We start from the raw sequence: 71,822 nt of genomic DNA on the forward strand, positions 1-71,822 counted from the left end.
ATCAAGATCGGCGGTGAGAGATATGGAACAGGCTATACAGGTTTCAGTAGGATTTGCCTTGCAAAATCTGCTGCAATTGATCGATGAGAATCGCAGATTGATAAGCGATAACTATGAGAAAATCACCGATCTCCAGGCAGACGTCCGGCTCTTGAAGGCTTTCATGGCCGAGTACACTGCAAAGTACCGCAACTCAAAGCCCCTGACGGAGCTGGCGGACGAGATCAGAAGCCGGGTTTTCGAGGTCGAAGATCTGATGGAAACATACATCGCGGAGGAGATGCATTACCAAGGCAAGAATATCTTCAAGAAAGCAGTACGCGCCAGAGAACACCTAAGTAACCTCAGGATCTTAGGTGAAACGGTGCAAAAGCTGAGTGCAAAGGTGAAGAAGACCAACGAGGACAACAAGGAGATTGGCCTCCACCTCGTGGCATTAGAAGAGTTGTCAAGAGAGTCATCAAGACGTAGTTCAATGTCTGAAGAAAATCAGGTAACTAATAGTACCTAAAATTTGTTTACTGTTACAAGTTAATTTGTAATTGCATGATTGCATCTGCCCACTTCATTTGGACAAGTTCATGGTTGGATGGAATGTTTTAGTTCTTCCATTGCAATTTCTTACCATTTATACATATACATACACGCTGCGGACAAACCAAATTCTTGATGCATGATATTCCTCAGCACTTAAGCTCAGTTGCCAGTAAGTTCTAAATAGTGATTATGTTAATGGGTTGTTGGTCTACATAATTTATAACGTATGTAATGAGTATGCCTATGAGGCAAATCATCAATAAACACTGAATTATACCTTTTTTTTCGTTTGAAAGAAGAACACGTTTGCATTTGCACTGAACAGGAAAGTTTGATGCTAGAATAAATAAATCAAATGCATATGAAATATTTTTCTTACTGTTTGTCTGATTATATGGCTCTCCATTTTCTAGATTATTTGCAAAATAGTACTCTGTAATAAGTTTAAAGAAATTCTATAAATTTTCTGTGGTCCAATATAACTATAGTTTTTGATTATATATATTACTATTTGTCAGGCAGATGGTCATTTCAACGGTTTACATAAATAGGAAAATATCTTCTTTCTTGTACTGTAAGTGGGAGGGCTCAAACCCAAGACATTTCACTTAGACTCCCTCCCCCGAATCACCCAACCCAACCCTCCTCCAAATATCACTGTGAGGAGCATATAAAATGAAAATCTAAATTAAAAGAATGAAATATTCCAACTAAGAGAAAAGATGCTATTATGTTACGTATGAGCAATTCCTTTGCGCATTAACACACTAAACAAAAAGATTATAATTAGTATTGAGAAGAAATGATAGATATGTCATCAATGAAAATAAACTACTAAGAAAGAAAAAGAAAAAAAAAAGAGATTCACTCAACAAGCAACAAAAGCCAGAAAAGAAAAGGAAAGCAAAAGCAATACATAAATATTATACATTACCAATGTTGTATTCTGTCAACACATCCATTTGTATAGGATGTAGCTTTCTCCATTGATAGTATATACAATAGTGGGTCTGGATGCATGACAACTAATCATGAATTGACTTCGAATTTCAAATTTGATATATATGGCATGCATCCAATCTTCCTTATGTAGTAGTTTATTCAATAGGTTTTTAAATATAATTTTATATATTAATTCTTTTGATATATTTAAGGAAAACGTCCAAGGCATATTTTATAGTGATTCTTCTATTTTCATTGTAATAGACTGGAGGCAATCAAGAACCAGACAGAATCATTGGGTTTGAAGATGCAGCTGATAATGTATTGGAACTTCTCGGTGGGAAAAAACTGGTTCAAGGCAAATCTGATGGAGAGGAGCAGAGCAATTCCGACGCAGAGCAGCACAGTGAGTCAAAGGAGCTAGAAATAGCATCAATACATGGAATGCTTGGGCTAGGAAAGACAACACTTGCAAGAAAGGTCTTGAACGACTTAAGAATCGAGTATCATTTTTTTACTCGTTTATTTGTCACTGTTTCAAATGAATACAACAAGAAAGAAGTGCTTCTTAGCATACTAAGTGTCTTCATCAAGAACATTAGGGAGCAGGACAAGACGGTGGAACAATTAGTTGACATGGTCAAACACGAATTGAAGTACAAGTATTTGATTGTCATGGATGATGTTTGGCAAAATGAAGTTTGGGAGGATATCAAAAAATTTTTACCCGACAACAGCAAGGGCAGCAGGGTATTAGTGACTACTCGAATCGAGTCTGTGGCCAACTATGTTGCAACAAAGACTAAACCATATAAATTGCGGCTTATGTTTACAGAAGAGGCTGAAGAATTACTGAGGACCAAGGTTTTCGACGAAAATACATGTCCAGAGGAACTGGAATCCATTGAAAAGAAGATTCTCGCTAAGTGTGACAGGCTACCACTGGCAATAGTGGTAACAGCTGGTATTCTTAGGAATCATCCAAAAGATCTTACATGGTGGGAAGATGTGCTTAATGGTGTAGCTGAGTTAGTTGATAATAACCACCAAAAAAGGATTGATGAATTAATAAGACGGAGTTATGATAACTTGCCTGACATACTCAAATCGTGTTTTCTCTACCTTGGTGTCTTCCCTGAAGACTTGGAGATCCCCGTGTCGAAATTGTTGCAATTGTGGATCGCTGAGGGGTTTATTCCCCAATCTGAGAGAGCAAGCATGGAAAAAATAGCAGAGTTATGTTTGAGGGAGTTGGTTGGCAGGAATTTAGTGATGGTGCGAAGGAGAACTTTAAGTGGTCGGATTAAGACATGTATAATCCATGACACACTGCGTGACTTCTGCAAGAAGATGGCCAAAGCAGAAAATCTTTTCCAACAAGTTCACGTGGACACCAATTCATCTTCTGGCCGTCGCCTTACCTGTATTAACTCTTACTTCCAAGAGTACGTTCAAAAAGAACAGCCTGCGGAGAAAGTCCGCTCATTCTTGAGCTTTGGGGAAGAAACTACGTTGAGGAAGGATCTTTGCTCAAATATATGTAAGCACTTCAAACTACTCCGAGTGTTGGATATTTTATCTGTCAAGCTTCCTGGTCGTTTTCCGGCCCAACTACCTAACCTTGTTCTCCTAAAGTTCATTGCCATCTGTTGTGAGCTCCAAATCCTTCCCAAAAAGATGTCCAGCCTGGTAAACTTGCAAACTCTTATCGTTTACACAACCCACCCGACCCTCAGAATAGAAGCTGACATTTGGGGAATGACAAAGCTAAGGCATTTGCGTACCAATACCTCCACATTCTTGCCTGAGTGTTCAAGGCAATGCTCTAGCAGTGAAAACCTACAAACTCTATCTACTGTTGCACCTGAATGTCTCACAAATGATGTGCTTGAGAGGACTAAGAAACTCAAGAAGCTTGGTATACGTGGGAACTTGGGCACTCTTGTGAAGGCCAATGGTGAGTCTCGTTTGTTTGACATGCTCTGCGAACTAGTCTCCCTTGAGAATCTGAAGTTACGGAATGATGATGTAACTTCCAGGCTACTTGCTCTTCCTCCAGCACACAAATTCCCAGCAAGATTAACAAGGTTGAGTCTGCAGGATACAAGTCTAGATTGGCAAATTCACATGCCTATACTTGGAAAGCTTCGGTTTCTTGAGGTTCTCAAATTGAAAGACAATGCTTTTATGGGAGAGGATTGGCAAACAGAAGGAGGGGGATTTCGTTGTCTCAAAGTTCTGTTCATTGGGTCTACAAATTTAAAGTCTTGGGATGCTAAAGCCACTAATTTCCCACAACTCAGATGCCTTGTCCTCAAGCAGTGCAAGAAACTTGTGCGGATCCCATCTGACTTTGTATACATGAAACACCTTGAGATGATTGACCTAGAATATGCCAAGGATTCAGTAATTTCTTCTGCCCGGAGAATTGTGCAACAACAATTAATGGAAATTATTGCGCGGCCAAATGAGAACAAGACTACCCCGATTAAGCTCACTGTTTATCCTCCAGAATAGTGATGGCCGAGTAAACATGCTCCGTAAGTGCTTCTTTGACAGGTTGGTGAAACAGTTCTAACTTGTACTTTTGGATCTATTTCTTAATGCATAATCTTCTATGGAATTGAAGGATCACATTTTGCAGGAATTCATGTTTACTAGCTTCGCGTTGTGCTCTTCAAATGAACCTTGAAATGGTGGAACTGAAGCTTCTATCTCCTGGCGTGCTTTCTTCTCTGTTCTGTGTTAATAAAGCCTAGCTGCCTGGCTCTGGGCAACAGCGTTCAGCTGCTATGCTGTCTTTGGGTTGTTTTTGTTCGGCATCTTGGGTAATGTCAAGTTTTCTTTTCAACAAGTTTATTGTGAAGAAATTAAGGCCACAGATCTCCTGCCCAATAAAGTGATGGAGAAACAAGGTGGATAGGTATTTTGTTTCAGCTAGGAGACTGCTTGTTCAAATATAGAGCCTTGTGTTTTCTTCCTGTTGCGAGGTCCGGCTTTTGCCTTGTGATCTTGTTTCCTTGTATTGTCAAGTTTGGGTTGAATCCCAGATGTACTCTTCTATATGTTATTTATCTCCTTTCCATTTCATAATTCAAGGAACGCAACCAGGTTATCTTGTCTGAATGCTTAAATTCTTGTTGGATTTTGGCCCGGGACGCATAAACCAGTTACATTAGAAGCGAGAAGAGATATTTTTGCAAACAGAAGTGGCTGAACTCGCGGGGACCCTGAACAGAAATGCTAGAATGACTTGGGGGCTCTGAGTCAAACTCCCAAGTCTCCTGCTGCGTGCTGATTAGATTTCGTACGTTCTAATCAAAACTTCGGGGAAAAAAAGTAATTAGATATCGACAAGGGAAGCAAATGAAGAAACCTAATGTTGCGACCTCGCAAGTTAGATAAATTGACGGGAGTCTTTAAACTTTACATTAATGTTGTAAACTTTTTTTTCTTTTTTTTTCGAGTTATTATTTCCTCTTGACACTTGAATACAAAAAGGGGAGAGGGGGGTCATTGGGGTTGATAAATTCGCTACGAATTTTGCCTAGTCCACTCCCAGGATAGCCAGTTTGTGGGAAAGAGATGGCATACATTTGAGTCAAATTTTTTGAGTGAATTTGTCAGTTTTAACAAAGCTACATAGCCACATATAAACGAGAATTCCATCCCAAATTTTCTTTTACTATTAGTTTTGCCATACGGGTACTCTTATTTTTACCTGTGATCTGAATTTTGAATAGTGATAGGTGAATCAAAAAATGCCAAAAACGTCAGTAATAAGACTTCATTTTGCTAAGGGTATGTTCTGTGTCTAATGAGGGGCTTGGTCAAGACCTCTCAACATTGTTTCAGTGTATTGGTAAATCAAGTTTGATCTGAATCTTGTTCTCATCTCTGATGTAGTTTTCCAATTCTCTGCAGATCATTTCAGTTGGTTACCTTCCTAACCAAGAAAAGTAAGTGTGATCTGATAAATTTGGTTACAAGTTCCCTGTGTTCGGCTTCTTGACTTTGTTAATCGACTTGCAAACTCTTGATCATGAATTGGTCTTTTTCATCCCTCAATCTGCATATTTCTTCTCTTTGATCGATTGGCGTTTCACATTGTCTAAGCGATGGACCTAGTTTAACTTTGTCTGTAAAGGTTGAAAATTTTGAAGTATCAGGTGAGTGATTACACTTGAACTTTTATCAAGAATCCAAACACCAATGGCACAATGTTGAAAATTCCTTTATTGTGATGTGAAACTTCAGCGAGCGTAAATTGATAGAGGATTTAACAATCATGGTAAACTAGTCATGTCATGATTATTAAGTTAGACAATCTGTTTACTTTGTAAAATCGATCATGCACAGTAGTATTTTCCAGCGCTGCATTTGTTCTCATCTCTAAGTCTCCACATCCAACATTTGAGCTGCATTAATTTTGTTAAAGCCGCCTAGATAAATTGAAAAGATCAGGAAGTTAAAGACGGTGAATGATCATACCCAGATCTACCAGAGGGAGCAGGGACTTGAACCCGAGCTGATGCCTCAAATACGTTCAAGAGAATGATGATCCACATCATGATGAAAACCAAACGAACAACAAACGATTTCCTCAACATCTCTAGCTTCTCGAATGTTTTAATTTCTATTGCTTTAATCTCATGGTCTACTCGTAGGATTAGGTTCTCCTTTTATAGACATGCATACTTTGGATTAATAGTGACAAAGGTCCTTTGAACCCGTGTGTAGCAGGAGCAAAATGAGCAAAACTTCAGAAAAACGAGGGTGAAGAATATTCAGCTTTTCTGTCAAAGGAAGCATCCCATTCCCACCTGCACGACTTTGTGACCGTGAATTAGTCAGATGGAAGAAATTACGTAGAATTGATGAAAAGACGAAGGGGAAACTTTTGTACTTAAAAAAAGAGCAAATTGTGCAAAATATCACTAAATTATTACGAATTGCCGGTTCTGTCATTAAACTTTTTTATTAGCCAAAAGTGTCACTAAACTAGTAATTCTGTACCATTTTAGTCACTCCATGTATTTGTGCCGTTAGGAGAGACGGAAATCAACTTTTTCAGGGACAATTTCACCTGGCACAGCTGTTAAAAAATTTATACCCTCATTCTTCTTCGTCCTCGTCTTCTTCCTCAAAGTCACAGCAAAAATTAGACCCACCACCTGCTGAATTCCTCTACCCAATTTCTGGGTCTTTGATGTCTGATCCTGTGGTGGTTTCTTCTGGCAGAGCTAAACTGAAAATCCCACCTGCTGCATGCTCCTGAGACTCCTCAAATCCAACCTTTAACAAATCAACCAGAATCGGAACCATCCCAGATCGAACAATCTTCACTTTATTCACATTAGCAAGCGAAAGATTCACAATCGAAGCAACTGCATTCGTCTACACAATTAGATATCTTGAAACCAGCAGAGGTTTTATCGCTTGTAAAAGCTTGGGGGTACAGAGTCTTACCTTAGCTTCTTCATCGTTTGCTCTAGTGGTTTTTCGTAAAAGAATCACTGCTTCCTCCTGTTCCATCACATCCAAACTCTTGAACTTTGTCACAAACATTTCATCCATACCAATACCAGTACCAATTCCATCTGGTTTACCCAGAGCTTCATCGTATACTGTTTCTGAAGAAGATGATGACGATTGACGGAGCTGATGATGATGGCGAAGAATAGCAAGCTGGACGAGTGGCAAATGGGAGAAAAGGGGTAGCGTTTGCAATCACAGATTCCTCCGAAGACGAGGGTAATTGTTGCGGGGATTCAAATCAGAAGCCGCATGAGAAAACAGAAATGGAGGGTTATTCTCTACCCCTCTCAGCAGCTCCGTTTCAGAAACTGAAGGTTCCTGTTGAGAGGCCGTTTTTGCTTGAACAATGGTGGTTTCCATGGAAGAATAATCAGGTGGGGAGGGGATTTCGACACGGGATTGTCGACACCGGTTGATAATTGAAGATTTAAGAGCTAAATTAGGAATTACAGCGAAAAAATCAGGGGTTGAGCCATCGGATAAATTTGGGATAACCCCTAAATCCTTGCAAACTTCAACAGGTGGGTTTAATTTTTGCTGTGACTTCGAGGAAGAAGATGAGGACGAAGAAGAATGAGGGTATAAATTTGTTAACAGCTGTGCAGACGAAATTGCCCCTCAAAAAGTTAATTTCTGTCTATCCTAACGGCACAAATACACGGAGTGACCAAAACGATACAGATTTACCAGTTCACTAACATTTTTGGCTAATAAAAAAATTTAGTGATCAGAACCGGCACTTCGCAATAATTTAGTGACATTTCGCGCAATTTGCTCAATAAGAGAGAGAGAGAGAGAGAGAAAAGAAAAGGAATTGAAAATTTGCCCAGGTTGAGTGCAAAATCTATTTTTCTGGTGAAGTTCCTGAATAAGAAGACCCTTTGACAATGTCATATGTTCTCACTTCTCAGTGAAAGAAATGTATTAAGCCCCAAACGCAGTTCACTAGAAATAATTATTAAGAGGCAAACACCTAATTTTCTACCCATTTGACTTGGAGTGCCTGGTGCGACTAATTTCCACTGGGGTAGTGTCTAAGTTGCCTTTGTGCAACACATCGAGGAAAATCAGAGACATATATTATCTTCTTTAACGGCATCTCAAATTTGCATCATGGACGGCTGAAAATGCATCAGACAAGCCATGATCAAGCATGGCAACGAACCCAAATGCTCGAAGGAAAGGTAGCAGATCAAGAGTGAGGAACTGGACTAGAGAAACAACAATGAAGCATCACAAAAGAACCAAAATGCTGAAAGACAGCATCACAAATACATCAGTTTTTTAAGGGGGGCTAAATAAATTGTAGAAGTTCTGAAAAATAACATAACATTAATGATGGGGAAAAAGATATATTTAGGAGATACATAGCAGACATGAATAATGTTGTCGTCCACGAAAAAATTAGTCCTGATAGTTACATAATTCTGGTGCAGAGAGAGAAGGAGGGTAAATACTTATAATTGTATATACGACGTCATTTCTCAACCTTTTCTCCACAATGCCATAATGGTGGGCTCATGGTCTGCAGCCCTTTCATCAGCAAGAAAGCAACGTAGAGAATTTGGGGTTTTCCTCTGATTTGCATCCAATTTTTGTAATGGTATTTAGCAAATTCATTGATGCTTATCTCGAATTCTAGTATTAATTATAATGTCTGTTGACTTGCCTGGAGCATGAGTACACTAGAAACAACATGAACAAAAGCACCTTCTGCCTCAGAAATGCAAACAATAAAATATGTAAATCGGCAGAATCAATTCAGAACGATGCCATGCAGAACAGCTAAAGTTTGACCCCATATCATAAATAAATCTTATTATTGAGTTTGAAGACTGCAATCAATTAATCCATTCCTGGAAAGAAAAGCTTATTTTTGAATGCGAATGCAATTCATGCATCATTTTAAGGTTTTTCATTATAAATTAATGGGACTAGAGTTGCAAATTTGAAATGTCTCATTTTTTTTTCACTTTCTTTTTTGGTAATATCATAAATTTGAAGTTATTTCATTCCAAAATCATAGGATGACTTCTAATTGCAGAGAGCTAATTACGATGAAATTGGTTCTCAATGGATAGTCAAGTATACTGGGTGGAGGTCTGTATGATTCCATAAAGATAAAAGATGATTATGGCCAAGGTTTTCAAATGAAAAATGCAAAAAGAACTAATATAGGGGACAAAATCAAGTCAAGTTCAAAGTACCAGTCAAAAGATAGTGTCACACCTCACCCTTACCCTCCAAATGCCGTATTAATAGGTTCACAATGTTCCTAATTGCGACGGCCTAATGAATAATTAGATACTTAGTGAGGAGGGAAGTTCTTTTGATTTCCATGCATTAGAAGTTTTCTGTTTATCCTTTTTGACCTCCCAAAATGACAAAAGTGCAAACAAAGAAGCTTAAATTTCAGACTTTGTAGAGTGATAAGGACATGAGCATTTGTTTGGTCCAACATTAATGACCAAAAAAAATGCATTAACCAGCTTTAAATACATTGTATAATACAACAATTCATTGAAAGAGAAAATGGAAATTCATCCAAAATGTGCAGACATACAATAAACTACAAGATTAGAGATATTCCGTGGATTTGGATCCATTTGGAGGCTTTTCATGTAACTGTCATAAGACCAATTTCCATTGACCTTGAATGTTGACTACAATCAAAGTACCTTAATTGTTAAGCCAGCGATCGCCTGACTTATATATACCGTAGGGAAGAATCAGGAGTTCCAATCAAGCATCCCACATGGAAGTTTGCTTCAGTCTTCATTAACAAATGCAAGAAAATATGAACCAGAGAGACATATGGGAGTGTGATGAAGATGATCTTTTCTATGCTGAACTCAGAAGGCAGGTCTTGGTACTGACAGCAGAAGATGATGAAGATTGTCAAGAAAACAGACATCCTGACACTGGAAAACTTTCGCACCAAAATTTAAACTTCAGCCATGTTTCAAAGCTGCAGCCAGGATGCTATTACAACTGGTCAGGCAATGATGAAACAGAATCAGCACCGACATGGCTCTTCAACCTGTGGAAGCCTGGAAATGGGACTGGAGTTTTCATTCCACAGATTATCAAGTCCAGAAGAAGATATAGGCCAAGTAGGTTCTGCTGCTGTGATTAACCTACCTTAGAGATGTTTCATGAATGTTGTTTAGACGGTCCTGCTTCTTGTTTTCTATCTTTTACCGAGCTTGATTAACTTATTTGTTGTTTTACCGTGTCGCAGGAAAGAAGAATAACGAAAGAGGAAGAAAGTACAAGCCAGTTGCAAATGTGCAGTGATGATGTACCTGTTTTCTTTGATAGGAATATATGAAAAGTGTACCCCATGCTCTCCAATGTAAATATAACTATGCCAATACAGGGATTGATTATCCATCTAACTGGGCTCGAGACAATGTTATGCAAGACGATATCATTGTCTTTACGCAGATTAATTAGGACGAAATCCACCAGAAGCCAAATGCTTGCACACATGAAGAAAAAAGGATTAGACAATTACTACCCAATACCAATTTAGGGATTTCGGTAAAACATGACAGGGTAAAGGAGAAAGGTTTTTGTTTGGATTAGATCATTATGCAACTATCCGCAACATAATACCCTGATTTTGATTTCGATTGCCTCTATCTTCATGTATTTCATGCCTTTGACACAAGTTTGCCAGATTTTGACTCCATGAGATATCAATAATGTACGCTTTTTAATCATCAGTGCACTTCTAAACGTTTTTCAGAACCATGGCATCCCTCTAAAATTTCACTGAGCCAGAAAATAACAGTGGGGAATTACAATTTTCTACATCACCAGGGAATATGGATAACATTCTGAGAATATTGCATATTTTCAGGACCACTAGTATTAGCAATATGTAAAATAACAGCTAGGATAACGGCATCTAATCAATCCTTAGGGCGTGCTAACCACAAAGAACTAAGTGCCCGAAGCCTCGACATGTATTCATTAATGACAAGGAGGGCACGAGCAGCTTGACGAGTGGTCAGTATCCTATGCATTTGCTGCAAAGTTTGCTGCCTCAGGAGGTCGGCCTAAAAGAAAAAGAGTTAGGATGTGGTTATACATCCTCATCATTGCATCCACTTCAGATTGAAACTTTATCAGTTAGGAAGTGCTAGGAGCTGAATGAAGATTTGGATCAATACCTGACGAAGGAAGTTCTCCAGCATGGCAAGCTTACCCATCGCAGTTGCCATCTGTCCCATGTAATCAGCCACATTAGTAGAACCACTTGGACCAAGGGAATTAGACGAAAGTGTCTCAACAAGCGATTGCTGCAAAGCTTCCATTCCTTGAGACAAGGCATCCTCAGCCTGCTGGGAGGACTGCTGCAGATTGCAGATGCCTATCAACTGTTGATCTGTCAGAGGTTCAAGATGGTTTCCAAGTATCTGATATTCCAAAAATATATATATATATATGATTATGGCTCTAGTTGTAAAACAAAATATGAATGTGAGAAGCCAAAGGCAGAAAATTATACGACCTTGAGAATCTCAGATGAACGAAATCCGCCCAACCACATGAAACACCTTTCTGCTGGAGTCTTCCACATGCCAGAGAGCATGTGAAATACATCTGACTTAGTGCCAATATCTTTTAGCCTGAATATTTCGTCATAGTGTGACATTACTCCATCAACAATTAGCCTCAGTTCATTATCTCCCAGTTGAGAATTGACAGCTGTTCTGAGATCATTAATCATCCTTTGATGTTCATCAAGCCAGCGGGCATAGTCCATGTCAAATGCCAAAGCCCCTGTATCAACATTTATCTAGTGAAATTCTTTCATTCAGCAGTAATAATACAAGTAATAGATATCAATTAGCTGATAATGTGGATTCCGGCATTAAGCAGAGGTTTTTTTTTGGCCCCCGCCATGCTTAGGAGCCTGAATATTGAATGCATTGTCATGCTTAGTAGACTTTTTCACGATATTTTGGCAGTAGGTCTTTAGTGCGCCGCATCGTGTAATTCAAGGATAAGATACTGCATCATTTCATTACACGAAGTATGATCAACACTGTAATTCTCTTAAAATTACAATATTTCCAGAAATGACGAGAAAAGCAACCATTATCGACTTTGAGTGGAGAAGAATCATAGGCTTCTAATTTTATTAGAGGTTCTTCAATTGACTCCATTATCTCAGGGATTAGAATTCTTATCTTATGATCGACATAGATGGATCAGAAAAAGAAGCATAATCGTACAGATCTGAAACATTGAGCAAATTCAGGGATCTGAATGGTATTCAGCAGCCAACTTTTTCCATGTTCAGCCTTATTGCTGTCTTTCTCTATCTCGCCTCTTTCTCTTCATTCTGTCCCTGCATTACAGTTTCAGTTCCTCACATTTATTTAACCTCACCCAACTCTCTTACCACCATTACCGTCTTTTTAACACTTGTCATCTTATTGTGCAATATATCCATTGTCGTCTAGCATAAATTCAGGATAGAGACAGCTATAATGTCTTTAACTAAACAAGTCAACTAGCACTATGTATAATTCAATCAAAGCAACATGTATAACTGAAATCACTGACATACATAACCTATCAAGTTCGAGAATTTATCACAATAGTTCCATCACGCCAACAATCCAATGCATGCAAAAGGACAAGAAGTCTTCCGACTTCTTTACACATAAGAATGCAACACCAAATACTTCTAGAAGAGAAGCATTTAGTATGTCACACTAAATTCAAGAATTTTACTCTGTATGTATACAAACCATGTAGGCCCTTTAAGAAGTTGTATTTAACTGCTCTTCATTTTGAGAGATTTATGAACCCACTAGTTTTTACTCTCGAACACCTTACAAGTGCTAGCACAAGCTGATCATATTATCTTGTAAAACAACTAATAGGGAAGCACCATGATTGTTGCAGAAAGAGTGGAAGACATACGCTTTGCCCATTTATCCATACTGAATTACCAACTTTTTAAGCTCTTTGAGATGTTTATGCATGATGTTAGAAAATTGTTAAACTTACAGAACATTACCACTCATAGACTGATCTCCTGTGTATCCACTAGCCTTGAGTACACCCTGCATCCAAAAAGTGATGCAAAATTAATTCATGTAGGATAAAGTACTAAAAAGTAAAACTCAAACACAAGATTTTTTACGGTAAACTAAATCTATTGCTGTCATTGGGCATCATTTACATGCTATAGTACAGTCTTTAATGAAACCACTTCAAAAACTTTCCTATGTGAACTGCTTTGATGCAATAGGGAAGTTAAGGAATTTATACTTCCTCTCTAGCAGACAACTATAATCCTATAAATTTGTTGTCCAAACAGGCACGTTTCTTCCTCAGTTAGGATCCGAGATTTAACCTAACAAGGCTTGTTATGTATGCAAGAGAGTTGGGAAACACATCCGAGTTTCATCCAAGGTACATGTATATTTGCTTAGTGTTAAAGCCGTTTTAACATGAATACAAAGAGCATTGTAGGTTCTTTTCCTCTGTGGAAGCTGCAACGAGTTAAAGTACCTGCTGCCGTGCTTGTTTGAGCTCCTGCTCCAGTTGTGTAAGTCTAAGCCTACTATTTTCCAGCTGTTGAACATATGCCTGTCCATCAAGGAATTAGGGGGTTATTTCACTTTACATTGAGACTTTTAATTGAAATCAGTAAAATATTGGTAGTTTTATTAGTTAATCTTAATATATAGGATTTGATTAATCAACTTTTAAGTTCATTGAAAAAAAGGAAAAAAGGGCAGCAATTAAAATAAACGCCTTCTCAAAATAGCATCAATTTTTCTACAAAATCTAAGCTCAAGTTTCAAGATAGGCAATATTACTTTCTTTCTCAATCGACTCTTTCGAGCAGCTTCTCGGTTTTGAGCCAGCCTTCGCAGTGTCTACACAATAATTTATAAACCACGTATGGATACTGAAATGAACAATAAACCAGATTATAACCAGCCAAACCAAAGTACAGGACAAACCTTCTGGTCTCCATTTCTCTCTCCTGACTGTTCCATTGAATCCATGCCTACTAATGTTCCACGGCGAACGCCATGAAACTGCAAAAATGATCAGACAATCATGGTAAAGACACTTAGCCTCTTGGACTTGGTCGTAAGTAGGAAAATAAAGTCAATGAATGTGATACAAAATGGAGTAACTAAAAACAGAAAGTCATTCCGAATCATGAGATGTTATGTGTACAAGGTTCAATTTACCTGCTAGTAACATTTGTAACTTTCGTAATTAGAAGTACGCAAATATGGGGCCTCGTTTAGACAATTGAGATGTTCTCATGCAACAAAGAATTAATCATGACAGTCGATAATTAAAAATAGCACCACCTTAACCTTCATACTAATTTGCCAAAAAATAGTATCACTTTTATGAGACATTCAGGTGTAACAGATGACCATCTTCTGTCTCAGCTTCCAATCTTCATTCCCCGTCCCCTTCAAACACGCAAAACAAGCGAAAAAGACAAAAAAATTTCTCCCAATCGCCCTTTACATTATGCTAGTCTTGACCTTTCTTTACAGCTTAGGGTCAAATAAGCTATTAGCTATGAAAATGAAATGACCAACAAAGAATTATACTTTTTCTTATAATGAGACACCAATTACAGATACACGTATAAGAGAAAGAGACCTGGCTTTTCTCATCAGTGTCAACATCTGTAGAAGTATCAGTCTGTTGGCTGTGATCTGCCATCCCAGACTCTCCCCAGTTCTCAAAATTCCCACTTCCCAAAGTCCCACCAGCTCCAACACTCAGCATTGTCCCCTTCTGCATCAAGAACTGCCCCGTATCCGCTACAGCTCCTGATGATCCCATCTCTCCAGAACCCATATTCTACATTAACCACCAAAAAATTTCAAAAAAAAAATAAATAAAAAAGATTCGCACACCAAATTACAGAGTCTTTTAACAAATATGCATTACCTACTTGTATTCCCTAAAACGTACTATTAAAAGGTTGGTGAGAGGAAACAATTAAATCCACAAACCGTGTTAAGCCCACCAAACTGTAAGCTAGAATTACTAACAGCAACAACATTGCTTGGCTTCATGTCGCTGTATATCGAACCTACAATATATACTATAATTTAGTCTCCAAAATCCCACTTCACCACTAACCACAAGTGGTTAGATAAGAAGTACTATTACACATTAATATTTATATTTATACTGAGAAAAACAGAGAAAACATAGAGGACGGAGAGAGACAGAGGATACTTGTGCTTAAATCAACAGCATGCTCCTGGTGAAATGATGACTGCTCAAGCTCCCCAAGATCCACATAGTTTGTCCAATTTCTACCACCACCACCTTCATGACCCCTATACCGTATCAAAGAGAAAGTGGAAACAAAAAAAAAAACCACAACTTGATTAAAGCTTAAAATACTTGCTATATCATCCCATCATAAATCATGCGTAAATATCTGACAACATAGTAAAAGAAAGAGAAAAAGAAAAGGGTAGAAAAGAAGGGAGGACCTCAGATAAATGGACGAACGGCAATACATATCCGAGTTGGTAAGAGTAACTACCGCTGGAGCTGCTGCTGTTGCTGATTTGAAGCTTTGCATGTTTTCTTTGTAATTTTTTAGTCTATTATGGTATAAATTTGGACATGATACGGTAGTAGAACAAATGTAACTAAAGATGCTGTGTGATCTTTTTAGTACTAGTAGAAGTCAGAAAAAGGTGGTGAGAAAGTAGAAGAAGAAGAAGAAGAAGCTGAAGCCAGGCGAAAGAGACGAAGGAAAAGGCTAAAAAAGAAGGAAATCCTGAAGCTGTCTTTCTTTAACAGAAGATCGATAGCGTACCAGGATACGGTTTGTTTCTTTCGCCAGTAGTAGTACTAGTTACTAGTTATTTAGTAGGAGAATCGTAATAATTTTACTTGAAAAAAGTACTCAACTTTCTCATTATTGCTTTCTGACCCCTCTTCTCCTTGTGCATTTTGGTTTTAGATTTGGAATCCCAATATACATTTCCATCGAATATGAGAGTTCAAATCACGTGTGGAACTAATGCCCAAAGAATCTACCATGCCATGCACGATGCACCACCCAATAAATTGTCTTTTGCCAGTGTAATAGATACCACCATCTTTTTGTAGTATAAAAATGGTTCCCTTCTCGAGATGACATTAACGCCACCCAAGAGTATTTATTCTCTTCCCCGGCTTAAAAAAGAGACAAAATATATTACATAATTAATTTGAATAAATGTTTTATGCATTGACGAAATATACACTGAATTTGTTTGAATAATGATTATTTGTTTACATAATCAACATATATTTTTTATTATTTTTTATTTTACTTACATCAAATCAAAAAAATGTTAGAGTATTCTTTTTTAAAAAAATTATTCTAGATAATCTACTATTCAAAAACATTCATTATCAGTATCAGTATTGTATAAATGATAACTAATATAAATTTAAACTTGAAATTCAGATTTTGAATATGTGTTATAAATTCAATAATGTGTCAGTATATACACACACTATCAATATATATAAGATTTACTCAATTAATTTTAAGTATAACTATGAGGAGTTCTCGTGCAAATTTGGAATTAAACTTTTGTATATAATTTTGCAATTTCAAGTGTGCATTATCCTTACATCTTTATTAAAAAAAAATTAGTAGCGTGTAAAACGACATGACATGCGACGCCACGAGTTGGCTCCCATAATTAAAGGATTCGAGGAAAGATCTATGGTATAGTGATAAACTCGGGTGAGGCCATTGCATCTTGTAATTTAGAATATTACATACAGTAAGTTCTTCTATTCTTGATATTACATTGCTAGATTAATTTGTTTGACTAGCATGTGAGGCAAAGGGCCTAAATCTCCGTCTACTATTTACTTATATACACATATCTTTTTTTTTTATTACTTTCTTTTTCTAGTTAATGGAAACTAGTAGGATTTAAGTTCTCTAAAATTAACGTTACGATTACACAAACTAGTTAATGATACGAGATAATAAATTTGAAATTTAATGGCTGGGATTGAGCTTCCAACACAAATTTTAACAAAAAAATTATTATAATTTTACATGCTGTTGTGTTAATATTTACATATGTGTTTTAGCACCTATATTTGTTCTGATTGTATAATACGATTGGTACTGGTAATTATAAAGTCCTTTGATTCTGAAAATTTATATATCTTGCAATATTAAAAGAACAAAAAATTAATCACAGAAAGAAAAAGGATGAATTAATTTCTTCACCATAAATTCCCTAAGCAAAAATTGAATTAAGAACTTAAGGGCCTATTTGGATAGTCGTTACTTGCAAATATTGCTCCGTCTGGCAAGTGAGTTTTTTGGGTGTTTGTCTAAAATTTTACTGTAACTTACTGTAGAAATTTTTTAAAAAAATTTTGAAGTGTGTAAGTTTTAAAATATTTTAAAGTGTATAGTTTAAAAACTTGAAAATTTTTTTTGAGATTACTGTAATTAAAATTTTTAAAAAATTAGTAGCAAACAAACTTGGTAAAAAATTCAAGTGTCAAACAGGCCTATATTCTAGTGGTAAGTTCTTCATATTTGCTGCGTTTTACCATTAACTTAGCCTAGAAATGAGTGTACATTTCTGCGAGAAAAAATAGGTTCCATGGGAAAGAGTGAAGGTGTAAAGGGCTCGAAAGATGATGGGATAGTGACGAGATGGGGTGAAAAAGTAGGAGAATATTAAATTGTCTTAGGTGCTTTTTTTGGGAAAAGGGAAGATTAAATTCCCAAAATGGGATTACCACACTGCTACTTTCCACTATTAGAGTTATTTTTTGAAAATTTAATTTTTTATGAAGATATGGTAAATATTATGTTTAAATAATGTGATATTAATAAATTTATATATATATCATTTAAATTCAAAATATTTTCTTGATAGATGTATATTAAAATTTTAAAATATTACTTTTCAAATAACAAGATTTAATAGTACGTGTTAAATTTAAAATTATAGCTCTTATTTTAAAATATTAATAAATTGAAAACGTGACAGTAAAAATAAAATGCGAGGAATACTACTGTAGTAGACTGGAAATTTGGAAATCAAATTGGCATGGGCTTTTAATAATCACAGTAATAATAAATAGGCTTTTGCTTCAAAGGAACCGCCTTCTCTCCTTCTGCTGCTGCTGCTGCCGCTGGAAATGCTGATGTGAGTCAGTGATGGACAGTGAATTGAAGGTGGGGACTTAAAAGAAATTTGTACGGGCCGCAGCAGCCCAGCGAGTATGGCCCATACGTGACGCATTTGATACGGCTTCAGTACATTTGCTCACGTGTCCATTTCTTGGCCCTGGTGCGTTTTTGTGATTCTTCGGCTCTGATCCACTGGTTTTGGATTTTGTGCAATGCTGCTAGAACGTTGGACTGGAGATCGCATTATTAAGATACGGTGATATGACCCCTCGTGACCAAAAGGCAAAGCAGCGAGTCTGAGACTGAGAGGAGGCCTGCTGAATTGTTTATTCATTCTTGCGGTTGTTGAGAGGTTGAGTGGCTGTGTAAATCGAGTCCAATCAACTTGAATATCTTAATGTTTAAGTTTGGTCGGTGAATTTAAAATTTTATTTAAGTTTGGTTTATTTATTTATCGGGATGAATTTAAATAAATTTTTTGTCAAATTTAAAAATTATCGAACATAAAATTATAATATTTGAGTTTGATTTGATTAGTTAGTAAATTAAATTTGAACAAATTTTTATCAAGTCAAACTTGATTCGGATAGCGAATAGTTTGATTCATCTTTGATATTTAGAATAATATCAAAAACCTTTTCTGAGGTTTTTCTTAATATTACTTGGCACCCCTAAGGTTTTAAAAATATTATTTATCTCCCTTACTTTTGTTATTTGTGTATCAAACTTTTTAAAAATCCTAAACTACCATTTTACTTGCTAACTAAAAATATTTCTAAACCAGTTTGTTCCTTTCAAGAAAATCATCATTTCAAAAATAATTTCTTGTTATACTACCACATCATAATGCTATATCCCATAAAAATATAAACTTGAAAAATAAAAATGATATTTGAAAAGAAATACACTTACACCAATTTAACCATATATGCTCGAAGCCGATTTCTTATGAATTTATATTTTTCCCAATATTTTTTCAACTCTTGCTTAAACCATTAAACTGTACCAAACATTATAACAATTAACTCAAAATAAGCAAATAAATCATACACCACTTTATCACAATCACAAAAAAAGTAAAAGATAAACAAAATTCAATTTATTATAATTTACAAATAAAATATTGCATAATCATTCAAAAAATGAGTAAGAGAAAATGATGGAGAAAAGAGAAAAAGAAAAAAATGACTTTCATAAAAAAATTTTGAGCTCAATTTATTTGACATGTTATGAATTATGTGTCAAGTGAGGGTTAATAGTCTTTTTACAATTACTAAAGGAGGTAAGTGATATTTCTAAAACTTCAAGGGTGCTAAGTGCTATCGAGAGAAACCTCAAGGGAGGTTTGTGATATTATCCCTTGATGTTTTCAACGATCTCAAATCCTAAAATCGCTCATTAAAAATTTCCAAGAGTTTGGATCTGTTATTCACTGCAAATTTAGATTAGAATTTTGAGATAAATGAGTAAATCTCTCATATATTCTCACACATTTTAATTTGATGAGTTCATCTTATGAAATGAAAATTCCTAAATTTCGATGAGTTATTCTTCCAGCTCATCGCTTGTTAGAATATTGAGTCACTCGGATTGTGTTCTTTAGCTGGAAAGGTTTGTAGACATGTCTAAGCATATTTTGGTGGGAAATATATATATATGCGACGAAGATGTGGAAAATGGAGAATGATAAAACTATTCGATATTTGAATCGAGTCGGTTGATATTATCATGCATATGAGTAGAACCGTAGATTTTATGTATGTATTCATGTATGTATTTACAAAAAATCTTACCTAGCATCAAAGAGGAGAGCATACCGGGGAACTAAAATGAAGACTAGGAACTCTTTTGCATACGCTTGCAGTGAACAAGCAAATTCCAATATCATGAATCATGAGCAAGGCACTCCCCGGGCCTAGTGATATTAGGCGTGGCCCGTGGGGTTCAATCAATCCACCCAAACTTGGGGCCTTAAGCTGGACCAATAATCTATTTGACCCATTAAGCAATGAACTTGCTGGAAAATTGGCCTGGTTTCTAAGGTGACCATAGCCCCTCCTAGTTACAAGAATTAAGCATAAGCCGGTCAATGTTCATTTTTCGCATTAACGAAAATAATTTTCTAACCGAAGACTTGAAACAATGACCCTTCACATAAGAAAAGAAAAGAAGTCCTTTTCCAACTTGTTATCATAATAAGCTTAATCAGTCTCTAAGCTTTTTTTTTTATTAATTGAAATTTACAAGAATTTATACAATCTTTATTAGGATTGGAATAAATTGAACGATTAGTTAATAATTGCGATTCCGATTAATTTTGATTTAATCAACTTTAACTGCCATTGCTATAGAACTAGCTAAACAAATTGAACTTAATGAATCATTTATTTCGGTTAGTTCTTAAAGATCTATTTTCATAAAGCATGCAACACAAATTAATCATGACTCACGGTCATAGTCAATACTATATTCCCCCTTACCATTTCATATGTTACTTTCTTTTTTAATCATGATCAATACTATTACACATAGGATTGTTCTTAGCTGATTATAAATTATAATTTTGGATAATAAGGCCTTGTTTGGACAATAATTTTCCATAGAAAACTTGTTACATTTTTCTTGAACACATTTCCCAATCACCTTTTTATCTCACATATATCAAATCATTACAGTAAATTTTTTACAAAAAATTCAGAAAAATGCAATCCAAACAAGGATTTTTATCATGTTCTTAAGTTTTTAATGACAAAAAAGTTAAAATTTATAATCATTCAAAGAGTAATTTTTGTTGAATCTAATTATTTTCTATAATTAATTTTTATAATTAGATTTTATAAAATCAAAAGCAATGGAGAATAAGGCCATAGTAAGAGTACTTTTTTTTTCCTTCCGTTATTTTGGATAAATAATCCTACTAATTTAAGTAAGGCTGGAAATCAATCCTTCGTTGTTGCTTCCCCTAGGAGGCAAAACTCCCCAATCGCATGGCCCTCAACAAAAAAAAATAATAATAATAATAATAAAGCACGCTAATTTACAAGGTGCATCCCCGCCACATGCGGCGGCGATTGGGAACTGCAAATTTCGACACGTGTCAACATCCCAAAACGTTGACGGGAAGGGATTCTCAGTTGCATTTCCAGCAATTTTCCTCATTTGACTAGAAATTTTGCTTGACCCTCCCCCATCTTAAAAGGCTACTGTGAATCTGTGATTAAGATCTTTTAACTTTGCTACTTTTACTACCTCAGCAGTCATCCCCAACCATATATAAAAGGACCCATTTGTGCTGCATCTTTTCTTTTTCCTTCTCAACTCTGAAAAACTCTGTGACTGTGCTCTTTAGCTTCCAAACGGCATAAAAGGTATGATCTTTTGTTGCAAAACCTGATTTTTATGCATTTTTTGTTTTTTTAATACTTTAATCCGATGTAAAGTTCAGATTTTATGTCAAATTTGGATGTAAATATCATGTGTGTTGCGCTTCTTTTTCCATTTTTTCTGGTGGGTCTGAGGAGATCTGTATAGATTTGGTAGTTTCTGGCGAGGAAAAAGATAATTGTTTGTGGATTTGATTGTGTGGATCTGCTTGGCTTGCGGCTGCTAACAATTAGTCAGTTTATTTAATTAAATAAAAGAATTGCAATAATTAGTTGATTGGGTACATGTATTATTGGTTAGTTTAAAACTGTCATCCGGGTCTGATAAAATCCGTTTCTTAATTGAGTTTAGTTCTATGTGCTTTTGCCTTATTGATTTTTGTTTTTTCATTTATATCATTTGGCCAGAGTGATTATCCTTGGTTTTCTTGTATTTTCATATATGTTATCATATCCAGCACTCTGGTAGTATCATATATGACTTCTCTAAAAGTTGAAATCGCCAGTTTTATTCTTATGTTTTATTTGGTATGAGTATTTGGATTGCTCTAGCAGTATAATTAATTACTTATAATGGTATGCATTTCATCCTTCACATATGTTATTTGATGAATACAGTTAGAATAGTGTTCTTCTCAATAATAAATAAAAAAAAAAGGCAGAAAGCTTACGTGTGCGCAAAATTTTGATTTGGGGAAACTGAAACCTTTTAAGGTCTGGGCATTATAAAAACAATGGCACATATATTGTTCTTCAAAAGCTCCTTTGGCTTTGTTCTTTTTTTAAAATCTTAGTTGATGTGACCTTACACACACTCTTTGTTTCTTTTTGGGTGGGCAGAGGTGGAGTATGACAGTGGCAGTTTACTAAAATTAGAGCTACTCTGAAAGACCTGAAGGGCATAAATTTGTGTTCGTTGATGATTTTATGTAAACAAACCTCTTGTATGTACGTTATGAACAGAACTTTTAATGTACTGCAGGGCTAGATTTATTTCTATGCAATCCATTGATAGGGCTGAGGGAGGTGTTTGGGTGGGAAATGAGCTTCTTTTCTTCCTGATTTCCCAATTTTGTGGACCTTTATAGAGTAGGATACTGAATTAATATTTAAGGGTCTTGTCTGGAAAGACCAGGAGTCAGAAGATCTTTGTCTTTAGTCAGAAATTTCTTCTTTGTTGCTTCTCTTTCTACCCTAGCTTTTACCTTCTATTCTGTCTGGAAGTTAGTCTGAGATTTTCTGTATGATTTGGAGGATTAAGCACCATGCCAGAGTAAATTAACTACAAAATTACAGGCAGTTGGAAGAAATAGTGTTATAAAGGGCGTGGTTATAGTGATAGAAATTAATTGCTTCCAGAAGATATGTGCTGCTCTGATGATGATAATATAATGTCTGTGTCAGTCAGCATCTGCTTATGCGTCTTATTATGTGATCTTGATTCGTATTGCAATAAAAGTTAAAGACTTTTCCTCATTTGGTTTACGGAACTTTTTGATGTTTCTACAGGAAACAAAAACTCACATTTGAGTAAAGACAATATGTCTCGTGAAGAGAATGTTTACATGGCCAAGTTGGCTGAGCAGGCTGAGAGGTATGAGGAAATGGTTGAATTCATGGAGAAAGTTGCTAAGACAGTGGACAGCGAAGAACTAACTGTCGAGGAAAGGAATCTACTTTCAGTTGCTTATAAGAATGTTATTGGAGCTAGAAGAGCTTCCTGGAGAATTATTTCCTCTATTGAGCAAAAGGAAGAGAGCCGTGGAAACGAAGAGCATGTTACAATTATCAAGGACTATAGGGGAAAGATTGAGGCTGAGCTCAGCAAGATATGTGATGGAATTTTGCGTCTTCTGGATACACATCTTATTCCTGCTGCCTCTACTGCTGAGTCTAAAGTCTTTTATCTGAAAATGAAGGGTGACTACCATAGGTACTTAGCTGAGTTCAAAACTGGGGCTGAGAGGAAAGAAGCAGCTGAAAACACTTTGTTTGCCTACAAATCTGCACAGGTGGGCTGTCAACGCAATAATATCTGTTTCTAGTATTCAGCATCTATTAGATGGTTTTCATAATTGTTTTCCTATGGTATTCTTGTTCTAGGACATTGCCCTGTCTGAACTGGCTCCAACACACCCAATAAGACTTGGTCTTGCTCTGAACTTCTCTGTGTTCTATTATGAGATTTTGAACTCGCCTGATCGTGCTTGTTCCCTTGCCAAGCAGGTTAGTTTGTTTCTGTAGCCAGTTGTCGGGTTACATAATCCTTCTGTATGTTATGCTTTTGATTGCGTGAAAATCACCGAGAATAAATTAATGCTCTTCTTATTCAGTAGCCATTATTATTAGTAAATTTAACTGATGCTCTTGCTATCTGTCGTTGCTTGTTGCAGGCATTTGATGAAGCTATTTCTGAGTTGGATACATTAGGTGAAGAATCTTACAAAGACAGTACACTCATAATGCAACTTCTCCGCGACAATCTTACTTTGTGGACTTCTGATGTGCCGGTATGCATTCTTGATTCCCCTGCCTCCTCTTCTCCCTCTCTGTTTCACATACACACGCACTTCAAAGCAATTTGCACACAGCCACCCCCCCCCCCACCCCAAAACCTGCAAAAAAAAAAATTCCCCAAAAAGGAACCCTTTTTTTTTTTTTTTGCATGTTGCTTAAACATGTATGAATACTCTTCTTTCAGGAGGATGCCGGCGGTGAGATCAAGGAGGCTCCGACACAGGAAACAGGGGATATTACAAAGTAATTTGTCTGGCTTTGCCCGTTTAAGTGGAATTCACTAGATTTAGCGTATTGTAGTGTGGATTTCCGGAGCTTATATTGATGTCTTAAACTTGAAGATCTTATTAACGTTTAGAAACATATGATTGGATGTTTAGAGTTATAATAGTTAGCAGTGGTTTTTATTTTATGCCCGAGTGTGTGTGTTGATGCTTCTCAATTAAGTATTCTTGTAGTGGAAAAAATCCTCTGCTGCTTGTCTCTAGACTAGAGTTCGTTAATGTCGTGTCGCGGAAAGTAAATGCTCGTCTCTAGGCTTGGCAGTTGGCACCAATGAAGCAGAAGGGTCGGTTAGAAAAATACTTGCACTTCTTCAAAGCGACACGACACGGTGGGTGGGGCTCGAATTAGGAAACTTGGAATCCTATTATTGCTTCTCGCAGCGAGGAAGTTTCTATAAATTTCCAAACAATAGCTCCGGTTCTTTTACTCGAAACGATCCACAAATCTCCACTAACCATTCTTTCTAGTTAATTACTTCCCTCTTTTTCATTATTTCACGTCAAAGCACATTTCTTTGTAGTACTGTTTTTTCTACCTTTTTTTTTTCCTCCCTATTAAACCATACAAGAAATCTAGGGCATACCCCTTGAATAATTTTGCAATTTGTCTTTTCAAAGGTGAGAAAGATGTTTGTTAAAGCCTTTTAATTTCGTTTAAGGTACCAGAAGCTGGAGGCCGGCCTTCGAATTGGGCTGGCCTGGCCTGGTCTGGTCTAAGCCATTGTGTGACCAAGAATAAATTAAGGCTGAGTTTCATGTGATTAAGAACAGATGAGAGTCTCTGCGTGTCTGTTTCAAAAAGATACCTGCTCCAAATCTCAAAATTCTTGGAAGATTAAGCTGAAGAAGCCTAGCATGCAGACAATGATGATCAAAATAAAATTGGTAAGACGGAAATTGGTAAGGGTGCATTTATAACTGTATGGGTCACTAGCTATAAACAGTTAGCCTATGCAGCTAGTACAAAATGGAAGCCTCAAGCAGCTAGTGTTTGCTGTGTTTGACCGTCGAATCTACGCAGCACTTCCCTTGCCCTTGCACTCCTGTGTTGAAGGCGTTGGTGAAGCGTCTCTGACATCTGGTGGAAAAAATCTGCATCCCACCTGTGTATCAACAACGGATCTTCTGCATAACAAATGTATATGGACGTTACAGCACTTTCTATAACCACCATCGCCAATCCAACCTGAAAATCAAACATCAAATGATGCTCTCATAAGCGCCTTACCATGGTGCCTTACCAATACATAGTCCCACACAAACAGAGACAGATCCCCAATCGAACTACTAGAGCAAGCAGGCTAAATTGCTCTTTTGCTTATCCTGTCAATCTTAAAGTAACATGCTGTAATCAACTTACCAAGATCATTCCTATTAACATGGCTGTAGATCCCACCATTATCACCCTGTCTGGATGGTGAATCCTTGTCCAAACTCCTGAACAAGTTCCAACCACGAGCCCACCCAAGACAGTGCCCATTAGTAGAACAGCACCAGAACAATCGTAGGCCACAAGTGCTTCGACACCTGTTGATTGAAATAACTCCCAGGCATCTCTAGCTGAGTGATTGAAGTTTTTACCATAAACTGCAATCTGTGAACAAGAAGCATTTAGCAGCCTTCTCAAGGTATTCAAATACAAGTGATGATGAGAATGTAATATGAATTGGTACACCATTCAACCTCTTACTTCACATTGACCGCTTTTATCTTATTAAAAAAGTTTTAATTTAAAGATCAGCAAGTTAGGTGATTTTAATGGCTTAGAAACCATAGCAGAAAGGGACATCAGAACTTCGTTAAGAATGTCAAACTCCAGTTTCATCAGCATTCCATGTAATACAGCAACAATGGCATGCATTTCAGTAATCAGAATATTCAGTAACCCGCTCCATTACTCCTCCCTTAGAAATGAATCAAAAGCAAATATAAAGTACCAGTTTACCGAGGCATTCATTCAAACAAATTATACATTTGAATGCAGAAGAGTCAGCATATATAGTTTTAAAATATATGAAAGTGGGCGCAAATTTTTTAGGAAAAATGGCTTTTCAGTTTCCTATGCATTACTTCAAAGATATGCCTCAGAAATTCACATCAAGGCAAAGTAAATGTCTTTCCAGGAAGAAGTACAAGCAAACATAGAAAACTTCAAAAATTAAACCGACACACCCCAAAAGTTCAATCTTTCCTAGTGCTTTCTTTTTATTTCATTTGGATACCTCATTGTAATGGCGAATACTTTACCATCAAAATGTGTAGCACACTAGACAAGTTGGGCATCTAACTATGTAAAAAGCAGTCACACTGGCCCTCACTTGGAGAGTTCACCATGGAAATGGCAGTGGCCAAAATATTTTCATACAATTAAACATGCATCGTGAATGGCATTGAGGTAGTAGAAACAGAAGTACCTGGACATAAGCATACTTGTTGAAAAATCGAACTAAAGTCTCCACCAAATGAAACAGGAAATCCACAAGGCAGAGTAAACACTCGTTATTTCCAATCTTTGACCTGATTCCCCTAATCTGTAATGCATAATCCAATCCAGTGATCAATCACAACTTCTGGCATATACAATGAAAGTAGATTAACATCCAACAGACTGACTATTCTTGTTGTTCTAAATAGCCATTTCGATCAAACAGTCAATCAGTTGCATACCTCCCAGCGCAATGTCCGAATAGCAGCTGTAAACAGTGATCCATAGCAAATGCTGCCAAAAGATTTTGTCATAGCAAACTGCAACGAATTCACAAGTGGCTTGGAAGGCATTGATTCTACATCTCGACCACCATGAATAAGAACAAGAAAAACCATTCCTGATACTATAACATGAACGATGTTACAAAGAACCGCTCCAGTCCAGAACAAACTGATAGAGAAAACCTGTATACACAAAAAGTATTCTTGATCATAGACAATAATGCCAAAGTTGCAACATTTCATCTGCATAACAAGATACAATGAAGAGCAAAAACTTGCCAGCTCACCAAAAGAAGCCACCAGCGCCCACTGTCACCTAAGCTTAAAGCTACAACACCAGCTACTCCAAAGGACCACAGTGCCAACCAAAGAAGCATAACTAGCATAAACCCACATGAAACCCCCATAACTTCAGGTAGACTCCATACCATCTTGACAGCTCTTCGTAAAACAAGCATGGTAAATGGAAGTCTAGAAAAAAGCAAAGAGTCAAAATATATATAGCTAATAATGATTTAACATATAATTCTTGTGACATCTAAACCACACAAAATCACATGCACCCATCGTTGTTGTTTTTCTGCGGTGTTTTTTTTTTTTGGGGGGGGGGGGGGGAAGGCGCAGGAAGAGACAGAGAGAACTAACTATGCAGATGCATCACTAATTACACATACTTTTTTTCCACCAAAAAGTAACTCGTTATGACTCCTTAGCAACTATTCTCAAACAGTTGTTAAGTATTTTAATCTTCCTATTGCAAGTTTAACATATGCCCTATCAAAAAGATCTCTGGAAACAAATATGAACATAAGCGGCCAAACTCTCTACAGCTAGCATAAATTCTAAGTTGCGATCACAACATACCGCTGCTAGCACTGTTAGTTCCTACAACTTTGACCTCTGCACGTGTTATAGACTCATCATGCAGTTGCAACAAGACACCAGTAACTACTTAAAAGGAAAGTTCTTCACAAGATGACGCTGCTTAGAATTTAGATAAACTCTCAGATTCATGGGTATATCAAAGGATTGTAGGAGCTTATTCATTCTTTAGCACATTCTTAGCCAAAAGAGAGCATCAAAACAGAAGCCCATTATCCTAACCTGTCTATGACAGAGATGACATATAAGAACTGCAAGGCTGCACCAATGGCAAATACAACACCCCAGGCAAACTGCTTCCCCCAAAAGCACAACACACTGATAACCGCAAGATAAGTAGTCAAGAAGTGAACTGCTATCTTCATCATTCCATTTGCAAGTGAACCCAATAAAGACAACCAGATCCACCCGAGAATTGTCCCCACGCCAGCAGCCAAAGCATACATTGGCCAATAATCCTCTGTCAATCCTGCTTGATTCTCAAGAAATCCCATCGTATACTTATCGATGTTGAGCCTATCCTTCGTCTTAAACCTATTATATCCTAGTACCCCAAGAACAAAACCTACCAAAATCAAGTGCAAGACAAACAAAGCTAACCAAAACACATCCCGCCATTGGCGTGAGACATCTGGAGGTAGTGCATGTCTGCCATCTGCACTAATCCGACCCTGCACACCATTCTGCAATCCATTGCCGGAAACTTTAAAACATAAGTACAGACGCTAAAGGGGAAAAAAATCTATCAAGTAAATACCTATAATCAACACCAAATAATTAAGTAAATCAATCCAATCAGATGATCAACAAAGTTGACCAAAGATCTTTGCTTCTTTATCTATGGATTCATTTATATTTTGCTGGAGGAGTCCGTCCAGGAGAGGGGGGAAGCAGGTTTTACATTTATATATATATATATATATATATATATATATATATATAATAAACTTATTAAAAAGGTTGGTTGGGCTTTCATTTCCCCTTTTTTGTTAAAAGGATGGAAAAGGAGGTGATTCTATCTTTCCAGGCTTACTCCCAATTCAGCAGAAGGATCTAACAGTCTGCAGTATCTTGAGTTCTTGATCCAAATTGGTGATCTAATAATCCACAAAACAGAATAAAAATGTAATTTTTTTAATTCAATCCAAGCATTCTCCACAATTCAATGCTTCTAAGTATTTGAAAAAAAAAAACTTCCAAATTTAGCTAACCATCGCAACCCACTTGCTAAAATCCCACATATCACACAAATTTAAAGTGCATAATTGTGTAGAAAATGTGAAATTGTCTGCCATTTGGTAATGCACAAATATACATGTACATATAAAATTGTGTATATGACAAAATCATGTATGCATGCATAAGCATAAGCACAAGCACGAGAATTGACTATAACCCAATGGTTATGGATCTTTATTTGTCGTCTCAAAAAAACAAGAAGTTTTAATTTTCTACTTTCGCGCTTTGCCCTTTCCCAAAAAAAATATATAAATATATATAATAAAAAGCATGCATGAACAAATATCCGGGCTCTCTGCCAAACTAAGAAAAGAAATGCAGAGGAGAAGAGAGTACCGGCGGAGGGACGGGGAGGGTGCCGGAGGAGTCGGAGGAAGAAGATGTGGAAGTTCGGGAGTCAGTCATAGTGAGTGAAAGATGTTAATGCTACGAGATCAATCAACCAATCAATCTTGACTAAACAGTGACGGCGGCGGTGACTTTGATTGACCGGCGAGAAATAATTAGTCACTATTACTACTAACTTTGATCAACAGCAGCAGAAGCAGCCGCCATGGGATTCATTGATCAAGAGTTTTGCAGATGGCTTTTTGGGAAATCGGCGGCTTTTTTTCATGGATGAATAAATAATGAAAATGGGGAGAAGTAAGAGATAGTAACTGAAAACTCAAAACGGCTTGGAGAGAGGGAGGAGGAGGCTGCGACATGGGAAGAGTTGCCAACAGTTTCCAGTTGGGCTTTTATTAATGAGGAAAAGACTTGGACTAACTACTTTCTCCTCCACGCTCCCTTAAGGCGCGTATTCATAAAATGGGATTATTTCTTCTTTTTTTTTTTTACATTAAATGAAGGAATTTGATTGACTAATGTGGGCATCCGTCCCACGTCGCTAGGCCGTGGGTTCTTTAACCTGAATTTAAGGTCCACACGTTTGCCTTCCAGTTACCAATTGGTTAGATAGGTAAGCTTTATGGGTCTCCCTTAGGTTACCTCTTAGATCCTCTTAGCTTTAACCCTAAGTTATATTTAATTAGTTGGGTGTGTGTGCCTTATATCGTTTTCGATAAAAAAAAAAAGATTGACTAATATATGAAAGAAATTTGGAAATTACTGCATTTCGGTTTCGGAAAGGACTAACTTCGTTTTGCACCTCCAAATTCGTACCATATTCTCATTTATACTCTAAATTTTAATATTGAACACTTTGCACGGTAACCTCTTTGATTTGTGCCACTTAAATTCTATCGATTAAATTAACATAATAGAAAACTATGCAAATCAATAGTAATGGGCTGAAAATGATCAAAAAAAGAGAGAAGGAGATGCAACTAGTAATAAATGAAATCGTGTCATGGATTTGCACGGTCCTCTATCCTGTTAATGTTTGCGAATGTTGTTGTTAATTGAACTTAAGTAGGACACATATGAAAAATTATGGCGTAAAGGGTCGTCTAAAATTAAAATTTAAAGTACAGAAAGAGAATGATGCATAAGTTTAAGGGTGCAAAGTAAAATTAATCCTTTTGAAAATGAAATAGTAGGCTTTTTTTCCCCCTTCTTTTTAAAGATTACTTTTGGGAGTGTAGCACATCCAAACTTTCATTTAGGCTCATGAAGGGGCAAGGCTTTTGTAGAACATTCTTGGATATTCTTTCCTATTTTAGGGAATATGAAAGAGCCAGATTGACTAGGAAAATGTTTATAAAAATGAAAGTAATTCGAAGACAAATTAAGGTTGTGTTTGGATTGCATTTTCCGTGATTTTTCATGGAAAAATTAATGTAGTGATTTGATGTATGTGAGGGAAAAATGTAATAGGGAAATGTGATCACGGAAAACGACGTAATTTTTTGACGGAAACCGGCAATCCAAACAAGGCCTAAGAATTTGTGCTTCGGGGAACATATTAGAGTGGTTAGCAAGGATTGTTATGTCTGCGTTTTTTGAGAAATAATCTAGATTGGCATTGTTCAGACAACTTTAGACATAATTATTGAGATTTGACGGAGAATACTTTTTGGATTTTGGCATTTTGTATTGATGCATTCGAGAAACAGAAGTTCGATTTTCACTTTGAGTGAATAAGAGCAAAATGGATTAGGTTAGTGCAATACTCTATATATCTACTTACTTTTTTTCTCCTTTTGGCCCTTCCTTTTTTTTTTTTTTGGGTAGAATCTTTTGGTCCCTTTCAAAGCTACCAGTAGATGGATTAAGTTATAATCCACTGGTTCTTTGATATTGCATTTTCTAACATTTTTTGTAGAAAAATTACTGTAGCGATTTGATATATGTGAGGAAAAAAGGTAATAGGAAAATGTGATAACGGAAAACGATGCAATTTTTCGGCGGAAAATGACTGTCCAAACAAGGCTTTAAAATTTTTATGTGGAACATCATAAGTTATCCAAAAATATTCATAATTGATCACCTAATTCTAAGCCTAATTGGATTGATAACAACGTATTAAAAAAGTTATCCCGAGTACTGGACACTGGATTTACTTTTAAAAGAACATCTTTTGCTTTAACTTAGGAGGCCTAATGCGATCTCTTGACAATAACTGTACCATTTTAATATATATACCTCCGGCTTTATCTACCTAAAAAAAAAGATTCAGCAGACGGGACGAATTTGAAACTTCACTAATATCAATCACATCAAAGTCAATCACATGCAAATTTTTTCTGAGGTATCCACAGAAGGATTATTTATATCTCTTGTTTTAGACTATAAACTTTGAACAAGAATAATACAAAGTAAGACAATTAGCAGCATGGTAGTTGAATTGGTCACGTTAAGTAGTTGGATTTCATTGGGCAAAATCCGCGCCTTTTATCAAATATATTTCTTAGCCAAAAATATACAAATTGTTTATGAGAAAGGTAGCTTTCAGTAATTCAGAACAAGCCAATCTGACTGGCAACTTGTCTACGTTTCGTTTTCTTGTTTACACTCACTGCCCATTTATTCCTCTTTGGACATCCTTTCCCGTGCTCAGATGGCGATGGTTTAAAGGTGGGGCTCGAATGCTCCGTCGCCGGAACAAGCAGCCAAATGGCTTCCTGCAGCCAGCAAACCTGCCAAAGCAGAGTTCCTTGAAAATTCTTGTCAGTTGTTAGCGCTTGTCTTTATTGAACATTTTTTTAGTGTAGGACCAGAACCTCTTCTCCGTCGCCTCTCACTTGGCGTGTGACACTCCTGCTTCTCTTTCGCCTTATCCATTCCTCCCCCTTATTTTATTTACATATATATATTTCCTTGTGTTATTTTTGTTATTTTCTTTCTTTCATCTGGTGCATGGGAGTAATTCGGAGAAAATGAAACAGAAATTAGCCTTATTCTCAGTTATTTTAGATTTACAAAATTTCAGAATAAGTAAAAGCTATCTTTTGGGTGACTATAGATTTTAGTTCTTTTCTTAGTAAAAATTTTATAATCAAAATACAAAAGCAATCCAGAATTTTACAAAAATTGATTATCCAAAATTAGAATCTATAATCAATTAAAATAATCAACTCAGAACAAGACTCTTATCAAAGACAGTAATTACTGATAAGGATAAAAATAGTATGTTTATGTATTTATATGTACAATGCAGTGCATTATAGACTTATAGTTAAACCAAGTCCACTGATTTAGTTTCATAAGCAATCTAACATGCTTTTTTTTTTTGCTTTTAGCAATGATTAAATTAGTTAAATTAAAACATAGCTTTTGAAATTAGACTAACATCAATTGATTTTCTGCATATCCTTGACTTTTAGGCTTTTAGATTTTTTTTTTTCATACTCAGATTACTAAATAATGTCAATGCTTGTTGAGAGTGCTATATACTTTGTTACCTAAATAAATGAAAACGAATTTCAGAATTATCACAAATGTGCTATTCATTGTTTCTCTTCTATTAATTAATGTATTTTTTACTTCTTTCTTTCCTTTTTATTCTTAATAAACAAGGATTTCTGTTGCCCATAAAATTCAAGGAATTGAGTAATATACCAAGATATCATAACAATTGTATAAACTACCTTGTTTGGATTGCATTTTTCTAGACTTTTTTTGTAGAAAAATTACTGTAGCGATTTGATATATGTGAGATAAAAAGGTGATTAAGAAATATGTTCAGGGAAAACGTAGCAATTTTTCTTTGGATTCCTAATTAACTTTTGAAAGATTTTTGAATGGGAAAATTTTATAGAAACTCTCTATTTCCTACTAAATTAAAAACAAGTTTGGATTCTGTTTGGATTCCTCATTTTTTGAAAAATAATTTTTTCATATACTATACTACAATAATATACAAACAAAAACAACTTAAAAAACACACCATCCATACAATATGTTAAAAACAGCTCCAAATATACAATAAATAAATAAAACCTATAGCATTTTCTTCTTCCATCTATCACCACTACCGCCACCATCTCCTCTATTCTCTCCCTCCCTTTTCCTTCTCCCTTCCCTTTCCCTTCATCCCCACCCCCCAAATTTGGCCTCGACCAAAGGCTGTGATCTAGCCACGTGGCCGACGTGGTGGGAAAAGGGAGGAGGGAAGGAAAGAAAGATAGGAGAAAGATAGGAGGAGGAGGAAAGAAATGGAGGAGGAAGAGAGAGAGGGAGGAGGGGAAAGGAGGAAGAATGAAAGGGAGGGGGTGGCGGTGGCGGTGGGTGGTGGTGGTAATTTTTTAAAAATACCACAAATACTTTAAAATATATTCCAAAAACACCTCCAAAAATATCACAAAAAAATATTTACAGTAAAAATTTTCATACACACTATTACAGTAAAATATTTTAAAAATACCATAAAAAACAACTAATTAGAGCTGCTAATCCAAAAAATAGCTAATACACTTGAGTTCTCAAAAGAAAGCAACTCATCCTCTCTCCAATTTTGTTTTTACTTTTAGTCTCTAATCTTTTTTTGCGCTGGTGAATCTGGCACTTATAGAGACGGCATCTGTCTTCCTTGTCACTCTTCAACGCAATCATATCCATCAGGAGACAAAATAATTCCTCTAACACGCTCTGACCAGGACAAAATTATCCTGCTCGCTTTATATTCCTTTTCCCCAGCTTCACATATTTTTAAAGGATTTTGACTCCTGTTGAATGTTCCCCCGCTAGAGCAACATCGAAATGGTAATAGTTTTGAGTATAAGTCTACATAAGGATTTTCCTAAACCAAGAACTCGTTATTCCAAGTTCAACGTTTTGTTAAAAAAAAAGGGTAAATTAATGCCAACTTTTTCATCGCGTAACGATACTTTACTTATAAAGAAAATAAAATCCAAAATATGTCAGAAAAATTCGTAAAGCAAGGAATGGGAATGTTTCTTCTTCGCATTTTTTAGCAGAGTCGGCCTAATGATCAAGAGAGGGCTCTTAAAATTTTTCCTACTATGAGGTTTAAGTTTTCAACTTTGTGCCTAACAATTCGAGGTGAGAAGGATACGAGGAAAGGTGGGAAGATTAAAAAAAAAATTAAAATAAGCATCAACTGGTCAAAATTGAGGGGCGAAAATGATACATGAATTGGATAAATTTGTCTTCTTGCAAATAGTTGGAAGGGACTAGTGCTTATTTTTTTATTATTTTATGCCCTATAGTCTTGTATAAAAGTAAGGTATATCTCTCCCTCCTCTTCTTTACATTATTAATAAAATTTTAGAGGCGTTCAAGGTTTTGCTAGAAAAAAAAAAATTCCTTCTTATTGCGAAGTAAGTAGATGGATTACAGGCCAAGTAATAGGTTATACCATTGACATAGTTCTCTGACAAGCACAGGTTGAATTCTTCAATTCTCATGCCCAAAACTAGCTGTTTAATTCGAGTTGCTGCTTAGTGATGATGACGAATCTTAGCCACATTGCCAAGATTTTCCCAAGCAACAATCAGTAAATTAATGAAGTGGTTAGTCTGCCTTTCACGCGTTGTGGAATATAATGCTTATTTTATGGTTCATAGTTATTTAGTGCAAAATCACATGAGTCCTAATTAGGAGGGATTTGGTTAACGAACAATCTTTTCTTGTGTTTTCTCTTGAGTTGAGATGGAGGTCGAAAATGTTCTTCTCACTTAAGAAACCACCAAATCTAGGATCATAAAGAAACCAACACAAGAAAAAGAAAAGAAACGTCAAGGGGACAAGTGGACAACTCGGGAATAGACAGGTTGTACGCCAAAAGTTTATGGACGAATTTTAGGCTTGCTATCTTTATTCACGTTCCATGTTAATCAATTCTTGAAAAGATCCTTAGTCTGTGGAACCAACTCCAAATTTGGTGAAAGTATATCTGATTCTTTCTTCAAAGTGGAGTTCATTCACATAAATGGTCAGTTTTTTGATACAATAAAGCACTGATTAATCATTTGATACACTAAGTATCGAACATGTAGCAATCGGCCCCACCGGCAATGTTGCTCTATAATCTTCTATATGGTATATGTGTGACTGGCGTTTGGCTTTCCAGACTCTGTTGATTTTTCTTTTTCGATCTTTGATCAATTTTCTCCCAAAAAAAAAAAGTAATTGAATGGTTGGAAAAAATGCGTGTTCCCAAGAACAAAAATGGGTTTGGAGCCCCGAACTTAATCGGAGACCATAGGGGACCTGCGCCGAAATGGGCCTAAAAGTTTTACTCTGAAATGAAACCGAAAAGAGTGTTTAGCAACTGCAGTCTGACCCACTCAAACGCCTTGGTTCCGTCGAATTAAATCACCCACTAATTACAGACTAGGCCTACGGAAGCCTCTAATGCTCGGGCTGAGAAGCGGTTGTTTTTTCTTTTCTTCCCTTTTTTGACTACAGTATTTTTACAACAGGTCATATACTAGGGGAAGGAGGGGAAGGGGATGGAGATGGATCTAACTCAACTATTGAGAATTCGGAGAAACCTAAACTACCTCCAAAATTGTTTCAGTAAATTTTGAATGAGAAATGCAGGCAAGAGGTTTCGAACCCCCTACCTACATCCAAGGTGGGACTTTTATCCATTCTCAATGGCCAACTGAACTACTCAGTTGGTTGAAGCAATTGGTTCTAGAGGCAAGGCGTGTTTTAAATCTTTTTTTTTTAAAAAATTTTGAATTTAAAATCTCCTATTTACAATCATTTTTAATTTATCACTCAACACAATCCAACCCTCCCCCAAGTGCGTTTTACTTGGTTTTTCTTTTCCAAAAAAATGGTACCCAAATTTCATTATTGCAAACTAGATGACTCTATATAAAATGCCAATTGAGACACATATAGGTTTTTTCCATGTGCCCATGAATTCAAATTTTTCTGTCCATTTCTTGCTTCTTCAGTTCCATTCCTTCCCTGTTAAAATATATATACTTTTTTGGTGAAATGTCCCAATCTAATAATGTGTTGAATCCTATAGATGAAGACAATGAGAATCCTAATTCTACAAATGTTCATCCGATTATGACATCATAAAGCGTAATGTTTCAAGCTATTCTATTCAAGACATTTTAATTTGCAAAAAACGTGAAAATCCCATACATGACAAAAACGCGCCTTCTGTTATTGTTTTTACGTGTCCCATATACCCTAGCGTGCTCTATGCTTTCCTAAACTTCCTTGTGAGGTGTACTTTCAACAAGATGGACCATCAGTCCATCACAAGTCAAAACTTTCCTGTTATTCTTTCTGATATTATTGAGAAGTTGACAGGCCAAAAAATTATTTACAGCGAGCTTTTGCCGTGGATACTAGAGAACAAAAAAGAAAACGTAAACCAAAAAAAAAAAAAAAACGTGTCCCTGCCTCTTCGAGAGTTTTTTGCTAAAATAACACTCTTTTTAAAAAATATTCTCAATTTGATTTACTTTCAAACTTTATTCCCATAATGATGTTATTATTGCCATCTTGTTATCCCGATTGCCACGTAGGATAACAAGAAAGAAAAGTTTTGATCTAGTTTGTAGTTTCCAACACGAGTTAAAATTTTTAATTTTTTTTAATCATAGAGACACAATAAGATTGCATAACTTTGATTATTTCCTTATAATTATTTAAAATAAATTATACCATTATTGACCTTACTATGATTGGTCTCTACATTTTTCTTGAAATGAATCAAACCTATAGCATATATTTTTTCAAAAATTAAATTTGAAAAATTCAAAAATTGCAACAAAAATTGTAAGCAATAACAAGAAAAAGTTACAAAAATTTCAAGGTTATCATATTTGTTTATATTATCCTTCTTACTCTTTGAAAAAAACTTTTACAAGATGTAATAAAACTGAAATTTTCAAGTTTTCAATTGCAAACTAAAAACTGCTAGATTATTTTCTCCTTGATATTTTATCAAACACACGGTGTGAGAAATCATTTGTTATACAATTAATATTCAAAAATTTTTTGAACGCCATAGCAATGTTCCAAAAATTGCACAATAGAAAAGATAAGAGAATAATCTTTGTTTACCTTGATATTATCAAGGATGATAATGAATTTTTATATACTATTAATATAAATATTGACTTCTCAAAATTACGTTTGACAATGAAAGGAAAAAATACAGGAGAGAGAGAATCGGAAAAGATATTAGATGAAAAAAAGAAACAGAGTGTGCCTCTATCTCTTTTCTGACACATGTGCAAGCTATGTGATAAAAAAAAGATTATAAAGCTAATAAAATTTTAAATTAAATTACTTTAGGTATATTTTCTAGAAGAAGAGTTATTTTGGTAATAAAACCGCCTCTTCGAAGTGCGCTCATTCTGGGAAGGTAATGCGGATAAAGGCAGACATCCTAGTAACACGTAAGCAAGCTGATCGTCCGCAGATCACGCAGATTTTAGCCAAAAAGTCTACATTCAAGACACGTGTTAATATTTCTTACCAAAAAAAAAAAAGAGACACGTGTTAATATGCAGCTACAAAAGACCACACTTTCAAATGCACCCAACCATATTTGAGAAAATGCTGATTTTCTTCCCTAAACTTTAAGTCATGAACACATCTTGTCTTCAAACTTTCTAGCATAACATTAAAAAAAAAAAAAAACTTTCTAGATAATTTTGAAATATTAATTTTTGACTAATTTCATCCTCAAATGAAAAATAAATCAATTTAAACAAAAATTAAAGTTGAAAAAAAAGGTATTTGAGTTGAAAGAGTGAAGACAACTGTTTTATTTTGCTAATTTTAAATCCCATTTTATTTTACTAAATTTAAGTCATGCAAGATTTTTTCCTTCACGAATTCATACTCATCACGTGTCCAATTTCCATTCAAATTGATTAATTTTTCATTTGAGCATAAAATTAGTCAAAAATTAATAGTTCTGATGCTACATGTGTTATATCCGAAGGCTTGAAAAGTGTTATATCCAAAGGTTTGAAAACAAAATGTATCCATAGTCTAAAATTTAGAAATTGAAACTGACATTTTCCCAACCATATTTTGTCATCAAAGAGCAACATGAGTCAGCATGCAACATGTTGAATACTTAGAGTGACTGGCCAGTCGTCATTTAGACCCTCATATATTATAGTTAATATCATTTGATATACACTACCAAAAAAAAAAAAATCAACACTAAATAAAAATAAATTCTAGCACACATGACACCGCCACTGCGTGGACCCAGCCCCATTGTGTTACAATTATTCAGGGTCGGGCCATCTATTAACTTAAATAGGCAGTAAAAAACCCATCTAGAAAAACTGTAAAACAGTAACTTCAGTCTTCATTTTTCAGCATTTGTTGGATGAAAATGCAATGAGAGAATGGGCAATGTCGTAACTGACACGTGTCCCTTGCTGCTGCACATTTCCGATGATGGAAAGCGAAGACGACGTTGGAGCAAATGCAAAGCAAAACGTCCCAGTTGAATCCACCGGGATCAAGTAATTCTTAGCCGGTAAAGACAGGTCCTTCCCGTTGGAAAAATGAAACGACACCGTTGGAACCTCCACGCTCTTCCTCGAACCCAAAGCGAAACACGTGTCAAATAGAGCTACTCCGTTAGTTGACGGCAAGTTTTTCGTGCCCTTAACAAAGGCATCACGCAGAGCATTATAAGCCTCCGTTGGAAGCCTCGTCACCGCCGTTCCGGAATCAATGATGACCCCACCCTCGCCGTTGTCGGCTAACTTAAAATTTGACGGAGGAACCGGAAGTAACTCTCCGGCCACGCTAATCCCCGTCAAGTCCATGTAGTAAAAGGTATCGAGCTTCGGATTTTGCAGTAACGGCGCGGTAACGGCGTCAGCGGGGACTACGGAGTCAAAATCGAGAGTGGAACTGGCGTCAGAATCGCGGTCCACGAGGCAGTACGAAAACGACTTCGCTTTGATTTGGGAAGGAAAAGACAACGGGCCGCCGCCTAAGCCGATTAATCCTGCAGCGCCGACAAATAAGCCTTCGTTATTGTGGCCACAGCCGATGGCTATGTTGTTAACCGCTGCCGAGCCGCCGAAAGTAATAGTCTCCGTTACGAAATCGCCGACGGTGTAGGACCCATCTCCGTAAGACACCTGGTAGAGACACGTGTTATTCCGACATTCGGACACGTCGAGAGATTTGCATTGTTGAGCTTGGCACGTTAGACGAGAGAAAGAAGAGGAGGAAGCCGGCTGGAAAATTGGGTCGGCTTGCTGATAACAGTCGCTGCAAGGGGCACACTGGACCCAGTTGACGTCACTCCCAGAGTCGAGTACCATGTAAACCTGGCTCGGTGGGCGACCGATTCCGACTCGGCTGAAGTACTCCCCGCTTCCCTGACTCGTTCCGGATATTACAGGCCCTTCCATGGCTTCAACGTCCAATTGGGTCTCCACAGGCTTCAGATCCGCCTTGGAAATCCCATGTACAGCCAGATCTAGCCGGGTTTGGAGCGAGTTGACCCGGGCCGAGTCACGCCCGAGTCGAGCTAGTGTCAGTGCCTTGTAGTCGATATCTGCGGCTTTACGAAGTCCCACACGGGAATGCAGCTTCAGACTCAGCAAAGATGATGAGGAAGAAAAGCTAGTTTCTTGATTTTCAAGTGATTTTGTAGCTTGAGAATCTACGGTAAAAACGTCGAGTGTCTTCTGGAGAGACGAAGTGACATCAAGAACATTAGTTGCTGAGCTTGGTGGAAGTGTACGAGAGAAAATTGAAGAAATTATAAGGGAAAATGAGAAGAAGAAAAGAGCCGTTTTAGCCATATTTTCTTTCACCGGAAGGGAAGGGGAGTGACAAATGAGAGTGAGGGACTGCATGCATATATAAAGGGCGGAGAGGAGTGGGGGCGTAGGGGGGGGCAGAGGAACAGTAATCTTTGAATGTGAAGAATTTGATGATGCTTTATTAAGATGTTAAATACTTTGACCGGTACTAGATTATGCTGAGACTCATTTGCTTTGCATGATTTAATTATCTTAATCCATCAAAAAAGATGGTCCCAGGGCATAATTGTTTTCAATATTTTTTATGCTAGATCTCGGTGCAGTACTAGTGCACGAAGTATACAATGCATTACGAATTGCTATTGGCACATTTCATCTCATTTTTTAATTTTTTTAGGCAATATTGAAAGCCTTGGGATTTTTCATTAATTGCACTAGCTAAGATTCAAGAAATAACATACGTTAGTTTTAACTTTTAGTTATGTCAAAATTCACCCCTCTTCCTTGTTTGTGTGTCCGATTCACTTTATTTTAGTACTAGCGGTGCACTTTGATTAGAAGAACCGAAATTCATAAGCTTTGCCGTATCACGTGATCAAGAGATCAAAAGAGGATTAAGAATAAAGTAAATGAGTTGCATGATTCAATGTATTTTTAATGGCTTTTTTAGCTGAAATTATGGGCTCGGTGTCTTAGGAGTTGGGAATGAAGTACCCAGTAAAGCTTTGAGGAAATTAAGGCGGATTGGCAGTGGTGGGTGACTATCTATCTCTGTCTGTGGGGCCTGCGTGTAATTTTACTTTCTAGGCTGCCATAGGGGTCAGGGGTTTGAAACCCTGCCCTGTGGGGCTTGGAGGTCAAAAAGATGGGCTTGGAATGATTTATGATCATCACGGGATGTGGGAGTTGTAGTGAGTGAAGGAATTGAATTTTTGTTGTTGAAGTGAGGTACAAGATTGATTGGCACTCAATAGAGCTTTTGATTGTCAATGATCACCGGTGAATACGACCAACTTAGTCAAAGACTTGACAAACAAAAGCTTCATTAATTTGTTAATATATTGATATGAGAATTTATCAATGTATCCTTTTTCATTTTTCTTTGGGACTTGAGCCCAACAAAACGAATTCCCCTTTTTTGTGTTTAAACGAATTCGCCCTACAAAACGAATTCGCCCTGATCACAATCCGGAGCACGGTGCATTCAACTTGAAAAACAACAAATTATTTTGACAGTGACTAAACTTTTCGAATAATCGAGTTTTGATCATTTAACTATTAATAATATGTTTTTACTTATTAAATTATAAAAAATATAAATTTTGAATTATTTTATTTGATTCTATCGTTAACTCTATCAGATCTAAGGATCCGCACGATTTGCGAGACATATTAGTCATAGTTAGACGATTTGTAAGACATTTGAGCAACATATTTGCAAAGAGACAAACTCTAATCCCTCAATCATGGTTTAAACTAAGTCAACAAATATAAACCATCCAAGAGTTGTATTTACTGTTTCTCCCTAAACAGATAACATGTCAACAATATGATATCATGAAGTCGTGAGATGCTCTGAGCATATAATTAGAGAGTACATAATCACAGAATAGAGGGAAGAAATGGTACCCTGAGCCCTTAGTTGCAATATCATTTAGTTTTTTTAAATAGTTTTGCCTTCCAATTGTCTTGCTCCACTTTCTTATCCTTCTTCTCAGGAGGTGGGAAGGAACTTAACATCTGTTTTAGTAGGGTGGTAACCACAATTATTTCATTTTTTACTTCTTCTTTTATATGAACCTCATCTAGTACAAGATGATGCACCAAATTGAAAGCTACTGTTGTTTTCTCGTGCCACAGAGTTTTGACACTCTCTTAGATGTAAAGCAAGATTCCTCTCATTTTTAATAGGAATTAAGAACATTACCCAATTTCGAGCCATCTCAAACAAGGTGAAAGCACCACAAAAATCTATAAGTCATAAACGTACGCTTGGGGTGAAAGATCACCTTATCCATCCTCTCAAACAAACTACTAAAACATCCATTACCACCACCCCTATTGCCATTACCATTATGCCCGCCACCCTTACCACCATCCCCACCATTATGCCCACCGCATTAGTTCTCGCATTACCACCAATCCTAGCCCCACCAACACCTTCAACACTAGCCTTCACTCCATGGATAGCCTACTATAACTCTCTCCACACCAATAGCCATGCTACTACTACTATTAGAACCCCACCATTCAGACCACCAGCCCTACTACCACCGAAAAACCTTTCATACCACTAGTGCCACCATTGACTCAACTAATTCCAGTTGAATCTCCATTCACAGCCTTGTTACGATAGAGCCTTCCTTTATTGAAAGCTCGAATCACACAAAACATGATAAATATCCAAAAAAAAACATAATTTATTTCTCTAGGGAACAACCATTTTCCTGATGTACAAAACCAGTAGCTAACAATAAGCCCTATCTGCGTACATTTTAAGCTTCAATAAAATGAATTAAATAAAAGTGAGATAAAATAATCCCAAAACTAAATTAATTTTCTATACACTGATAGTGTGTATATTTTCATCATTGGATGCATGACACATAATCCAAATTTGAATTTGAAATTCAAATTTTACATATGTATCATACATCCAACCGTGATAGTGTATACACTGTTAGTGTATATACGATTTATTCAAACTAAAATTCCATACTTTTAAGCAAATTATAAGCACACATTACCCATAATAACCCACTAAGATTACCCACATACACACTAATATAATAATCACACTTTACGCATAATAACCTAATACTAGTCACTAAAATGCAATAGATAACCCAACCCAACCCAACCAAACCATAAAATACGCAGATCTGACAAAGTAATAGATTAAAACTAATTTTATAACCCATGCTATGCACGAAAATAATAAATTTCAAAAATAATTAAAATTTAAAATAAAGATATAATAGTTAATAAGAGAATTCTCTAAAATCCTTACAATGAAATGCAATTCAAACTAAGAGTGCATGAAATTTTTGTACAACTATATAAATATTAATTCTTATCTAAATTTGTAATTAAGTTTAAAGATGTAGGCATATTTTTCTCTAACATTTAATTTTCAACATTGATTTCAACAATTGTAGCTATGACTCTTTTCAGGACCCTTGCATATATACTTAAAAATATGCGTACTTGCTTCATTGCTTCATTCCCATGTTTAAACATAGGGATGCACTTCATTGCATTTCTTGAAATCAAGATAAAAATCAAAATCTATTGTAATTTATTGAAACTTTCTATAGAAACTATTTTATGTAAATTTGTTTAGATAGTTTTTTAATACATTAGAAAATAAGAAGTCAAGAATATTTAAAATATTAAATTAGATAATTTTTTAATTCATTAGAAAATAAAAAGTCAAGAATAACATGAATATTTGAAATATTAAATTAGATTATTTAATTATTCACAATATGAGAATCTACATACTTCAAAATCTGAAGATTTGAACCCAAGAACTCTAAACACTAAAGTATCTACTTTAACCATTAGACCGAGACTTTTCTGTTTTATCTCTCTATTTCTCTCTGTTTTCTTTTTTTTTTTCGTTTTTTAATGTACAAAATGCTTATAATCCACAGCAGTCGAATGAATTGTTCTGTCTATGATCAGATAAATCTCTGCTAATTGTTGTCTCAGGAATTGCTGCTGGCCATTTTGTCTTTCTCTCGTATGTTTCTTCTTCTGGTATTTCTTTCCACCTTTTCCTTGATCTCTTCAACTTCTGCCTTGATGAGTTTAACATTGTGTAGTTGATCGGAAAGGGTCAACATATGATACCACACAGCACCATTCTTGAGTAAAATTGAATCAATCACGTAATCTGCTTGATATGTCACATCTGTGACTTTTGCACAAATATCTTCCAGCTCTGGACGTAGTTTCGCAACAGTCTTGATTCAATATGTAACGGAATCTAGCTCCTTCAGAACTACTTCAATTTGGTGCCTGGCAGAATCCATTGAGTTGGCCTTGCGTTTAAGCAGCTGCCTCAGGTTTTCCAAGAAAAATTCAACAAAGCCCATTCCAGCAATCTGGGGAAAATTATGAGTTGATGAACTTCTGATGTTGAGACAAGTATCTTGAGCCTCCGCTTTGACAAGATTGAACTTTTCTAGCAATTTGGAAAGCACAAGGTTTTTTTCATTGATTGTGCCATTCGTCACCAGGCCAAAACGAAGAGAATAATAGAGAGACGTTGCCTTCTTAGCTAAAGCATCAATCTGGATCTATTTTTCAGCACCATTTGGTTTATGCTGTTGTGGACCTGAGAGGAAGTTTCTAAGGAATTCCAATCCCTCATGAAGGTTTTCAATTTGGTCTCTGGCAAGTTCCATCAAATTGGCATTGCTATTCATAGTGAGCCCCATAAAAAATGCTTCAGCTTTCAAAAGACTGATACAGACGTATCGACAAGCAGTCTTAGTGCATCCTCAACTATATCCTCTTTGATCTTCTCTGTATGAAATGAGATGGCAAGAGTGTCCATCTCCTCTGCGACCGCTTCAATACAAGTCAGGATCCTCGTCACCTTTTCTGTGATCTCAGGTGGATGTTTGAAAAATATTTGTAGGAATCTCACCCCCTTTTGGAGGGAACCAAACGTGTGCTGCTTATTAGCTTCATCAAAACAACCTCCAGCTTGAGAAGCTCAATCTTTTGAAGCAACAGGTAAAGTGGAACATCATTTTCAAATTCTCACCTCCATGCCGTGAGAATTTTAGAGATGCAATCTCCATGATTGCAACTCTAGTCGTTGATGAAATCTGTTCCACATCCTTTGCACGTTCCTCAAATGTACTCAGCACAAATGTTACCAGGAATTTTAAACCGTCGCGGAGGTTGACGTGGGGTTCAACTCGAACCTTTACAGGAAGGTGAAATCGGAGAAATTTTTCGGCAGTAGCACATTCGAAGCAATAAATGGCAGATTTCATGACTTCTAAATATATCTGCACAGCTTCAGTAGTGGTGGGCTTAACCTTCTGCAGCAGATCAGGAGCCCTGATAGTAATTTCCATTGCCCTTTGGTCATCCATTCTATCATCCCAGCATGAATAGGAAAGATTTGCTACATACATAGCCAGAGTTCCAAGATGAACTCAGGGACCTATAAACTACTTACAAGGGTTTGTTTCGTGCACCAAACAAAAAATGACTTTCCAGCAAGAGCAGGTTTGCTGCAAGTGCTTCAAATTGTTTTTCGCTCCACCAGTCATGTACTTTTCATAAACTAGTTCCTCCATGGTATCTATGATAAAATCTACGAACTTTTTCCATGTATCATAATCAGTAACAGGATATCTGTATTCAGATATATACTCTGATAAATCATTATAATCTTTCTTGATTTCTAGCTTAAACCTTTCAATTTTTTCCAGCCAGCTGAAGGGGGCAGCATCCAGAGACTCTTCATCCCCTTGTTCAGCAGCATCATCTAGGCCCTCCAGCTCCACCTCTGGAAATGCATCTTCGATTCTCTTTACAAGATCCCCAAGGCACACCCTCATCGGCGTGACTCCACTTGGGAATGTAGCTCAGAAATGCTCTTTGGAATCTTAGCCCAACAGTGACTGGCAACCAATTTTCCTTGTAGAAAAGGTCACAGTTGTTCAGCACTTCTATGGCGAAATCAGCACAATTGTAGACAGGAGCCATTTTTACTTCTCTCAGTGATTTCAACAGAGGAAGAAACGATAGTTTAGAGTACAGAAGTAGCATCCTGATGAAAATTTCTCTACAGTCAAGAAAAAACAGTTGCCAGTACGACACAGCTCTCTTTTGACTTTATGCTTTTTCTTGGAATTCTCCAACAACTGGCATTTGAATAAAGTATCTTCTTCAGTAATAATGAAATTAATTACCTAATGAGAGAATAGAATGGATGGATACTGACATGACAATAAATCCAGATTAAACCAACTGTATCATTCTACTCTGTTAATCTTGATAAAATGCTCATGAATTTTGTTAGCATAAAACGAGTAGCACACATCTTCTACTATCCTACTAGCATAATTTATACTAGTTCATTGACAGTGACAAATGAAAATTTAAGATCACTTAACTGAAAAGAAAATGTTAAATGCAAATTATGCAATTTTAGGATTAGTCAACTTAAAAGAATACCGTAACTTTCACCTGAAATGCTCTAAAAAACAATGCTGTACATCTTTATCTTATACTATAGTTTAAAAAAGAAAAATCATTAGGCATTAACTTTGCATCATACGTGCAAACTAATTTTTTGGTTGTTAAGATTAGTAAACTAGGAACTAGAACCGACGTTCCAATTGCATCTATCGGGCTGCAGACTTGTTATGTCCGAATTATTTGTTCTACGTACTTCAATTACAATTTAATGAGAGGAACAACTGAGAGACTGACCCAAACAAACATAATGAAATGCTATAATAGAAACGCATGTTCTTTATTGCCAGCAGATTCCTGAATTCGTAGTTATTAAATCTTTTTTTCATTGGGTTCTTTATTTTTGTATTCATCTTCATACCTAGCATGCATTTGACTTTGCATAGTCTCGTTGGATTAATCGCCAAAGCAGAATGTTGACTTTGGTAAGAGTAATAATCTATCGCCATAAAATTGGAAAAAAAAAAAAACATTGTTGACTTTGCTACAGCATGTTCCAAACCATGATAGATAAATGATAAGATTGAATACGAGCAACAGCTGATCTCATTATTGAAACTTAAAAGCATATATGATGGTGATTAAAGTTTATACTCTTTCTTTTCTTAGAAAAGCACGAAATAGACACGCAGAGGGGGAAAAGAAAGGATGCAGTAGAATTTGTAGCGAAATGTAAAGTTATTTTGAAGGATAAGAAGCAGAACAAGTGGCTACAGGATTCAATTACCTGATTCTCACCGCGCAAAATTGTTTTCCAACTGGGTTATTATTATCATAATTATTATTTGGAAGATTACATTTTACGTGCTATATTGCAGATTGGCGGGAATCAGGTCCGTGTATCAAAAGCCTGCTGGTAAACTTTTCCAACGATCAATTCAATTTGGGCCTTTTCTGTTTCATCTCTCTCCCCGTGTGTCAAAAGCCTGCTGGTAAACTGCCTCAGGAATTGCTGCTGGCCATTTTGTCCTTCTCCCGTATGTTTCTTCTTCTAGTATTTCTTTCCAGTTGAAATATTCTACTTGCTAGTACTGTCTGAGGATGTTTAGACGTTAGCTGTTTCGCTGTTTTAATTCGTTTTTCAATTCTTTGTTAATTTCAAGAAACTTAGGATAAGTCTATTAGACTTTTTATGAAAACATTTTTAAGGGGTGGCAGTCACTGAATCAACATCATCTCAAGAAAACAATTTTCATGAAGAATGCGATTGCAGTGACGCTTTTTATGGTCTTTTATTCCCTGTACATATGTTTTCTATTGTTGAAATCCTTCTGAATCTAAGATTGCATTTCTCTAGAAGGATTTCCAAAAAAAAAAAGAAGCTTATGATGGTTGCTTGTTTTTGTGTGCTGATGGTTGAATTTCATATGTGACCACCCTTTCTCCTCGCCCTTAGCTCCTTGAGACTTTACCTGTAGCATAGTCTTGAATAGGGCTATAGCTTAATTTGCCTACCAACTAAAAAGAAAAGAGACTTGCTATCCAATCCTTTTCTTTCTTGAGTTCTCACTTATGTGTGGAGAAGTTGGCGCCCCATTTGTTCTATAACCGTGCTACTAATTGATTACTAACAGCAAGATGTGAGCCATGAAGCTACTGGTGTGGTTGGATTCTTTGCTGCGTCTGATTGTTTGCCAGTTTAGTTGTACCATTTCCTAACAATTTCTTTTTTGTGGGTACAGGATCCTTAAGCGCGTATCAGGCCTTCATGAACTGTATGGTCCTTCCTCCTTATCTGCATAATTATGTTTATCATGCTTTTTTCAGTACCAATTAAGCATTTGTTTACCTCGCAGCCTCGCAACAGTTTTTTTTGTTTTTGTTTTTTGCACTAAGTTAGGCGTCCAACATACTAATTGAGCTTTGTTTTTAAAAGAATACCTTTTCAAACAGATGTAAGGTTCCATGCCAATTGTTTAGTTAGCTTAAGTTTGCCTCAGCCCAACCCTAATCGAGCTTAACAATGGATGCCTTTAAATATTTACCTCAATTCTCGCAGCCTGACCTTCTCTTACACGAAGAAAAGGCACCATATCAATGAGAATATTTTTCCTGCTACTACTTTATTAGTGGAACGATGCTAATTAATCAAAGGTTTTGCTTTTGATCCATTTTATTAAATTCCAAGTAATATGTAAATGATAAACTGTTACACTTAAAGATGTCGTTGGTCTGTTGCCACTATATTAAGGTCAGCCCACAGGGAGAATAAGGGTCCTTAGAGATAGTCCTTTCCCAATGCAGTGAACTGGCTGGCTTTGCAAAATTCTGCCATTTGAAGAATAGGGAACAATGCTGTTGTACACGGTGCAATGTGGTTCTGAAGCTTTAAGAGACATTTGCACATTTTTTTTCCTAATATTGATATTTTTTAAGTTTACTTGAGCATTTGAAGAAAAAATGTTACTTTTTATGCTATGCTAGATCTCGGTGCAGGTACTAGTGCATGAAGTATACAATGCATTGAATTGCTATTGGCACATTTCATCTCATTTTTTAATTTTTTGGGGGCAATATTGAAAGCCTTGGGATTTTTCATTAATTGCACTAGCTAAGATTCAAGAAATAACATACGTTAGTTTTAACTTTTAGTTATGTCAAAATTCACCCCTCTTCCTTGTTTGTGTGTCCGGTTCACTTTATTTTAGTACTAGCGGTGCACTTTGATTAGAAGAACCGAAATTCATAAGCTTTGCCGTATCATGTGATCAAGAGATCAATAGAGGATTAAGAATAAAGTAGATGAGTTGCATGATTCAATGTACTTTTAATGGCTTTTTCAGCTGAAATTATGGGCTCGGTGTCTTAGGAGTTGGGAATGAAGTACCCAGTTTAGCTTTGACGAAATGAAGGCGGATTGGTAGCGGTGGGTGACTATCTATCTCTGTCTGTGGGGCCTGCGTGTAATTTTACTTTCTAGGCTGCCATAGGGGTCAGGGGTTTGAAACCCTGCCCTGTGGGGCTTGGAGGTCAAAAAGATGGGCTTGGAATGATTTATGATCATCACGGGCCGTGGGAGTTGCAGTGAGTGAAGGAATTGAATTTTTGTTGTTGAAGTGAGGTACAAGATTGATTAGCACTCAATAGAGCTTTTGATTGTCAATGAGCACCGGTGAATAAAGACTTGACAAAAGCTTCATTAATTTGTTAATACTGATGTGAGAATTTTATCAATGTATTCTTTTTCTTTTTTCTTTGGGCTCAACCCTAATCACAACCTAGAGCATTTTGCATTCAACTTGAGAAAGAACAAATTATCTGGATAGTCATTAAACTTATCGAATAATCGAGTTTTAGTCATTCAACTACTAATAGTATGCTTTTACCCGTTGAACTATCAAAAATATAAATTTTGAACTATTTCGTCTGATTCCACTGTTAATTCTGTCGGCTCTAAGGATCCGTACAATTTGCGAGACATACTATTCATAGTTAGACGATTTATGAGACATACTATCCATAGTTAGATCTAGCAAAGTGTGTAATAAGATGGAATAGCAAATAATTTACACATTTGATAATTCAGTGAATAAAAACATACTATTAATAGTTGAATGGTCAAATTTTAACTATTTAAAAATTTTAGTGGCTACATGGATAATTTGCTCTTTGAGAAATGATGTTAAACAATATATATATATATCGCCCAGTGCATTAAGCAGCCCGGTGCATTAATCGCAAGTATAGTGCTTTCTTTCATCAAAACATTGAGAGAATACAGTAGTACGAAACTCATTTCCAATTCCATACAAACCCGGTTGGACTCTCATTTCCCCTACCTTCCCCACAATAGCATAGGAGTAGAATGGACTGTTACTATTAAACCATTGAAGGGCTGGCTGTTGTGGATCACTTGAATTTTTCCAAAACCACACACTTTAGTTGGCTTTTAGGAAAATCCTAATATAAACTTGTAGAACAAAATAATATACAATCAAATACCCAGAAAAATGTTGTAAATCTTTAAAAGCCCTCAATGCGTCCAACATTTTATGATTCGAGTTTTCCAACTTCCAACCTTGGACTGAAAATGGCAAATTGTATATGGCTGGCATGAATAGATCAGGGGATTTTGCTATTATCGAGTTTTTCAATTGCATGGTACGCTGTAAGCAGTACGTAGCACAATTGATGTAGATATTAACACACCAAAATGAAAAAATGCAACAAATTTTTTTTAGACATATTAAAATTAGTGTCCTATAGTTAATCTCTTCCATTCAATTCTAAAAAACCACATCTTCCACCACCGTCAAGTGCACGCTGCAGTTAATTGCAGAGGGATCTCAATGCGGCATGAGTAGGGTAATTGAAGCTCTTGATCTTGATTGACCTCAAAGAAACTATACTGACTTATCAAATGACAAATGCCCGGAAATGGAATGTTATATTAAAAGATCCATCGTGCACATTTATTCCTCTCATCAAATTGTAATTGAAGTACGTAGAACCAATAATGCGGACTTGTATTAAGAATATGAAGTAGTCGGTGATTAGTTATAAATAGAGAATACACTACGGATTTTTTGTCTCATTTTTTATTATATTACTATATCTTCTTCATAAATATCATATTTTAGTTCTTTTTTATTTTCTTAAGATCCAATAACTATTAATTAAGTAAAAAATAAATAAAATAGCCTTAAAAAAGCAATGTCTAATAGAAATCTAAAAAATTCATTTAAAAAATCTCATTTTTTTATGCTTTTTGATTTTTTGAGTTTGCTAAATTTTGTATATTACTCAGTTAATAGTTATTAGATTTTAAGAAAATAAAAAAGAGATAAAACATGATATTTATGAAAGAAAAATAGGAATATAATAAAAAATGGGACAGAGAGTGACATAGGGAGTGGAAAAGACTATCCGTTCCATTGCATAGAGAATATATAATTAATAAACATCAATCTAATGTATTATTAGTAGTGGTATACATGTTCCGCTATACATGATGCAAAGTTAATGCCTAATGATTTTTTAAAAAAAATTATGGATTAATCTTTTCTACAGTGACAGTGTATATACACTATCAGCGTTGGATGAATGACAATTATGCAAAATTTGAATTTAAAATTTATTTTTTACACACATGTCATGAATCAAATAGTGATAGTGTATACACTGTCAATGTATAGAAGATTTACTCTTAAACTATAGTATAAGATAAAGATCTACAACATTGTTTTTAAGAGCGTTTCAAGTGAAAGTTGCAATATTCTTTAAAGTTGACTAATCCTAAAATTGCATTTAACATGCTTTTTAGTTAAGCAGTCTTAAAATTTCATTTATCACTGTCAACGAACTAGCATGAATTATGCTAGTAGTATGGTAGAAAATATGTTGCTACTTGTTTTATGCGATCAAAATTCATGAGCTTTTATCAAGATTAACAGACTAGGATACAGTTGGATTAATCTAGATTGATTATCATGTCAGTGTCCATCTATTCTATTCTCTCATTAGGTAATTAATTTCATTATTGGTGTGACTTTGCTCATCATTTGCGACTTGAAGAAGATAATTTATTCAAATGCCAGTTGTTGGAGAATTCCAAGAAAATGCATAAAGTCAAAGAGAGCTGTATCGTATTGGCAACTGTTTCTTCTTGATTGTAGAGAAATTTTCATCAGGGTGCTACTTCTGTACTCTATACTGTCGTTTCCTCATCTGTTGAAATCACTGAGAGAAGTAAAAATGGCTCCTGTCTACAATTGTGCTGATTTCGCCATAGAAGTGCTGAACAACTGTGACCTTTTCTACAAGGAAAATTGGTTGCCAGTCACTGTTGGGCTAAGATTCCAAAGAGCATTTCTGAGCTACATTCCCAAGTGGAGTCACGCCGATGAGGGTGTGTCTCTGCGCCTTGGGGATCTTGTAAAGAGAATCGAAGATGCATTTCCAGAGGTGGAGCTGGAGGGCCTAGATGATGCTGCTGAACAAGGAGATGAAGAGTCTCTAGATGCTGCCCGCTCCAGCTGGCTGTAAAAAATTGAAAGGTTTAAGCCAGAAATCAAGAAAGCTTATGACGATTTATCAGAGTATATACCTGAATGCAAATATCCTGTTACTGATTATGATACATGAAAAAAGTTCGTAGATTTCATCATAGATATACCATGAAGGAACTAGTTTATGAAAAGAACGTGACTGGTGGAACGAAGAAAGACATAATTTGAAGCACTTGCAGCAAACCTGCACTTGCTGGAATGTTTCATTTTCTGTTTGGTGCACGAAACAAATCCTTGTAGGCAATTTATAGGTCTCTGGGTTCATCTTGGAACTTTGGCTATGCATGCAGCAAATCTATCATGTTCATGCTGGGATGATAAAATGGATGACCACAGGGCAAAGGAAACTACTCTCAGGGCTTCTGATCTGCTGCAGAAGATTAAGCCCACCACTACTGAAGCTGTGCAGATGTATTTAGAAGTCATGAAATCTATCACTTATTGCTTCGAATATGCTACTACCAAAAAATTTATCCGATTTCTCATTCCTAAAAAGGTTCGAGTCGAACCCCACGTCAACCTCCACGACGGGTTAAAATTCCTGGTAACTTTTGTGCTGAGTACACCTGAGAAACGTGCAAAGGATGTAGAACATATCTCGTCAGCGATTAATCATGGAGATTGCATCTCTCAAATTCTCACGGCGTGAAGGATTTGAAAATGATGTTCCACTTTACCTGTTGCTTCAAAAGATTGAACTTCTCAAGCTGGAGGTTGTTTTGATGAAGCTAATAAGCAGCACCAAAGCCAAAGATCGGGATGGGGATACATTTGGTACCCTCCAAAAGGGGATGAGATTCCTACAAATATTTTTCAAACATCCACCTGGGATCACAGAAAAGGTGACGAGGATCCTGGCTTGTATTGAAACTGTCGCAGAGAAGATAGGAACTCTTACCGTCTCATTTCATACAGAGTAGATCGAAGAGGATACAGTTCAGCATGCAATCAGACTGCTTGTCAATATCAGTCTTTTGAAAGCTGAAACATTTTTTATGGAACTCACTATGAACAGCAATGCCAGTTCGATGAAACTTGCCAGAGACCAAATTGAAAACCTTCATCAAGGTTTGGAATTCCTCAGAAACTTCCTCTCAGTTCCACAACAACAGGAACCTTCATCAAGGCCGTTCGGAAGCAGGCCAAGCAACAAAGTCCAGAGCTGGAAGATATTTGTGTAAACGCCACAGATATCAAGCGGATTACGTGATTGATTCAATTTTATCCAAGAATGGTATTGTGTGATATAATATGTTGTCCCTTTCCGATTTACTACACAATATTAAACTCATCAAGACAGAAGTTGAAGAGATCAATGAAAAAGTGGAAGCAGAAGAGATCAGGGAGAAGAAGGCAGAGGTAGAGGGGATCAAGGACGAGGCAGAGTTAGGAGTGATTGCTACTCCAATGATCGAAGAAGTTCTGCCTGTTCTCAACGATCAAGAAAAAGATGTATTTGATAGACTCAGAAGTGAAGACTACTCTGGCCAGAACAGTCTATAACAATATTAAGAATCAATTTAACGTTAGTGCTCAGTGTTCTGTTTCTAAACTATCTAGGAAAAAGGTGACGCTGCTTACGATTTTAGGTGATACCATCGAGATTATGGACGAAATCCGTAAGAAGGATGATGAAGATTTGGTGCTATCATTGCACCAAAATTTAAGTAGATGCAAGTTCATTATTGTCCTGGATGATGTATGGGACAACCAAAGTGTGGAATGACTTAGAAGGAGCATTTCGAAACCACGGGGAAGGAAATAGAATCTTGCTCACCAGTTGCGACTCTAATGTGGCTTTGGAAGCTAAAGGTGATAGTGTTCCTATTCATCTTCCTCCGCTTTCTTTTGATGAGAGTTGCGCTTTCTTTTGATGAGAGTTGGATGTTTCTGGAGAAGTTATTCACTACAAAATGTTCTGATGAGGAGTTGTTGCAAACTGGTAGGCTAATTGCAGAAAGTTGTAAAGGCCTACCTCTAGCACTTGTTGCAATAGCTAGTCTCCTCAAAAAAATCAAGATGAGAGTAGAGATGCTGATGGAAATTGCAGAAGATTTGAACTCACATGTTCTTGAAGATAAAGAAAGCATGTGCAAATGCATCCTCGAGCGGGTCTACAATCATATACCAGTTGATTTGAAACCATGTTTTCTTTACTTCGAGGCATTTGAACCGAGTAAAGAAGTTCCCGTTCAGAAATTGATTTGGTTGTGGATTGCAGAGGGGTTTATTATAAGAAAAGTTGATAAGAAGAGCTTATTGGAAGACGCTGCTGAGGCTTGTTTGATGGATCTTATCGCTATACGCTTAGCAATGGTTGACAGGAGAGGATCAATGGGAAGAGTCAAAACTTGCAGAGTGCATGATAGTTTCCACAAGTTTTGCCTGTCAAAAATTGAAGAAGCAAACTTTTTGGAGTTCACATTCTGGTATAACAAATAGTTTTCCTCTTCTCATTCTATTTCCTAGGAGCAACATCGACTGAGTATATGTTCTTCAAGAGAGCATTTTGCTAATTTAAAGCCTTATGGTCCACATGCCCGCACTCTATTTTTTTCTGCAACAAGTGACAAAAATCCAAGATATGAATATGATATGACATTTATCTGTTGCAACTTTATAAACTTTTTAGAGTTTGGGATATTGAAAGCATCAATGTGGGCAATTCTTTTCCAAAGGGCAACGAATTTGTGGATCAATTGAGGTATTTAGCAGTATGTGGCTTTATAAATTCTATTCCATCATCAATAGCCAAGCACTGGAGAGTGGCATTGCCAAATGCTATTTGGAGCATGGCAATGTTGCAACACCTTCATGTGAACGATATAGCCATTTTCTGCTTGCCAGAAAAAAGATTTCAAATACTCCCTGGACTTGAGTTGCAGATACGTTTGCTCTCTGTGTCTCTATCTGTCTGTCTATTTGTCTATCTCTCACTCTCTCACTCTCTCTGTCCTTCATTTTTCTTGATCTTTAGGAATTGTTTGACTTGCATTCTAAATTCATGTTTATTCTCATGTTTATTTTGTCTGTTGGTTGCCTTAAGAAATCTTATTTCGGCATGCTGTGTATTTTGACAAATCTTTACTTACTCTCATCTCATGTGTCTCATAACCAAGTCTGTGAAGTGTAAGGAATTAATTTTGAAATTCAATTTTTCCAACGCAAGTGAAATGTGAATTGCTTTCGTCTGTTTTTTTTTTTTTTTGGTTTTGGAAAAACTGTAAGTTGGATTTTGGTAGGGATCTATACTAAAGACCCTTTCTTATTTACTGTGGTTGACATAAGTATCATGAGACAAACGGTACTTTTTTTTTTGTTGAAATTACTGCATTTGCTCCTAATCAGGTTGGGAGCTACTGTTCACTTGCGTTTTATTTTGGACTAAGCACTTTCTGTTAATACTTCCTTTCAAATTCACAAGTCAAATTGTTGTATAATTATGTGATGAATTCACCATACCCTTTCCTTTTTTATTTCTGTCTTTAACCATACAACCCTTGGATTGCTCATTGAAATGTTTGCTGCTTCTCATTTTGTTTCTTCTGCTATTCAAAATTTTACATAATAATTCTGCAGTGGTCCACGGGCAATTTTGGTTGTAAATTTGGCATCAGAAATATTCTGCAGTGTTACATAATAATCCTTTATGTTGTCATTATATGCATATGAAATCTAATTTACTTTAGTCAACCGGTTACTGTGAAGTGGATATATAGGCCATATTCTTCCGCGACAAGAGCACACACACACACACACACACACTCCCTCTCCCTCCCTCATTCCCTCTCAAACAGGATATCAAGCTCTATGAACTTTGTATTGATGAGAAAACTGAAAACCTCACTGCTTGGAGGAGCTATATGGCCACAAGGAAATCCATTATGGCATTAATAGCAATTTAAGCTAATGATTGAAGTTTAAATATGTCGACCAAATGAGCATACCAGGAGTGGAGTGGATTTCTTTGAAGAGCAATTTTTTGGAGATGGCCTGTGGAAATCCTCTCAGGAATAGAGTTTTTTTTTCTAGTTTATGGAAAAGGTTTCATGGGCAATAGAATGTCTATATCTTTTATATTTTGAATAAAGAAGTGCATACACTTATTTGTTATTTAATCAAGCAAAAGATATCTACATGGCTGTTTCATATAACTAAACTCCAGCAAATTTTCCCAGCTCGTATGGAAATAGAGAATTCTTAGACTCAAACTAAGGTACTGCTGATCGACTATGAAGTGAACAGTTGTCTGGAGTGTGATGTTAGTGCACAGTATGTTTCAGTGTAAAAGTCCTCTTTGACTTCTGGGAATGTTGTTTCTACTTTTTGTTCATCTTTGGCTTGTACTTGGAGGATTTTTTTTTTCGAAGATTAACCTAGTTTCATGTCATTCTACAATGTGTTGTAGATCACTAACATGTCCGGTAACCCAAATGCAGTGGCTGAATGCATTGAGGCTTTGTTGCCTGCCCTAAAGTATGCATTGAAGCAGATAAAGGGGGATAAGAGAGAGAAGCATCCTCGCCACGTTCCCCCTGCAGAAGCTGCTCCATCAGATACATGGGAACTAGATATAAGTCAGCTTCAAACAATGTTCAGCATTCTGGTTGTTCTTGTAAAAAAAGCCCTTTGCGCGCCCAACTGGGCAAATGACCAGTTGTAACATTCATGCAGGAAGTCGTAACAAAAAGGGGTAAATGAACATGTTGTTCACTGTCATTCTAATTTACCAAATGGATGAAATACTACCTTTGAAAATTCATCATTCATATATGTTCCACAAGGGGGCGATGATACATATGCCAGCCATAAAGCAAAGTAGAAAGAAAATTGTACCAGTAGTGTTTCACCATACAGAACTTGCTCTAAATTTAAAATGAAAATATGTTCAGCAGTAACTAAGACAGTTAGTTAATCGCGCATACTAGCAAGAAACAATAAAAGATCCTCACTTTTCAGCCTTAATTGCAATGACGATCTCATCCAATTTTTCCACGCATTTCGCATTCCACTTGTCATACTCATCTCTCTTATCTACCTCATCCGGAGACAGGAAGGTATTTAACATCATTCTCAATAGTTTGGTGAGCTCAAGCACTTCTTTTTTGACTTCTTCTCTCAACTCATGAAGCTCAACCACCACGAGATAATGCACCAAATTCAAAGTAGCTTCAAATGTTGTCTTGTCTTTCTTTAGATTTTTTATACTCTCTTGAATCATAACTAAGATGTCTCTGTCACTCTCAAAACCAAGCATGAACTTCACCAAATTGCGAGCCAGGTCAAACAAGGTGAAACCACAACAATAAACTGTTAAACGCATAGCCAGAGTTGAGTGAAAGATCATCCTATCCAACCTCTCAAACCATCCATCAGCCCTACCCCCATTATCACTACCATCACCCCCATTATCACCACCCCTATTATCATTACTACTATGATTACGCCCACCCCCATTAGCTCCCCATTGCTACCGTTCCTCGCCCCACCAACACCAGCATTCACTCTATGGATAGCCCCACTAGAACTCCCCTTCACACCAACAGCCTCGTTACCACCACCATAAGAAGACCCATTCACACCACCATTGACTCTACTAGTTCTAGTTGAACCTCCATTCGCAGCCTTGTTACAGTAGAGCCTTCCTCTGCTGCAAGTTTGAATGACACGAAACATCTCCTGAAAACATATGCACTACTACAAAACAGTAGTTAACAATAAGCTAGCCCCATCCCTTTCAAACTTCTAATAAGATGATAAAACAAGCCCAAATCTAAAACCCCAAACTTTGAACCAAGTTAATAAGCACACATTCCCCACTAAAACTAGTGTGAATACCCTTACTACGCACGGTGCTTATGTTATTGAAATAAATTAAAATATTATATCATTTTAATTTGAAAAAAGTTAAAAAATTATACCAACATAATTAAAATTTAAGATTTGTCTAACAATAGTTCAAAGTATAACAAAATCTTTAGATCATTCAAGAATTGCATTTTTGCGGAAGATGGATCTTAAAACAATAATAATAATTTATATTAGAAAATGAATGATATATGGATAGAAATAAATGTAATTGCATGTTTTATTTGATTTCAAAATGAAATAGCTACAAACATTATGCATTCGATTTGATAATTTTGTACAAAGGTGCGAACATTTTTTACACCAATTAACTTTTAGTATGAAAATTAATATGGGTGATTTAATTAATTCTATTGAATTTTGTAGAGTTCGTACTACAAATAATGTTTAGCGAGACTTGTATTTCTTGGAAGTGAACTTGCTGAACCTATTTAAAATATTTCATTGGAATCACTATGGTGTGAGATTCGTTTTGTGATCAGTTATTTTTTTTTTTTGTAATCTTGCAGGTTTGGAATTAAGACTCCACTGAAATAAACGATGGAACCAATGGGGGCTAATGGAGGCCATAACCCTCCTCCCCAAGTTTTAAAAATTATAATTCATATTATGTAAATATTTGTGTAAAATAAAGTTGCCCCTCCTAATTTTTATAATTTTAGTTTATATTATGACAACATATATATAAGTTTATATGTGTACGTGTGTGAATTAACTATAATTGAATTAATTTTTTTTATTTAAAAAAGTTATTTATTTTTTACATCCCTTTATAATCAAAGTTAATAATTGATATTTTTAGATGTCATATATTTAAATAGATAAAAATTATTTCAAAATGAAATACTTACAAACATTATGCATTCGGTTTGATAATTTTGTACAAAGATACAAACATTTTTTACATCAATCAACTTTTAGTATGAAAATCAATATTGGTGATTTAATTAACTCTGTTGAATTTTGTGGAGTTGATACTATAAAAAAATGTTTAGTGAGACCTCTATTTTTTAGAAGTAAATTTGCTGAACTTTTTTAAAATATTTCAGTAGAATCATCATAGTGTAAAATTCATTTTGTGATCAATTATTTTCTCCTTTGTAATCTTGCAACTTTGGAATTAAGATGCTATTGAAATCAATGATGGAACCAAGGGGGGCTAATGGGGGCCATATCTCCCCCCTCACCCAAGTTTTAAAATTTTTAATTCCTATTGTGAAAATATTTGTGTAAAACAAAGTTAGTTCTCCTAATTTTTTTACAGTTTTAGTTTATATTATGAGAATATATATGTACATATGTGTGTGTGTGTGTGTGAATTAACTACTTTTGAATTAATTTTTTCTTAAAAAGTTATTTATTTTTTACATCCTTTTATAATTAAAATTGATATTTGATTTTTTAAAATGTCATATATTTAAATAAATAAAAATTATTTTGAGCATAACACATAAAAATAATTTCGTGATAATACAAAAAATTGTTCAAAGAGACCTGTATTTTTTAGAAGTGAACTTGCTGAACCTTCTTAAAATATTTGAGTGGGATCACCATAGTGTAAAATTTGTTTTGTGATCAGTTGTTTTCTCCTTTGTAATCTTGCAGGTTTGAAATTTAAACGCCGTTGAAATCAATGATGGAACCAATAGGGGCTAATGGAGGCCATAACTCCCCTCTTCCTCATGTTTTGAAAATTTTAATTTATATTGTATAAATATTTGAGCAAAACAAAGTTAGCCCTTCTAATTTTTTATAACTTTAATTTATATTATGAGAATATATATGTATATATGTATGCGTGTGTGTGTGAATTAACTACCTATGAATTAGTTTTTTATTAAAAAAATTATTTATTTTTTACATTCCTTTATAATTAAAATTAAAATTTGATATTTTTAGATGTCATAAATTTAAATAGATGAAAATTATTTTAAACATAACACATAAAAATAATTATGTTAAGAAAAATTTTAGCTTTGCTAGCATAAGTGCATGACATTAGTATTGTTAATAAACTTATTATTTAATGTATAAGTCAACGATAAACTTTAAAAATTTTGAAGCTTCTCAATTATGAGGCAAAATTAAAAGTCTACAACACTATGTTAAGGCTCAAAATAAAAGTCTAATACTGAATAATATCTCATAAAATGAAATTCTAATATCTCTTGCTACCTCCCGAAATTAACCAACACGCCTAATTAAATGACCAAAACTACGGTATTTGCTATTTCGTAATTCAATTATATTGAAATAATTAGATAAGTAAACAAGAAAAGAAATTCTAAAGTTTGCCCAATCTCATAACTTTGTTTGGATTGGCCATTTTTTCAAAAACAAGTTTTTCAAAATACAATGTTACAGTAATACACAATAACTCAATAAACATCTCATCCATATAATATATCAAATATTTCAAAAAAGTTTTATAGTAAAATTTTTTTATATACATTGCTGCAATAAAATTTTTTAAAAAATATTTTCAAAAATAGCTAATCCAAACGGAGCATAACCTTTATATAATACAGCATCCAAACAAACTACACTTTCAAAAAATTTTCGCCTCCACTCGTCACACACACTAGACGCATGCTTGGTTAGTAGCATAATGTACAACTTTTATACTATTCTCCAAAACTCTTGAAAGCCCTAGAACGCTTTGGAATATTACAAAAACATTTCAAAAAACATCCATGCATTGGCCTAACCTCCACAGTTTCCCATTTGTTCATTGAAGTAGAGTATGCCTTTACTAATGGTACTATTTTTTCGTTGATTTTCCTATAGGCAATAGTGCATGTCTGACCCATCGCAGATAGACACGTACGGACCAATGCATAGCACATATTGCTAAAGTGCGAGAGCGGTTATAGGATTAGTTAAGAGATAAATATTTCTTAATTATAAAAATGTAAAATTCTATTAAAATAGCATTTAGACTTTTGATAATTTTGGAAGTTCCTTATCCAAAACCCCCTCTGCAATACATATAGATACCTTCCCTCCTCCGGAGACGAGAAGGTATTTAATATCATTCTCAATAGTTTGGTGAGCTCAAGCACTTCTTTTTTGACTTCTTCTCTCAACTCATGAATCTCAACCACAACGAGATAATGCACCAAATTCAAAGCAGCTTCAAGTGTTGCCTTGTCTTACTTTAGATTTTTGACACTCTCTTGAATCATAACTAAGATGTCTTTGTCACTCTCAAAACCAAGCATGAACTTCACCAAATTGCGAGCCAGGTCAAACAAGGTGAAACCACCACAATAAATTGTTCAACGCATAGTCACAGCCGGGTGAAAGATCATCCTATCCAACCTCTCAAACCATCCATCAGCCCTACCCCCATTACCACTACCATCACCCCCATTATCAGCACCCATATTACCATTACTACTATGATTACGCCTACCCCCATTAGCTCCCCCATTGCTACCACTCCTCGCCCACCAGCACCAGCCTTCACTCTATGGATAGCCCCACTACAACTCCCCTTCACACCAACAGCCTCGCTACCACCACTACAGGAAGACCCATTCACACCCAGACCACCAGCCCCACAACCACCAGAAGACTCATTCACACCACCATTGACTCTACTAGTTTCAGTTGAACCTCCATTCACAGCCTTGTTACAGTAGAGCCTTCTTCTGCTGCAAGTTCGAATGACACGATACATCTCCTAAAAACATGGGTTTTCAGACGGACTACTACAAAATAGTAGTTAATAAGTACTTCTTTAATAAGTACACATTCCCCACTAAAACTAGTATGAATATCCGTGCTACGCACGGTATTTACGTTATTGAAATAAATTAAAAGATTATATCATTTTAATTTGAAAAAAATTAAAAAATTATACCAACATAATTAAAATTTAAGATTTGTCTAACAATAGTTCAAAGTACGACAAAATCTGTAGATCATTCAAGAATTGCGTTTTTGCAGAAGATGGATCTTAAAATAATAATAAAAATTTATATTAGAAAATGAATGATATATGGATAGAAATAAATATAATTGCATGTTTTATGTGATTTCAAAATGAAATACTTACAAACGTTATGCATTCGATTTGATAATCTTGTACAAAGGTGTGAACATTTTTTACACCAATCAATTTTTAGTATGAAAATTAATATTGGTGGTTTAGTTAATTCTATTGAATTTTGTAGAGTTCATACTACAAAAAAATGTCCAACGAGACTTGTATTTATTGGAAGTGAACTTGCTGAAGCTTTTTAAAATATTTCATAGGGATCACTATGGTGTGAGATTCGTTTTGTGATCAGTTGTCTTTTTCTTTATAATCTTATCGGTTTGAAATTAAGATGCCATTGAAATCAACGATGGAACCAATGGGGGCTAATGAGGGCTAGTGGATGCCATAGCCCAAACACCCCCTAAAAATGCATTCAATGTTATGTACCATATCAGTAGTATTAACAAGTGGAACTACGTGGTTTTGCATTGGACAGAAAAAGTGGACAGACATAATGGACAGAGTGATAGTTTTAATTGTCAGGAGTTGCTTTGCTAGCGTAAGTGCATGGCATTAGTATTGTTAATAAACTTATTATTTAATGTATAAGTCAACGATAAACTTTAAAAATTTTGAAGCTTCTCAATTATGAGGCAAAATTAAAAGTCTACAACACTATGTTAAGGCTCAAAATAAAAGTCTAATACTGAATAATATCTCATAAAATGAAATTCTAATATCTCTTGCTACCTCCCGAAATTAACCAACACGCCTAATTAAATGACCAAAACTACGGTATTTGCTATTTCGTAATTCAATTATATTGAAATAATTAGATAAGTAAACAAGAAAAGAAATTCTAAAGTTTGCCCAATCTCATAACTTTGTTTGGATTGGCCATTTTTTCAAAAACAAGTTTTTCAAAATACAATGTTACAGTAATACACAATAACTCAATAAACATCTCATCCATATAATATATCAAATATTTCAAAAAATTTTATAGTAAAATTTTTTTATATACATTGCTGCAATAAAATTTTTTAAAAAATATTTTCAAAAATAGCTAATCCAAACGGAGCATAACCTTTATATAATACAGCATCCAAACAAACTACACTTTCAAAAAATTTTCGCCTCCACTCGTCACACACACTAGACGCATGCTTGGTTAGTAGCATAATGTACAACTTTTATACTATTCTCCAAAACTCTTGAAAGCCCTAGAACGCTTTGGAATATTACAAAAACATTTCAAAAAACATCCATGCATTGGCCTAACCTCCACAGTTTCCCATTTGTTCATTGAAGTAGAGTATGCCTTTACTAATGGTACTATTTTTTCGTTGATTTTCCTATAGGCAATAGTGCATGTCTGACCCATCGCAGATAGACACGTACGGACCAATGCATAGCACATATTGCTAAAGTGCGAGAGCGGTTATAGGATTAGTTAAGAGATAAATATTTCTTAATTATAAAAATGTAAAATTCTATTAAAATAGCATTTAGACTTTTGATAATTTTGGAAGTTCCTTATCCAAAACCCCCTCTGCAATACATATAGATACCTTCCCTCCTCCGGAGACGAGAAGGTATTTAATATCATTCTCAATAGTTTGGTGAGCTCAAGCATTTCTTTTTTGACTTCTTCTCTCAACTCATGAATCTCAACCACAAAGAGACAATGCACCAAATTCAAAGCAGCTTCAAGTGTTGCCTTGTCTTACTTTAGATTTTTGACACTCTCTTGAATCATAACTAAGATGTCTTTGTCACTCTCAAAACCAAGCATGAACTTCACCAAATTGCGAGCCAGGTCAAACAAGGTGAAACCACCACAATAAATTGTTCAACGCATAGTCACAGTCGGGTGAAAGATCATCCTATCCAACCTCTCAAACCATCCATCAGCCCTACCCCCATTACCACTACCATCACCCCCATTATCAGCACCCATATTACCATTACTACTATGATTACGCCTACCCCCATTAGCTCCCCATTGCTACCACTCCTCGCCCACCAGCACCAGCCTTCACTCTATGGATAGCCTCACTAGAACTCCCCTTCACACCAACAGCCTCGCCTCGCTACCACTACAGGAAGACCCATTCACACCCAGACCACCAGCCCCACAACCACCAGAAGACTCATTCACACCACCATTGACTCTACTAGTTTCAGTTGAACCTCCATTCACAGCTTTGTTACAGTAGAGCCATCTTCTGCTGCAAGTTCGAATGACACGATACATCTCCTAAAAACATGGGTTTTCAGATGGACTACTACAAAATAGTAGTTAATAAGTACTTCTTTAATAAGTACACATTCCCCACTAAAACTAGTATGAATATCCGTGCTACGCACGGTATTTACGTTATTGAAATAAATTAAAAGATTATATCATTTTAATTTGAAAAAAATTTAAAAATTATACCAACATAATTAAAATTTAAGATTTGTCTAACAATAGTTCAAAGTATGACAAAATCTGTAGATCATTCAAGAATTGCGTTTTTGCAGAAGATGGATCTTAAAATAATAATAAAAATTTATATTTGAAAATGAATGATATATGGATAGAAATAAATATAATTGCACGTTTTCATGTGATTTCAAAATGAAATACTTACAAACGTTATGCATTCGATTTGATAATCTTGTACAAAGGTGCGAACATTTTTTACACCAATCAATTTTTAGTATGAAAATTAATATTGGTGGTTTAGTTAATTCTATTGAATTTTGTAGAGTTCATACTACAAAAAAATGTCCAACGAGACTTGTATTTATTGGAAGTGAACTTGCTGAAGCTTTTTAAAATATTTCATAGGGATCACTATGGTGTGAGATTCGTTTTGTGATCAGTTGTCTTTTTCTTTATAATCTTATCGGTTTGAAATTAAGATGCCATTGAAATCAACGATGGAACCAATGGGGGCTAATGGATGCCATAGCCCAAACACCCCCTAAAAATGCATTCAATGTTATATACCATATCAGTAGTATTAACAAGTGTAACTACGTGGTTTTGCATTGGACAAAAAAAGTGGACAGACATAATGGACAGAGTGATAGTTTTAATTGTCAGGAGTTGCTTTGCTAGCATAAGTGCATGGCATTAGTATTGTTAATAAACTTATTATTTAATGTATAAGTCAACGATAAACTTTAAAAATTTTGAAGCTTCTCAATTATGAGGCAAAATTAAAAGTCTACAACACTATGTTAAGGCTCAAAATAAAAGTCTAATACTGAATAATATCTCATAAAATGAAATTCTAATATCTCTTGCTACCTCCCGAAATTAACCAACACGCCTAATTAAATGACCAAAACTACGGTATTTGCTATTTCGTAATTCAATTATATTGAAATAATCAGATAAGTAAACAAGAAAAGAAATTCTAAAGTTTGCCCAATCTCATAACTTTGTTTGGATTGGCCATTTTTTCAAAAACAAGTTTTTCAAAATACAATGTTACAGTAATACACAATAACTCAATAAACATCTCATCCATCAATAAACATCTCATCCATATAATATATCAAATATTTCAAAAAATTTTATAGTAAAATTTTTTTATATACATTGCTGCAATAAAATTTTTTAAAAAATATTTTCAAAAATAGCTAATCCAAACGGAGCATAACCTTTATATAATACAACATCCAAACAAACTACACTTTCAAAAAATTTTCGCCTCCACTCGTCACACACACTAGACGCATGCTTGGTTAGTAGCATAATGTACAACTTTTATACTATTCTCCAAAACTCTTGAAAGCCCTAGAACGCTTTGGAATATTACAAAAACATTTCAAAAAACATCCATGCATTGGCCTAACCTCCACAGTTTCCCATTTGTTCATTGAAGTAGAGTATGCCTTTACTAATGGTACTATTTTTTCGTTGATTTTCCTATAGGCAATAGTGCATGTCTGACCCATCGCAGATAGACACGTACGGACCAATGCATAGCACATATTGCTAAAGTGCGAGAGCGGTTATAGGATTAGTTAAGAGATAAATATTTCTTAATTATAAAAATGTAAAATTCTATTAAAATAGCATTTAGACTTTTGATAATTTTGGAAGTTCCTTATCCAAAACCCCCTCTGCAATACATATAGATACCTTCCCTCCTCCGGAGACGAGAAGGTATTTAATATCATTCTCAATAGTTTGGTGAGCTCAAGCATTTCTTTTTTGACTTCTTCTCTCAACTCATGAATCTCAACCACAAAGAGACAATGCACCAAATTCAAAGCAGCTTCAAGTGTTGCCTTGTCTTACTTTAGATTTTTGACACTCTCTTGAATCATAACTAAGATGTCTTTGTCACTCTCAAAACCAAGCATGAACTTCACCAAATTGCGAGCCAGGTCAAACAAGGTGAAACCACCACAATAAATTGTTCAACGCATAGTCACAGTCGGGTGAAAGATCATCCTATCCAACCTCTCAAACCATCCATCAGCCCTACCCCCATTACCACTACCATCACCCCCATTATCAGCACCCATATTACCATTACTACTATGATTACGCCTACCCCCATTAGCTCCCCATTGCTACCACTCCTCGCCCACCAGCACCAGCCTTCACTCTATGGATAGCCTCACTAGAACTCCCCTTCACACCAACAGCCTCGCTACCACTACAGGAAGACCCATTCACACCCAGACCACCAGCCCCACAACCACCAGAAGACTCATTCACACCACCATTGACTCTACTAGTTTCAGTTGAACCTCCATTCACAGCTTTGTTACAGTAGAGCCATCTTCTGCTGCAAGTTCGAATGACACGATACATCTCCTAAAAACATGGGTTTTCAGATGGACTACTACAAAATAGTAGTTAATAAGTACTTCTTTAATAAGTACACATTCCCCACTAAAACTAGTATGAATATCCGTGCTACGCACGGTATTTACGTTATTGAAATAAATTAAAAGATTATATCATTTTAATTTGAAAAAAATTTAAAAATTATACCAACATAATTAAAATTTAAGATTTGTCTAACAATAGTTCAAAGTATGACAAAATCTGTAGATCATTCAAGAATTGCGTTTTTGCAGAAGATGGATCTTAAAATAATAATAAAAATTTATATTTGAAAATGAATGATATATGGATAGAAATAAATATAATTGCACGTTTTCATGTGATTTCAAAATGAAATACTTACAAACGTTATGCATTCGATTTGATAATCTTGTACAAAGGTGCGAACATTTTTTACACCAATCAATTTTTAGTATGAAAATTAATATTGGTGGTTTAGTTAATTCTATTGAATTTTGTAGAGTTCATACTACAAAAAAATGTCCAACGAGACTTGTATTTATTGGAAGTGAACTTGCTGAAGCTTTTTAAAATATTTCATAGGGATCACTATGGTGTGAGATTCGTTTTGTGATCAGTTGTCTTTTTCTTTATAATCTTATCGGTTTGAAATTAAGATGCCATTGAAATCAACGATGGAACCAATGGGGACCAATGAGGGCTAATGGATGCCATAGCCCAAACACCCCCTAAAAATGCATTCAATGTTATGTACCATATCAGTAGTATTAACAAGCGGAACTACGTAGTTTTGCATTGGACAGACATAATGGACAGAGTGATAGTTTTAATTGTCAAGAGTTGCTTTGCTAGCATAAGTGCATGACATTAGTATTGTTAATAAACTTATTATTTAATGTATAAGTCAACGATAAACTTTAAAAATTTTGAAGCTTCTCAATTATGAGGCAAAATTAAAAGTCTACAACACTATGTTAAGGCTCAAAATAAAAGTCTAATACTGAATAATATCTCATAAAATGAAATTCTAATATCTCTTGCTACCTCCCGAAATTAACCAACACGCCTAATTAAATGACCAACACTACGGTATTTGCTATTTCGTAATTCAATTATATTGAAATAATTACATAAGCAAACAAGAAAAGAAATTCTAAAGTTTGCCCAATCTCATAACTTTGTCTGGATTGGCCATTTTTTCAAAAACAAGTTTTTCAAAATACAATGTTACAGTAATACACAATAACTCAATAAACATCTCATCCATATAATATATCAAATATTTCAAAAAACTTTTATAGTAAAATTTTTTATATACATTGCTGCAATAAAATTTTTTTAAAAATATTTTCAAAAATAGCTAATCCAAACGGAGCATAACCTTTATATAATACAACATCCAAACAAACTACACTTTCAAAAAATTTTCGCCTCCACTCGTCACACACACTAGACGCATGCTTGGTTAGTAGCATAATGTACAACTTTTATACTATTCTCCAAAACTCTTGAAAGCCCTAGAACGCTTTGGAATATTACAAAAACATTTCAAAAAACATCCATGCATTGGCCTAACCTCCACAGTTTCCCATTTGTTCATTGAAGTAGAGTATGCCTTTACTAATGGTACTATTTTTTCGTTGATTTTCCTATAGGCAATAGTGCATGTCTGACCCATCGCAGATAGACACGTACGGACCAATGCATAGCACATATTGCTAAAGTGCGAGAGCGGTTATAGGATTAGTTAAGAGATAAATATTTCTTAATTATAAAAATGTAAAATTCTATTAAAATAGCATTTAGACTTTTGATAATTTTGGAAGTTCCTTATCCAAAACCCCCTCTGCAATACATATAGATACCTTCCCTCCTCCGGAGACGAGAAGGTATTTAATATCATTCTCAATAGTTTGGTGAGCTCAAGCATTTCTTTTTTGACTTCTTCTCTCAACTCATGAATCTCAACCACAAAGAGACAATACACCAAATTCAAAGCAGCTTCAAGTGTTGCCTTGTCTTACTTTAGATTTTTGACACTCTCTTGAATCATAACTAAGATGTCTTTGTCACTCTCAAAACCAAGCATGAACTTCACCAAATTGCGAGCCAGGTCAAACAAGGTGAAACCACCACAATAAATTGTTCAACGCATAGTCACAGTCGGGTGAAAGATCATCCTATCCAACCTCTCAAACCATCCATCAGCCCTACCCCCATTACCACTACCATCACCCCCATTATCAGCACCCATATTACCATTACTACTATGATTACGCCTACCCCCATTAGCTCCCCATTGCTACCACTCCTCGCCCACCAGCACCAGCCTTCACTCTATGGATAGCCTCACTAGAACTCCCCTTCACACCAACAGCCTCGCTACCACTACAGGAAGACCCATTCACACCCAGACCACCAGCCCCACAACCACCAGAAGACTCATTCACACCACCATTGACTCTACTAGTTTCAGTTGAACCTCCATTCACAGCTTTGTTACAGTAGAGCCATCTTCTGCTGCAAGTTCGAATGACACGATACATCTCCTAAAAACATGGGTTTTCAGATGGACTACTACAAAATAGTAGTTAATAAGTACTTCTTTAATAAGTACACATTCCCCACTAAAACTAGTATGAATATCCGTGCTACGCACGGTATTTACGTTATTGAAATAAATTAAAAGATTATATCATTTTAATTTGAAAAAAATTTAAAAATTATACCAACATAATTAAAATTTAAGATTTGTCTAACAATAGTTCAAAGTATGACAAAATCTGTAGATCATTCAAGAATTGCGTTTTTGCAGAAGATGGATCTTAAAATAATAATAAAAATTTATATTTGAAAATGAATGATATATGGATAGAAATAAATATAATTGCACGTTTTCATGTGATTTCAAAATGAAATACTTACAAACGTTATGCATTCGATTTGATAATCTTGTACAAAGGTGCGAACATTTTTTACACCAATCAATTTTTAGTATGAAAATTAATATTGGTGGTTTAGTTAATTCTATTGAATTTTGTAGAGTTCATACTACAAAAAAATGTCCAACGAGACTTGTATTTATTGGAAGTGAACTTGCTGAAGCTTTTTAAAATATTTCATAGGGATCACTATGGTGTGAGATTCGTTTTGTGATCAGTTGTCTTTTTCTTTATAATCTTATCGGTTTGAAATTAAGATGCCATTGAAATCAACGATGGAACCAATGGGGACCAATGAGGGCTAATGGATGCCATAGCCCAAACACCCCCTAAAAATGCATTCAATGTTATGTACCATATCAGTAGTATTAACAAGCGGAACTACGTAGTTTTGCATTGGACAGACATAATGGACAGAGTGATAGTTTTAATTGTCAAGAGTTGCTTTGCTAGCATAAGTGCATGACATTAGTATTGTTAATAAACTTATTATTTAATGTATAAGTCAACGATAAACTTTAAAAATTTTGAAGCTTCTCAATTATGAGGCAAAATTAAAAGTCTACAACACTATGTTAAGGCTCAAAATAAAAGTCTAATACTGAATAATATCTCATAAAATGAAATTCTAATATCTCTTGCTACCTCCCGAAATTAACCAACACGCCTAATTAAATGACCAACACTACGGTATTTGCTATTTCGTAATTCAATTATATTGAAATAATTACATAAGCAAACAAGAAAAGAAATTCTAAAGTTTGCCCAATCTCATAACTTTGTCTGGATTGGCCATTTTTTCAAAAACAAGTTTTTCAAAATACAATGTTACAGTAATACACAATAACTCAATAAACATCTCATCCATATAATATATCAAATATTTCAAAAAACTTTTATAGTAAAATTTTTTATATACATTGCTGCAATAAAATTTTTTTAAAAATATTTTCAAAAATAGCTAATCCAAACGGAGCATAACCTTTATATAATACAACATCCAAACAAACTACACCTTCAAAAAATTTTCGCCTCCACTCGTCACACACACTAGACGCATGCTTGGTTAGTAGCATAATGTACAACTTTTATACTATTCTCCAAAACTCTTGAAAGCCCTAGAACGCTTTGGAATATTACAAAAACATTTCAAAAAACATCCATGCATTGGCCTAACCTCCACAGTTTCCCATTTGTTCATTGAAGTAGAGTATGCCTTTACTAATGGTACTATTTTTTCGTTGATTTTCCTATAGGCAATAGTGCATGTCTGACCCATCGCAGATAGACACGTACGGACCAATGCATAGCACATATTGCTAAAGTGCGAGAGCGGTTATAGGATTAGTTAAGAGATAAATATTTCTTAATTATAAAAATGTAAAATTCTATTAAAATAGCATTTAGACTTTTGATAATTTTGGAAGTTCCTTATCCAAAACCCCCTCTGCAACACATATAGATACCTTCCCTCCTCCGGAGACGAGAAGGTATTTAATATCATTCCCAATAGTTTGGTGAGCTCAAGCATTTCTTTTTTGACTTCTTCTCTCAACTCATGAATCTCAACCACAACGAGACAATGCACCAAATTCAAAGCAGCTTCAAGTGTTGCCTTGTC

General features: G+C 35.6%; 6 protein-coding genes across 9 annotated transcripts in view; 3 read left to right on the forward strand and 3 right to left on the reverse strand.

Annotated features, from left to right (window-relative positions):
• LOC113753480 (putative late blight resistance protein homolog R1A-10) overlaps nt 1-4,605 on the forward strand; it is a 4,710-nt gene extending 105 nt beyond the window's left edge. The window contains exons 1-3 of one of the 2 annotated variants that reach the window (XM_027297640.1): nt 1-493; nt 1,744-4,038; nt 4,124-4,605. The exon at nt 1-493 is cut by the window's left edge and continues 105 nt beyond it. In XM_027297640.1, coding sequence (XP_027153441.1) covers nt 23-493; nt 1,744-3,996 — 2,724 coding nt within the window. In that variant the 5' untranslated portion in view covers nt 1-22 and the 3' untranslated portion in view covers nt 3,997-4,038; nt 4,124-4,605. The remainder of the gene's footprint in view (nt 494-1,743; nt 4,039-4,123) is intronic. The other variant, XM_027297641.1, reaches the window with a different exon arrangement.
• A 6,185-nt stretch (nt 4,606-10,790) lies between these two features.
• LOC113754006 (transcription factor PERIANTHIA-like) lies at nt 10,791-15,654 on the reverse strand. 2 transcript variants are annotated; one of them, XM_027298315.1, is made up of 11 exons: nt 15,531-15,654; nt 15,268-15,371; nt 15,039-15,118; nt 14,680-14,883; nt 14,013-14,090; nt 13,866-13,925; nt 13,555-13,632; nt 13,058-13,103; nt 11,537-11,808; nt 11,196-11,441; nt 10,791-11,081 (listed from the first exon to the last, which is right to left on the reverse strand). In XM_027298315.1, the coding sequence occupies exons 1-11, from the start codon at nt 15,620-15,622 to the stop codon at nt 10,935-10,937; spliced, it is 1,407 nt and encodes a 468-aa protein (XP_027154116.1). In that variant the 5' UTR covers nt 15,623-15,654; the 3' UTR covers nt 10,791-10,934. The 2 variants fall into 2 exon arrangements, with proteins under 2 accessions (XP_027154116.1, XP_027154117.1); XM_027298316.1 differs by lacking the exons at nt 15,268-15,371; nt 15,531-15,654 and having other exon boundaries at nt 14,974-15,054.
• A 5,755-nt stretch (nt 15,655-21,409) lies between these two features.
• On the forward strand, nt 21,410-24,520 carry LOC113751744 (14-3-3-like protein). Its single transcript, XM_027295860.1, has 5 exons — nt 21,410-21,576; nt 23,101-23,603; nt 23,695-23,817; nt 23,985-24,101; nt 24,293-24,520. The coding sequence occupies exons 2-5, from the start codon at nt 23,133-23,135 to the stop codon at nt 24,353-24,355; spliced, it is 774 nt and encodes a 257-aa protein (XP_027151661.1). The 5' UTR covers nt 21,410-21,576; nt 23,101-23,132; the 3' UTR covers nt 24,356-24,520.
• Nucleotides 24,521-25,193: 673 nt separating this feature from the next.
• LOC113753503 (CTL-like protein DDB_G0274487) lies at nt 25,194-29,928 on the reverse strand. 2 transcript variants are annotated; one of them, XM_027297673.1, is made up of 7 exons: nt 29,559-29,928; nt 28,206-28,666; nt 27,389-27,572; nt 27,060-27,284; nt 26,807-26,923; nt 25,753-25,986; nt 25,194-25,578 (listed from the first exon to the last, which is right to left on the reverse strand). In XM_027297673.1, the coding sequence occupies exons 1-7, from the start codon at nt 29,625-29,627 to the stop codon at nt 25,369-25,371; spliced, it is 1,500 nt and encodes a 499-aa protein (XP_027153474.1). In that variant the 5' UTR covers nt 29,628-29,928; the 3' UTR covers nt 25,194-25,368. The 2 variants fall into 2 exon arrangements, with proteins under 2 accessions (XP_027153474.1, XP_027153475.1); XM_027297674.1 differs by having other exon boundaries at nt 25,408-25,517.
• An 8,681-nt stretch (nt 29,929-38,609) lies between these two features.
• LOC113751347 (protein ASPARTIC PROTEASE IN GUARD CELL 1) lies at nt 38,610-40,422 on the reverse strand. Its single transcript, XM_027295322.1, has one exon. It carries the CDS (start codon nt 40,391-40,393, stop codon nt 38,939-38,941), a length of 1,455 nt encoding a protein of 484 aa, XP_027151123.1. The 5' UTR covers nt 40,394-40,422; the 3' UTR covers nt 38,610-38,938.
• A 13,416-nt stretch (nt 40,423-53,838) lies between these two features.
• Nucleotides 53,839-57,250, forward strand: LOC113752600 (probable disease resistance protein At1g58390). Its single transcript, XM_027296703.1, has 5 exons — nt 53,839-54,082; nt 54,177-54,286; nt 54,394-54,965; nt 55,220-55,499; nt 56,996-57,250. Exons 1-5 carry the CDS (start codon nt 53,839-53,841, stop codon nt 57,248-57,250), a joined length of 1,461 nt encoding a protein of 486 aa, XP_027152504.1.
• The last annotated feature ends 14,572 nt before the right edge of the window (nt 57,251-71,822 follow it).

The sequence above is a fragment of the Coffea eugenioides genome, chromosome 11 (genome assembly GCF_003713205.1).
Source record: "Coffea eugenioides isolate CCC68of chromosome 11, Ceug_1.0, whole genome shotgun sequence".
Taxonomy (NCBI): domain Eukaryota; kingdom Viridiplantae; phylum Streptophyta; class Magnoliopsida; order Gentianales; family Rubiaceae; genus Coffea; species Coffea eugenioides.

Excerpts from the sequence above, each read along its gene's own strand:
- LOC113754006 (XM_027298315.1), bottom strand. The coding sequence starts at position 15,622 with ATGCAAAGCTTCAAATCAGCAACAGCAGCAGCTCCAGCGGTAGTTACT. Across the intron at positions 14,091-14,679 it reads ACACTGATGAGAAAAGCCAG|TTTCATGGCGTTCGCCGTGG; the intron begins GTCTCTTTCTCT and ends TCATTTTTGCAG. Across the intron at positions 13,926-14,012 it reads AGAGAAATGGAGACCAGAAG|ACACTGCGAAGGCTGGCTCA; the intron begins GTTTGTCCTGTA and ends ATTATTGTGTAG.
- LOC113751744 (XM_027295860.1), top strand. The coding sequence starts at position 23,133 with ATGTCTCGTGAAGAGAATGTTTACATGGCCAAGTTGGCTGAGCAGGCT. Across the intron at positions 23,818-23,984 it reads CTTGTTCCCTTGCCAAGCAG|GCATTTGATGAAGCTATTTC; the intron begins GTTAGTTTGTTT and ends TGCTTGTTGCAG. Across the intron at positions 24,102-24,292 it reads TGTGGACTTCTGATGTGCCG|GAGGATGCCGGCGGTGAGAT; the intron begins GTATGCATTCTT and ends CTCTTCTTTCAG.
- LOC113753503 (XM_027297673.1), bottom strand. The coding sequence starts at position 29,627 with ATGACTGACTCCCGAACTTCCACATCTTCTTCCTCCGACTCCTCCGGC. Across the intron at positions 28,667-29,558 it reads CCCTCCCCGTCCCTCCGCCG|AATGGTGTGCAGGGTCGGAT; the intron begins GTACTCTCTTCT and ends AATGGATTGCAG. Across the intron at positions 25,987-26,806 it reads ACAAGTATGCTTATGTCCAG|ATTGCAGTTTATGGTAAAAA; the intron begins GTACTTCTGTTT and ends TCTTGTTCACAG.
- LOC113751347 (XM_027295322.1), bottom strand. The coding sequence starts at position 40,393 with ATGGCTAAAACGGCTCTTTTCTTCTTCTCATTTTCCCTTATAATTTCT.
- LOC113752600 (XM_027296703.1), top strand. The coding sequence starts at position 53,839 with ATGTTGTCCCTTTCCGATTTACTACACAATATTAAACTCATCAAGACA. Across the intron at positions 54,966-55,219 it reads GTGCATGATAGTTTCCACAA|AGTTTGGGATATTGAAAGCA; the intron begins GTTTTGCCTGTC and ends TAAACTTTTTAG. Across the intron at positions 55,500-56,995 it reads TGCTCTCTGTGTCTCTATCT|ATCACTAACATGTCCGGTAA; the intron begins GTCTGTCTATTT and ends AATGTGTTGTAG.